At 44.4% G+C, this 59206-nt stretch overlaps 1 protein-coding gene across 3 annotated transcripts; it reads right to left on the reverse strand.

The window, feature by feature from the left end:
* Nucleotides 1–323: 323 nt before the first annotated feature.
* Nucleotides 324–58417, reverse strand: RPAP1 (RNA polymerase II associated protein 1). 3 transcript variants are annotated; one of them, XM_066608300.1, is made up of 25 exons: nt 58366–58417; nt 55016–55203; nt 54568–54716; nt 53334–53426; nt 44824–44983; nt 42951–43106; nt 40577–40750; nt 39293–39408; nt 39045–39143; nt 35779–35880; nt 34467–34634; nt 33212–33424; nt 31797–31931; nt 31200–31379; nt 30875–31032; nt 29966–30145; nt 29449–29650; nt 23942–24051; nt 17671–17866; nt 15947–16096; nt 15613–15755; nt 10809–11613; nt 7607–7783; nt 4002–4058; nt 324–2770 (listed from the first exon to the last, which is right to left on the reverse strand). In XM_066608300.1, the coding sequence occupies exons 2-25, from the start codon at nt 55191–55193 to the stop codon at nt 2624–2626; spliced, it is 4248 nt and encodes a 1415-aa protein (XP_066464397.1). In that variant the 5' UTR covers nt 55194–55203; nt 58366–58417; the 3' UTR covers nt 324–2623. The 3 variants fall into 3 exon arrangements, with proteins under 3 accessions (XP_066464397.1, XP_066464399.1, XP_066464398.1); XM_066608302.1 differs by lacking the exon at nt 58366–58417 and adding an exon at nt 58328–58353; XM_066608301.1 differs by lacking the exon at nt 58366–58417 and adding an exon at nt 56270–56421.
* Nucleotides 58418–59206: the final 789 nt, after the last annotated feature.

Genomic DNA, 59206 nt, shown 5'->3' on the forward strand with positions numbered 1-59206 from the left:
CTTTTCCTCTCTCTATTACCTGGTCATGCACTTTTTAATAGCATGATTCCAGGAAGGTGTGCTGGGAGAGAACAATATATTCAATATTAAAGCATGTCGTGTATCAAAAACAAATCGCACACAAAAGAGTGGGAATATCGCCACCCACTGGTTGGAAGGGGAAAAAAAAGTTTTGTCAAACTATATGTACTACACGGTGCTACAAAGTGAACTTCTTACATTTTACTTGAATGAAACGAAAACAGAAAATCTTGTTTAACAATAATGAAAAACTAGAAAAAGTAACAATATTACAATTTACATGAAAGAATGAAAGACCAAAGAACTGAAAAATATACGTTTATTTAACATAAATAATCCTCTATGACAGAAGAGCTTTGTCTACAAAAATGACACAGAAACATTATAATTATCATAGAGAGAAGAATAAATGCACAGATCAGGGCTGAATTCTTCTAAGGCCCCATTCAGATAGCAGATACTGATCAATATATTTATACTAAATCCAGGAGTGCTCCATAACATAGAAGATATGTTTATATGTCATCATACTTTCTCTTTGTGGGTTTCATTCCTTCAGTTGGCTGACAAATACTGATGCAGAACACTGACCAAATACTGCCGTCTAAATGAGATATACGTCCAAGTCAATATATACATTAGCACATTGGGGGCCAGAGACTAAAAACAAAAAAAAGGACGAGGAGTGGGATGTTACAACCTGTGTGTTAAAACAACTAAGTTAAAGAATAGGATCTTTTGCACCCTGGTGTCAAAACTGGTACCAAACAACAGAATCAGCCCACCAAGCCAGAATAAAAAGATGGACCGTTACTACTTGAAGCTCACTGGTAGTTCCCACTGACTAGGACTGCATACATGTACCATGTGGGTAAAATACTTGTGAACAGAACATATTGCAATGTAAAAATAAAGCAAAAACATTTTTTTTCTTTTTACTATGACTGCAATATTTTCTTTACACATTAAACTCAGATAGTGAAACATTTTCCATTTTTACAAACTATTTCTCATCATAGATTTTTATTTTATTTTCTTGCCTGTACTTGACTGCAGAGATAAGCTTTACAGCGGCCTCATACTCTATTCACACAATGGCCAGCAGGCGACCTACTGACTTCTACGGGAGACTGTTCTAAGCATGTTGTATGACGCCCTATGCAGGGAGGAAGAGGAGGTGAGCTGTGATCATCACCTATTGTGAATGGTAGATCAGGTGTTATATACAGATAGTTGTTTTTTTTTTCATTGTAATACTGCCTGTGATGGGATGACTGCTGAAACGTTTTCTCTACAATACAGGAAGTCTCAGAAGATAATTATAAGACAAAGAAATAAAAACACCAAAAATTCTTTAAAAATATGATTAAAGAGCCACTCCACTGAACTTTTTTTCATTCATTATATAAACTAGCCTCCCATTATAAGTTGGCTAGTACCTTGGTTAGTTAATATAGAGAAGATAAAAAAGCAAAAAAACTTAGCATCAAGGTGGTGCCTGATAAGTATCAGACAGGAAACTGCACAGCATGGAAGTGACGGCATTATACATAGGAGGCATCCAGAGCATAATAGACAGGGATGGAAAAAGGTGTTTTCACCAGAGTGGCCCTTTATCATAAAAATCTGATTTATACAATAGGTCATTTTCTGATGACTCATTCCCTTTGAAATCCATAACAAAGGCTACAACATTCAGTTTCAATTGGTTTATTGAGTGCTGCATCGATTGGCTGAGCAGCGGTCGAAGAACCAATCACAGCCATCGCATTGTGGTGGGATTTATGAATTGGCAAATCAATGCCGCAGCTCAGTGCGTGGGAGCCCTGGAGAGCAGCGGAAGGGACTTGGACCGAGCCTGCTAAGTATAATACGACATCTCTCATAAATAAGACCTTGTCTCTCTTTTGAGGCAAATGTTAATATAAGACAGGGTCTTATTTTCGGGGAAACACAATAATTGTACACCATTAATTTAGATGTAAGGGCTCATTCACATTAGTATTTAGCCATCATTCAGGGTTTCCATCTCTCTGTTTAATTTTTGGAGCAAAGAGATGGCATTAAAACAAAATAAACAGTTTTAGTTTGATTTTATTGAGTTTTTAAAAAAATGGAAAGCTAACGGAAAGCTTTCCGTTTTGGTAGGTTTATGTTTTTTTATACGGATCAAACAGCGATGCAGACTGGTGGTAAAAAACAGAATTGTTTAATTCCATCTCTCTGCTCCAGAAAATGGAATAAAGAGACAGAAGCCCTGAACGGAAGCTAAATGCTAGTGCAAATGAGCCATAAGTTTGTATTCACCTGTGGCCTTACCACAGTCAGTGGATGTTACATTATACTGAATGGGATTTTATGAAAATTCACACTTTTTAGGGCCTGTTGCATGATTGTTTGCTCTTTAAACTGAAGCGTACTGTACTGTTTGCAGTGTCTTTACTTTTACTTCAAGGACATCTCCTTGCCAGAGTTGATCTTGAAATGCTTCTGTAGTGATGATACAGGTCATTTGAGGGAGCACTGCTTAACTCAAGAACCTTGACTACTTATCGGTGATTTACAGCACAGATTTACAGTCTTCGCTTGTGGTTTCTCCGTCTTATATTGCCTCTTTTGCCTGTTGCTGTCGCTCTGTTACTGCTTGCAAATACTTTTCCCTGAGAGGTGGAAGAGTGTCATATAAATCAAAGCCCACTGGACTGTTGCTGGATAGTCTTTTGTAGTACAGAAGATGCTTCTTCAGACCCTGGAAAATCGAGAGAAGATTAGCGATCATCAGAAATAAACGAGTTTATCTATTCTCTTCTGCAGGTCTTGAAAAGTTATCAAGGCAAAATCAGGTTAAAACAGTACAGTATAATGCACTGCTGTGGGGACTATGACTATAAGGCCTCATGTCCACAGGGAAATTTGGGCCCGCACGGATTTCCCATGCAGAATTCCGCAGCGGGTCCCTGCAGACATGAGGCCAAAAAATCAGATATACTTAACTGTCCGGACGCAGCGGGTCTGCCCTCCGTCGCGGCTGGATCTTCTTTCTTCGGCCCGATGGATGTGCTTGGCAAGCCGGCAGCGTGCCACGCGCATGCACCGTGCACATTTTTTTCTTTTGAACTCTTTTCCGCGGCACAGCACAAAAAAACAGCTGTGAGTGAGCCGGACGGCTTCTATAGGCTTCAATGAAAGCTGCGGGAGATCTGCACAAAATGGAGCATGCTGCAGGTGCTTTCCCACACTTGCGATCCACGCGCTGGGGGAAAATGGGTGTCCAATAATTCCCTATGGGCGCAGATCACGCGTGCGCAAAACCTGCGTGACTTTAATAATTTTATTTTGCCTGTAGACATTGGACCTAAAAGACTGCACTGAGAGGGGGAGAGAAATACTTATAATTTATGACACCCACTTACTCCAACTGCACATATGGACAAGTGTTATCCTAATGAGACAACCCCTTTAATATTTTTTTCAAACAACTGCAAATAGCATGGAAATACATAAAAGTTCTGTCATTTGGAATCCAACAGAAACTTCAAAGAGTATGTTGTTATTCTTGCAACTGCTCCTTTCAAAAACTAGAAGTGATTTTGATAATAACTTAGGGTTTCTGATTTCCATGAAGTCTATCTCTGTCTCATAGACAACTTCCAAATATCTATACTGTAGATGGCCCAGTAGATAGAGGTTGTCACAATGTAGCAAGGAGGGACAATTACATTGTATCAAGTAGTTACTGACAATGCAATTCCTTCGTATACTATTAAAAATGGCTACAATTCTGAGGGACTCTTCATGAGATGATTCAAGAAGACATACCACCCCATTAGTACATGAACTAGCGTACAGCCATAACAACACTATTATAATATGAAATAGATGACTTTGCTGTTTAATGAAAGGAACCGTGTAATTGCCATCTCCTGTGTGCTTGCTGATCAGGAAGTACTGTACGACAGATGACATTTTACAGATCATACCTCATCCACCAAGAGGTACGTCTTCCTGAGCATGTTTTTTCTTGCTGCATCCACTTCCTGTAAAAAAAAAATAATAATAAAGACTTGTTGGGAAATGCTGGGTTTTTCAATTCATTCTTAGCAAAATCTTAAGATAGCGGAAAATATGAAGCCAAGATGCAATGACAATCCTCACTCGTTATCCAATAATTATGTAAGGCTATGAGACTTTCCAGATTCCTGTGCTTTCCATGTAGAAACTGCCTAAAGAGAATGCAGATTCGGAAAATCTGCGTAATTTACAACACCAGCAATATGGATGAGATTTTTCAGATTTTCTCATTCATCCGCTGCAGAAATCCGCTGTGGAAATAGACCTGCGATGCAGAATATAAATCCACGGCATGTCAATTTTAGAAGCAGATTTGCGGATTCCACCTCTTTAAATAAGGCCCCCTGCACACGGGCGGAAATTCTGCGGCGGTATTTCCCGCAGAATTTCCGCCCCTGCCCGCCTGCATAGGATTGCATTACAAAACGCAATCCTATGCAGACGGACGCGATTTGTCCACGTGAAAAAACACGCAGAAAACAAATTGCGGCAGAGGCCCGCATAGAAATGTCAGTGGTGACAGGGCCGGCTCCGCTCTGCGCATGGCTGGCAGCCGGCATATAGCAGAAAACAGAAGATGCCGGGAGCGGGCGAGTCGCAGGCCCCTGCAGTGGCACGTGTCTGCATCCCGCTACAGGAATTCTCGCAGCGGGATCCAACCCGACCGTCTGCAGGTGGCCTAAAGGGATGAATCCTGCACCAGATTCTACGTCAAAATCCAAAACCAATGGTGTGTATTTTAACATGGATTGCGGCTGCGGACACACTTCAGCAAATTCTGTCCTGTGTGAACATAATATGTCAAACTGTCTGTTAAAAAGTAGCCTGTTTTTCAGCGGATGCTTCATCCGAGGCCAGCAAGGGAATATCCTGAAGCCATGCATGGTATTACAGGAAGAGATGTGGAGTAGGTAAGCCCAACTTCTGACTCTTCTATTTCTCCACACCCCATTTCCAACTTCTTCATGAATGACTTCAATCTAACATTTACTATAATAAGATTGTAACATCAGGTTTATTATATATTAACATAATATTTCATAAGAAACATCCGAGGTCCCACCCAACACCTTCGCCAGTGTAGGCGTAGAAGCAGGGGCGTAAATTTAAGACCTAGCCGGGAAAAATGTGACATCGGCCGAATGGCTGAAAAAAACACAAAGCCGCAAAGATGGGAAGAAACACCGTCCCCCACCACAGGCCATGGCCGGCAGGTTGCACAAAGCCTAGACCTGCACCAGACCGGTAACCAGGTCACACATGCAGGCTGCGGCACAGAGGCCCTGATATGGCTGAAGAGGAATAGCTGGCCTAGGAGACCCAGGAAGCCCTTGCGATAAGGCAAGCAGCAGCCAAAAAGGCACAGCAGCACCCCAAGGCCACAACAGGGTGAATGCAGGCACATCTGGGGCAGCTAGAAAGGCCAGGAGGGAGGCCCAGACCACCTAGAATGCGGACCAGGAAGATACCCGAAGGAGATCTGGGCAGACGAGTAGCCCCCTGGGAAGGGTGAAAGAGCCAGGGAAAGGGAACAATACTTAAGGCCCATTTACACACAAAGACAGTCTTTCAAACGATTGAAACATTGTCAGTTCTAGCTATCATTTTGCATGAAGTGCTAATGAACACTAATTTCCATTAGCACTTTATTAGCTTTATTTGCGTGTAAATGAGCCTCCAGGAGGTGTTTATAGAGCACAGCATGTGGTCTGAGCTCTGCAATCAGCTCCTTTGTTCTTGCACAGGCTGTCAGCATGAATACAATATAATCAGCTGCTCCTGTGGAGGACACAGTGTGTGGTCTGTGTTATCTATTCTCCAGCTGAACAATGGATTTCAAGCTCACCTTAAAATCATCATTCAGCCGATGAGTAAACGATGTTAGCATTTACATGCAATGATTATCGCTCATGTGTCATCGTTTGAACACATTTTGAGTGATAATCGTTGTGTGTAAATGGGGTTTAATGTCCATTGACACTTTATCATCTTCATTTGCATGTAAAAGGGCTTCCAGCATCTATTTGTAGATCCCAGTATGTGGCCTGAGGTCTGCACATTTCTGCTTTGTTCTTGCATGGGCTGTCAGCAGTATACAATGTAATCTCCGACTTCTGTGGAGAACACAGCATGCAGTCCCTGTTATCTCTCTCCATCTGAACAATAGATTTTAAGCTCACCTTAAAATCGTCGTTCAGCCAAAAAGTGAACGATGGCGGCATTTAAAATAAAAATTATTGCTCATATGCCATCGTTTGAACGAATTTTGAGCGATAATTGTTGCGTGTAAATCAGCCTTTACCCAATGCCTTCATCTTATTTGTTTCCCCCAGGGTACCAGCTGGGTCAACTTCTCAGCAACTAGCACATATTGTTGAGATATGGGGGAGCAGGTAGGAAACGCAGATGACCCCTTGGTTGACGGAATACAGAGCAGTTAGTATAGCTCTGGTCCACTTCTTGGAGGAGGGGGTAACAGTGTGCCTGATGTTCGCCCTCCCCACTTAGGAACAATCAGGGAAGTTATCTCAACTCTGATGCCCAACTAGAGGAGAAATAATAAACTAAAATAAGAAAGGTCAGAAGACCTGCAGAGCAGGAGGTCTGCCTCCTACAGACACTAAGCTAAAACCGATATAGCTCAGTGCATAGGGGAGGGGTATACATGGAAGGAGAGACTAACTCTTTCTTAACTTAGTGTTGCCTCCTAGTGGCAAAACCTATACCCAAAGCCTTGCTTTTTCCCCTAATGACACGCATGAGAAATACAAGTTTCTTCCAAACTACTGCATGTATACATGTAAGGGACAGATCAAAGAGATCACTGTGTCCGTCACTACCTTATGCTGCTTTCAGGGCTACAAAAAGATGGTGACAGAATCTCCTTAAGAAGGACTGCCCGATAACAATATATTAGAAAGATTTTATTTTTGCACCCGCACTGTAAAGGATATGCAATTTAAAAAGTAACTAGGTAGGCAAACTTTATTAGCAAAGGGTGTACTGTACACGAATTTCATGCTGGTATGTCAAGAGATGGTAGCTCCGAATCAAAGCCAACGCCAATAGTGGAAGCCGGAGCTTCATATCACAAGCAGACAGACCTCTATAATACCATCTGTTGTTTCAGATGCATTTCATCTCCATCTCCCCCTCCACTTATCCCATGTATATAACTCCAGTAAATAATACAATATAACATGTCAGTATAGTGTAAGCTGTCACTGAACTTTGCATGTAAGCCTCGTGTCTTTAACCCTTTGCAATCCAATTTTGGATTCAGTGTTTCCTAGGGGTTTTTCTCTTTTTGCCATAATACAATGGCACCATCTGCTGGCTAGAGCCAGTACTGCGGTATGGAACATGCTGGAGAGGCCCCCGACAAAAGTGCGGCCGGCAATATACAGCAAGAATACCCTGCCAGACGTCTTCTGACATCGGAGCTGTAAAGCCTTCAATCGGAATGTCTGAAGATGTCAGACAGTGGATTGGAAAGGTTTAATGACTACTGTACCTCAGTGACTCGCTCTTGTGAATAAATGAAGCTGTTCATGTGAGAAATCGCCACGACATAAAGCACGGGGCACCAGGCCTGATGGAGCGCTCCTGTCACTAAGCTCCGGAAATACAGACGCAAGAGATTCAAGTTATCCTCAGGAGGCGACGTGTACAAGGTCAGTGGGATGGGAAACTGCAGGAAAAAAAGAAAAACATTCAGAGCTTTAGGAAAAGGACAATAAATGATCATTAAAGCAAACATGTCAAGTTTTCTATGCCAGCATACAATAGAGGGGTAACCGTTGAGTTGGAGGAGAGGTTAGTTTTTATAAGCCGATTTGGTAATGCAGTGGAACACTTTGTAGACTAAATTCAGCACAAGGAGGTGGTGCCAATAATTGTTTCTATTATAGGAGTTGTGCCCAGTTATAAAAAGTTATCTCTTCTCCATAAGATAGGTAAAAACTTTATGACTGCGGAGGCCTGACCACTGAGATCCCCACCATTCCTGGAGGTCCACACATGAATGCTGCAGAGGTCATGCAGGCGCAATACTGCTCCTTTCATTTAATTAGGAATGCTGGAGACTAACGAGCGCTTTAAAACTGCAATTTCAGATGCACCAATTCAAATAAATGGACTGCTGGTACACATGCACAACTTTCACTCCATTCATACTGGGACCTTCAGGACCCCATTCTCGGAATCAGTGGGAATCCCAGTGGTTAGATCCCCATCAATCATAAAGCTATGCTGGGCGCACCTCGCTGCAACATGGATGCGGAAGTGGTATCACATAGGATGCACTGACTGGAACACCAAAAGGACAGTGAACTGCATACTGGGAACTGGACTCACGGACAGACATAACATAGGACTGAGAAACGGCCAACACACTCACCAAGCATCCACGCACGCATAAGCAGATGGAATTACTATAAAAGTATGAGGTATTGGTTCATGAATTGGCCCAATCACTTAAGCCCGCAAGCCACTTCAAGGCTCCCTGTTGTCTCGCAGGTCCCTACCCTAACGAGACAACATCCACCAGAACCCTGCCTGCAAGCAGGGTGATTGCTCCGGTAAGGGCCACACTAGCCCAGAAATGACAAACGATCCAGCAGGACAGGACACAGTTCACACCAATACTCAAAGGCTAGCATGCAAGACAGAACACACACAGAACAGGACTGTCCACAGATAAATATCTGGCCACCTGCACAGACACAGGACAAGACACTGTTCACACACATAACAGGCATGCAGGAAAACCAAACCCTAGAGTGAAGGGATACCAGCTTCCTCTTGCAGAAGGACTGGTGTATATATAAATGCAGCAGACCAGTGGGGATTGGCTGGCAGGAGGAAACCACACCCAACCAGCACAAATTATCCCTCACCTGTGACTGTGTTCTCATGGAAACCTGTAGAACAACAGATCCCAGCATCCCAAACCTGACAGCTATCCCCTATTCCATGGAGAAGTGCAGAGAAGGGATAACATTCTAACTTGGCACAACCTCTTGAACTATTTGATCCCTTGAAGGCTACTGTACACCTTTGCACCAAGCTTTCAGTATGTTAGATAGAAGTAGTGAACAGATGGGCGGTAATAACATGCATACAGGTTTAGGCCACTCAAAGCTTGTATTTCATCCATAGCAATGGAGACATATAGGTCTGCTCTGAAGCTGTAGAAACGATGCAAACTAACTTACAAAGTACATTTTCTTTTAGCCCCTTAAGGACGTGGACCTTTTTTTTTTTTTTTTTTTTTTTTTACATTTTTCCTTTTTTTTTTTTTCCTCCCTCCTTTTAAAAACCATAACTCTTATTTATGATAGACGTAGATGTCTGAGGGCTTGTTTATTTGTGCGACGAATTGTATTTTTCAACGGAACTACATAATGCATCATATAATGTACTGAAAAACTTTTTTAAAAATGGAGTACAATGGAAGAAAACAATGACATTCCTCCATCTTTGGGTGTGTCTTGTTACTACGGTGCACACAATGCAACAAAAATGATATGTTAACTTTATTCTATGGGTCAGTACGATTACTACAATACCAAATTTGTGGTTTTTTTTCGCTGTTCTTTTATTTTTTCCCAAAGATATAAAACATTTTAAAATTATTTACGATATCAGCTACTCTATACTAACTCCATAAATATATTTAGGATCCAGGCAGGGGATATCGTTCTTTAAGAAAAACCTAACTTGTCCTCTGTTGTAATAGATTTATCTTAGTGGTTTCTAGTGTTGCTCTAGTATATCCGCAGAGAATTTGAATCTGTATAGTGGAAATTACTTGCTGCCCATTTAGGGATCCATTAGAAAACAGATTTGGGTGTACTTAGGTGCCTTTTGCTTTTTACATGGTGCCTATAGATAAGGTTCAGGGGAACTTTGGTTCCAGATGAAGTCGACAGAAACGCGTCAAATCTATCTGAAATAAATTAGAATTAACCCGCGTAAAAGGATCTTGAAATCTTGAACTGAACCTCTGATATTCAACAGGTTAAAATTGTTTAAATCAACCTCAGTTTTTGATGGCACTCTGGTAATAATAAAACGGATGTTCATCCTTTCCTCCTCCCTCTTTCTCTGATTTATGCTACGGTATTAGATGCTTATAATCGTCTATGATCCAACACTAACCACTAATATGGTTGGATTATAGACATGGGTGATATACGTCTCTCTGGATTGGGCCCGGCCTTTATAAGCTGGGAATCCCGTTAATCACGAATTTTGGTTTGGGCTTTAATTGCTAGCATTTATCCAGACTGAGCGTCCATCCTGGGAGGTGTTTCAATATAACAGTGTTTACACCATCCACACACTGGAATTTGATTTATGTGGCCTTCATAAAGCCTCCTCCTGCATAGCAAGTAGTTATGAATAGGTGATGATGTATTTTTACATATAGAGCCATCTATTAGAAATCTATTACCCATATAAGAAAGGTCCTAAGACCAACAAAGGGACTACTTTATTTCCGGTTAGATACTCACCTACCACTATAGGGTGTCCTATTACATTGATGAGCGAGTATCACTGGTGACATTGATATATGTTTATTTGTCTGTCATTTTTCTGGAGCCATATTTTTAGAGAATTAAATAAAAGTTATATTTTAGGGATCTGTCCTGTGAAAACTATATGAAAACATAACTTTAAACAATGCATTGATGTACACTTTGATACATTACCTCTTTAAGGGGTACAGACAGCGATCTTAAGCTGCTGACATGCTCTCCAAACAAAACTTGTCTGAGTTGGACACCAAAACGTCTCTGTAAGGGAAGAAGTACAAATGTTCCAAATAAGGGATCCCCAAATGAAACAGCCTCAAACTGTTCCAAAAGGTCCATGTAAAAATCATAGAAGGAAGCCAGTCCAGGAAGTGGTGCATCAAGCTTTAGAGATTCCATGAACTTAGGTTGACAGTAAAACACAGTAAGAGCAGCAGTGTATGAATGGACAGGACCTTCTAAAAAGAGGTCACTCCCTGTAAGAAACACACAAGCCAAACGAGCCAGCTTTGCAGCGGTGGGTATAGTCTGCAAGGAGCTCGGGCGCCAAGTTTCCAGAAGTAAGATCCACTGTAAGTTCCTGGTGACTGTGTTCACCAAATCAGGGGGAAGAGAGTTTACATTATTTCCTTTAGTCTCTGCATTGGCCACTTTATTGTAAAGGTTGATTAGTGGAAGGAACGACCAATCAGATGGTAAAATTGGACCTTTGGCTTCTGGAAGCATAGCAGTCCAGACAAAGCAAGTCCTTTCCTGGTAGACAACCTTGGAGTAGTCGAGAGCTTGTTTCATGTGTGCAAAGTGAATCAAGTAACAAGCCTGAATAGAAGGGAGATCTTTAAACGCTTCTTCTAGAAGAGCACCACGGCTTGGTGTGACGGAAACTGCAGCAACTGAACCAGGGAGCACTTGTTTGGCATCAGATGTAATGTGCAATATATCTGACAAATCTGCGGCTTGAGGTCCTCCTGAACTTCCTTCTCTGTGAAGATAAAATAATGAATGGTTAAAAGCAAAAGTCGCCCACTCACACTAGGTGTAAGATGTCACGCAATTCTGTGCTTATTAAAGGAGCTGCTTCACCAGGACATCTCCTGTCTATATGTCCAATTAGGGCATAAGGAGATAGAAGTGGTGTCGCCTGCTTGGACCCACCTCTATGTGTCACAATAGAGAGCCACTCTGTTAGAGCAGCCGCTAGCATCCATACAGCTGCAGGGGAAAGTATGGCTGCTCTTGGTCTTCCTCGGTTGATTGGCAATGCTCAGCTTCTTACACTCATTATAAAAATAAAAAAAATCAAGCCCCTAGAAGAAGTTGTCATTTTGTTGCAAAACTCATATAGTTAGTTGCATTGCAGGTGGATATACAAATGATCAGAGTTTTGAAAAGAATAGATGAACGGTCTTGCCAACTGAGGCCCTAAATAGTGGTTCCATACTTGGCCTACGAAAAGGCTTTCAGAGGCTACTTGTGTGTAGTGACCTCTTCTTCTGCTTCTCTAGAACCTGTTGACCACTAGACATTCTTCTAAGCAAGACAAAAAGCTCCTACAGGAGCAAAATTCTGTCCTATCTCAATGAACAAGTCCATCTAAATGACATTAGGGGTACGTTCACACGTAGCAGAAATGCTGCGGATTCTCCGCTGCAAAATCCGCATTTCCACATCCAAAAACACCATAGTTCATATGTTGTGGCTCTATGTTTGGTATATACTCTGCAAAATATCTCTGGTGTATAAACCAAATGAAAGCCATAACCACTTCAGGATCGAAAAAGTGACTAGAAACATTTTCCAGTCCTGAAGTGTGTGTGGAGCGGGCTTGGGAGCCAGGTTTTCACCATATCCGGAAGCTATCAGCGGTTTCTAATAGCTCTAAGAGTTAGTTCTGATCGCAGCAGTTATCCATTTAGATATCATGGTCAAAGTTAATGGTGAGTCTAAACAATGAGCAGGAGAGCGGGATCCCTTCTTGCACCCATCAGAACCCCCAACAGTGAGATCGGAAGGTGCCGATGGGCTAACATGGCTGCCCAGAGCCAACTGAAACCTCACAGGGCTGTCATGCATAGATGCCCAACAAGTCCTGCGCAAGGCAGGGCCTGAAAGGCAACATTAAAAGACTCCTTATACTGCAGTTGATCACAAGTTCACGTCCCCTGTGGGGGCAAAATAAAAGTGTAAAAAAGAATGTAACATATTTATTTCATTTTAAAAGCTAAAAAAAAAACATTTACCTATGTTTCCTATAAGACTAAAGAATTAAAAAACCTACATCTTTGGTATCACAGTGTACGTAAAAATCCGGACTATTAAGATATCTATCCCGCAAGTGAATGCTGTGAAAAAAAAATGACAGATAGGACAGAATGCCAGAATTGCGATTTTTACTTAATCTGGGCTCCCCTAAAATTTGAATAAACAGTGATCAAAGGGATTTAAGCACCCCAAAATGGTGGTAGTAAAAACTACAGCTCACTCTCCAAAAAAAAAAAAAAAAGAGTGCTCGCACAGCTCAAACAACAAAAAATAAAAAAAAGTTATGGGTATCAGAATATGGTGATGGAAAGCAATTTTTGTTTAAAAAAAAAAAACTTTTTAAAAATATGAAAGAATTCAAAAAGACTATATAAACTTGGTATCCCTGTAATCGTACTGACCCGCAGAACAGAGTCAATATATCATTTTTACTGCACCGTGAATGCTGTAAAAAGTAAAGACATCGAATATGGTGCAACTGCGTTTTTTTTCAGTTCCCCCCACTTAAAAATTAGTTACAGTTTCTCTGTACAATATATGGCATCATATATAAATGGTACCACTAAAAAATACAACTCGTTCTGCAAGCCTTCACACAGCTATGTCAATGGAAAAATTAAAAAAGTTATGGCTCTTGGATGGCGGGGAAGAAAAAAAACTAAAATAAAACAGATAAATCTGTGGCCCTAAAGTGGTTAAACACAAAGTGCAGTAAACAAACCAAAGAGGCCTTTTAAATGGGCAGATTCTCTGGCTGTTGATGAGCATTGCTCAACAATACTGCATGTCAGTTTGCACTCAAGCCCCCTTTACAGGCAACAAACGAGGTTTCGCTCACTTGTCAGATGATAGTTGATGGCTGATCATCCAATGATCTAAAGGGAACTTATTGGGGTTTTCCCAAAATTGACTTTTATCAATGTTGAAAGTCTGATTGATGTGGGTCTCACTGATGCAGAGAATTGGGGCACTGCATCCCCCTCTTCCCCTTACTACGAACTTGCTATTCCAGGGGTGTAGCTACATGCCTATGGGCCCGGGTGCAAAAGTTTATCTTGGGGACCCCTCAACTTTTTTTAACTCCTTAACGCAGAAGTGTAAGCTCCTGGGCCCCAATGTAAAACCTGTAACAGGGCCCCCGACTATAATGCTTTAGTCATAATATTGGGCTCCCTATATGGAGAAGAGAGGCCTTATGGGCCCCCTAAGGCTCCTCGGCCCGGGTGCAAACGCATCCCCTATAGTTACGCCAGTGCTTGCTACACCCCGCAATGATGTGGAGATTGAATGAAGCCTGCACAGTGCCACTCCACTCAATTCAATGGGGCTGACAGAAATAGCCAAGTGCAAGCACTTAGCTATATCCAACAGTGAATTCGCAGTGAGAAGAGTGGGATATGTGATGAATGTCAATTTTTGGAATACCCCTTTAATTCTTAAAAATAAAGCTTGCTGACAACTACAAACTTATACAAAAGTATATATAGTTACCGGTTGAGCTAGTGGGCCTTTCTAAATAATAACCAATAGGCTTGCGTGGATTAACCTCTTGACGCTACAGGGCGTAAGTTTACGTCCTGAAAGGGTGGTACTTACCACACCAGAATGTAAACTTACGTCCTGTGTTACGGCATGGTTTCAGAAGGTGAACCTGCACCATTCCGCAGCGCTGCAACTAATAGCAACGGGATATTAACAATAACAACAACGGGAATAGATACCAATATCCCCGCTGTCAACCCCCTACATATCGCAATCTATGTAGATCCCAGCAGGTAAAGTGTTCACATAGCACAGGATGTATTCACGGACGGACATTGGGTTGCCATGGCAACAGGATGCCAAATACAGGTGTATCGCTATTGTAAGCGATAAGGCATTGCAGTACAGAAGTCCTGAAATGCATTATTATATTGATTATAGCAGTTATGATTCAAGTCCCCTACAGGGACATAAAAGATTTTAAAAGAATGTTAAAAAAACAACCCAAAAAAGCCTTTTTTCTACGATTTGTATATGATAAAAAAAAATGTTTCCGTCCATGAAAAAATAAAAAGGTTATGGGACTTTTGAATGCAACAATGTGGAAAAAATAATTTCCAAAATAAAAGGGTTTTTATTGTTTAAAAGTGGAAAAAACAAAATGAAAATTATAATTTGGGTATTGTCATAATCATACCAGCACGCAGAAAAAAACGCATCATGTAATTTATGATTAGGGCTGGGTTCACAAGGAGTGGAATTGCTGCAAAATTACCATGTGGAAAGTCTGTGCGGCTCCTAATCCTGGGATTAGCCAGCAAAACGGACGAGATTTTGCAAAAATGCCAACGGCAAAACTGTTTTAAAACCCGGTACTAAAGGCTGCAAGTATTGAAGCTGCGCTTTTCCAGTGGAATTCTCGCAGTTTTTCGGTGCGGCCATTCCACGAGAATTCCACTGAAATTCTGTCCCGTATGACCCGAGCTTTAAACTGTAAAAAAAACTGTTGCAGAGTATATGTGGTTATTATCCCTGCTCTAAAAAAAAAGTTTATAAAATTTTTGCAATATGTATATGTACCCAAAAATGGTACCAGTAAAAACTACAGATCGCCACGCAAAAAACAAGCCCCCATATGGCATATGGCCCCCACTAGTCAAGTATATACAGTGTTATACAAAACAAGACAATAATATATTAATCATTTTTATAAGCAAAGTACACACTGAGGACTTACGGCATAAAAACTGGGTTGAATGTAAAGGAAGAAATAATCTTATGGGCCAGATGCTCACTGCCAGGCAAGAGTCGACTCAGTAAGGTGATGGAGACAGAATGACAAAGTGATGCATGCTGGGAATGCTCTGGATACATAGCTGTCTGAAGGGAAACAGAAGAAATTTAAAAAAATTACTGCTGTTCCCAATTTCTAGAATAAGAATAAAATTGTGAGAACGAAAAAAAAGGAGACCAGGAAAGATTAGAAATACACAGAAACAAAACTCACCAAAGAAGCTGGGAAATGCTGGTATCAGACATATGAGACAACACTACATAAGAGAACTACTAACCACTTTATATAGTAGAGATAATACAAAATACTGGAAGTGGTACTCGTGTCGCAGGAGCCAGTTGGAGGATGGAGTCACTGGTGGAGTCGGGCACTCACTTATCTCACGTAAGTAATTTTGAAGTCCTTTGTATCCCATGATAAAGGAGAACTGCACAAACAATAAATATATATATATTATTTTTTCATAAAGTAACAGCACAATAGAAATGGTTATAATTTGCTCTGAGCTCCTTCATACACCGGTCTCGTATGGGCTTTTCTAGTTAAATAGCCCAAATGAAAAGACTTGACATCTAAAGTATATTGGTGGGTTGTCGAACATTTATTTTATACAGGGTTTAAGCTTTTTTCCCTAAAACCAGAAATTCTTTTAAAAAACGAGCCTTGAACTTACTTTTAAGTCACTTTACACATATATTATACCGTTTCATTACCAACAAATTCCTCACTTATACATCTATTACCGAAATCATTCCCTTCAGAAGCTGGAGCAATCAGCGGTAATGGAGCAGAGCTGCGGGGAATTACAATTCTCAGTAGCGGCCCTGAGAGAAGTGTCAGTGGAATCCAGGCACCATTTACATCAGGATGTGTTATCCTCTCAGGGACTTGGCTGCAGAAATGTCCACAAGAGTCTATCTGCTTGTTTCTGGCAGAGGATAAAAAGTGTATAATAGTAGTTTATGCTTTTCGTAGATCATGCAGTGGGAGTGTGAATTTCCAGCAATGACTGTGCTATATTACACCATTACTCCTGTTCATAAGCAGCAGCAGTTGAGTTATTGATCTTAACCCCCTTCCACTGCAGCCCTTCCTTTTTTTTTCATTTTTCCATTCCCTCTTTCAAAAAATTGCAATTTTTTAACTTTTCTGGCGATAGGGCTTGTTTTTTGCAGGACAATCTGTATTTTTCAATGGTATCATTTTACATATTATAGAATGTATTGAAAAACTTTAAAGTATTTCTAAGTGGGGTGAAATGGGGAAAAATGCAATTATTCAATTTTTTTTCCTTTGGGGTGGGGGTGGGGCGGGAAGCAATCTGTATTTACAGAGTTCATGGCACAGTAAAGGTCCCATTATCTTTATTCTGTGGGCCAGCACAAACATGGCGATCCCAAATGTATATAGCTTTTTTATGTAGTACTAAATAAAAGTTTTGTTTTTTTTAAGAACAAAGCTGCTTTCTGTTTTCATCTTTTTAAGACGACCCCATGCTGTCATGACACTTAGGGTGGATTCAGACGACCGTATATCGGCTTGGTGTTCACGCTGAACCGATATACGGTGTCCTCATTTGCAGGGGGGGGGGGGGTGGAAGAGCCAGGAGCAGGAACTGAGCTCCCGCCCCCCTGCACTATTTGCAACGAAAGGAGGCGGGGGGCCAAATGGCGATAATTAGCCCCGCCCCCATCCCGCCTCTCCCCCCATTGCAAATAGTGCAGAGGGGCGGAGAGGAGGCAGAGGTGATATCTGCCGTGTATGGAGCCGGCTGTGCTTATGATCCCACTCCATACAATACCACCTGACATGCGCCGTACATTTATGGTGCATATCAGGAATGGGTTAAATGTACACTTTTGCAAACTTTTTGTTATTGTTCTGTTGCATCTAAAAGAAATATGCAGCAACTGTGCAAACAGTCTTGATCAAAAGTATCCCACAGTTGTGTGTCTACAACTCTTATGCAGATCTATAGCTTTCCTACCCGGCCTCGCTCACCTTGCCGACCAGCCCCTTGTGGATGTTGGTGATGCTGCAGATGAGGTTGAGCACAGCTGTCAGAATGGGGTAAGGTGATTTTTGTCCAGGCAGGCTGAATGGTGGCTTTCCTCCTGCGCAGCTCAAAGTCACAATACTACTGACAGACTCTGGCAACGGGGCGCAGGAAAGCTGATTAGACACAGCAGAGCAAGACCTTAAAGAAAAAGGTAAATGAAATTATGTTTTACAAATGACAATTTATGCACAATCAGTTTATAACAAATTAAGTTATATGGAGAAAAAGGCCTATAAAAAGGCTATGGAAAATGCCATTAGGAAGAACTAACTGCGTATAACACTGCAGTAATAGCGCATTTTACTCAAGAAAAAGGTTCCGTCTCAACATCATATTCATAATGGCCCTCAAGTGTCGAATACAAAAAAAAATCCACAGCACCAAATACATGAGATAAATAATTCAGATTTTATTTATCGAACATGTGATTCATTCCACATATAAAAAAACTCCTATCCAAAGTGTAACTGATGTTAGTAGATTAATGCAACGGCCGCAGTATTGCAACACGAACGTTTCAATCTAATTAATCTTTATCAACAAGAAAGGCTGATGTGGACTGACCAAGAGCAATCGGAACAAATCATCCCTAATATTAGTCACGAGGGCTGTGGATTTCTTGTCTGGAATAGTACAGACTTATTTTGGTCGTCGGCCTGCACTGTACTTACTTCAGACCGTGTGCAGGACTTTAAATTCGATTTTTCCTTTCTACTGTTTATTCCCACTGGGATATATTTACTTAGACTAGCATTTCATACACTGATCTAAGAAAAGTTTGTGCTGGCATAAATACGTCAAATGTATTAAGAAAGTTCAAATGTTGTAGGTTGCACCAGTTTTTTGTGTAAATCAGGTAAATCTAAGAGAAACTCTGCCAACTGAAATAAAAAAGTGCAGTAAAACTTTAGTAAGTTGCAAGTTTTGTACTTGGGCTTAAATTGGGAATTTTGTACAAGATCTATGTGTTTGCAGCAGACCTTGGGATGATTTACAGATGCATCCCTCTGATGGAAGCTTCGGACACATGCCTCTGTATAGGCATACAAGCCCACCATGTTTAAAAAAATTATATATATATTTATATATATCTACCGTATGGTTTTTTACTAGCTTTTTTCATACAGTTGAAAAAAAAAAAAGTATACCGACACACCCAAGCCAGACAGAGACTAAAACACACTTTTTTTTTACCTCCCTTGGGTTAATGGAAGCCTACGAATAAAGGCGCATTCAGACAACCGTATATCGGCTGGGTATTCACGCCCGGCCGATATACAGCGTCTCTCTCTGCAAGGGGAGGAGGCTGGAAGAGCCGTGAGCAGTGCTCTGAGCTCCTGCCCCCTCTCTGCCTCCTCTCCACCCCCTCTCTGCCCCTCTGCACTATTTTCAATGAGGAGAGGCGAGGCGGGGCTAATTCCCGAAACTTAGCCCCGCCTTGCCTCCTCTCATTGCAAATAGTGCAGATGGGCGGAGAGGAGGTGGAAAGGAGGCAGAGAGGGGGCGGGAGCTCAGAGCACTGCTCCCGGCTCTTCCAGCCAGAGAGAGACGCCGTATATCGGTCGGCGTGAGTACGCGGCCGATATACGGTCGTCTGAATGTGCCCTAAGTTTGACATATGCTGAAGAGCTTTCTCAGTGTGACTTGTCAGGGCAGCTACTCCATATCTTTTAACTTAAGAGTGAAATAATAGGGCTTGTTTAGTTTACGGCTTTAGTGCCCAATGCCCTCTCAGCTGACCCATTCTAGTTAATTGGCTCATGGAAGTTGTTTAACCTTTAAGATGCTGCAGTGCACTGAATGATGGGATGTAATTACTTACCTTCTGGCCTCTACATGACATCATCTCCCTTGCAGTAAGGTCATTCTAATTCCTATTAACCTCTGTGCTGTCGCAGTGGACTGAATGATGGGATATAACTATTTAGTTTATGATCTCCGCATGAAATCATCTTTCTTGGGTAGGATCAATAGAGTATTATTTCCATCAGTGCCGTTGTGGATATTTTGCACCTGTTTGAGTTATTTCTGACTTCTATATTAGGGGTTTTGTTATGCTGTGTTTTTAGTAGTCTGTGATTGCAGTGGATTAATCATTTTAAAGTTGGTAATATTTTTTTAAGTTGCGTTTTATTGCTTTCACCCTCGTCCACCCATGTGTGTAATTGGCCCTTGCATTTTGGAGGAATTTAGTACGGAGATTGTAATTATTTTTTTTCTGGTCCACTGAAACTATTTCAATCCGTTGTATCTGCCCCTTTCCTTGTTCTGTCCATCTGTAAGAGATTGAACTTGGAAAGTTTTATTTTATATGCAGCTTTGGAGGCCTTGATGGTTTGCATCACTACTACTATTAAGCTTTATTCATATAGCACCAATATATTCCGCAATACTTACAAATCAGAGGCAACATGAACAGACAAAAGACATTACATACAGTAGCAAACTAATAGACAATGTGAACAAAAGGGATGAAGGCACTGCTTGCAATCTATGAGGAAACAGGGATGACACAAGAGGTACAAGTGCTTGTCCTGTGCAATGGTCCAGCCATCTTTTAAATAAATAGGGTGGTATACATAAAGCTGTATGAACCATCCAGTATCTGTGTATATACAGATATGAAGTGCATTAGGGTGTATGGGGTGTGGGCTATTGGGTTCTGAGGGGGATTATAGAAGAGGAGTAAATTAAAAACAGTTAAAGTGGTTGTCTCGCGAAAGCACGTGAGGTTATACACTTCTGTATGGCCATATTAATGCACTTTGTAATATACATCATGCATTAAATATGAGCCATACAGAAGTTATTCACTTACCTTCCCTGCGCTGGCGTCCCCGTCTCCATGGCTCCGTCTAACTTCAGCGTCTAATCGCCCGATCAGACGCGCTTGCGCAGAAGGGTCTTCTGCCTTCGGCTCGGTCTGGCACGAGCGACGTTCTGGCTCCGCCCCCTTCTACGCGTCATCGCGTAGCTCCGCCTCGGCACACGTCATGGGGTGGAGCTACGCGATGACGCATAGAAGGGGGCGGAGCCAGAACGCCGCTGCTGCCGAACCGAGCCGAAGGCAGAAGACCCTTCTGCACAAGCGCGTCTAATCGGGCGATTAGACGCTGAAGTTAGACGGAGCCATGGAGACGGGGACGCCAGCGCAGGGAAGGTAAGTGAATAACTTCTGTATGGCTCATATTTAATGCACGATGTATATTACAAAGTGCATTAATATGGCCATACAGAAGTGCTGAACCCCACTTGCTTTCGCGAGACAACACCTTTAAGATTACGAGATATCACAAGCTTCCCTAAAAAGATGTGTTTTTACAGCATGTTTAAGATTGTACACTGATGGGATTACCTGCTTGTTTAGGGTAGAGCATTCCAGAGAACTGGTGCAGACGGGAATGGGAGGCTCTGATTATAGAGGAACTTTGTATAATGCCCCTTTTACGCGATTCGATTCTCATTTGAACAAGCGCACGAGTGAGTGACATCCCCGCTAAGGCTGTCTGTCCTCGGGCGTTTGAATTGCATTCCCCACAGCGATAATCTGGCCGCAGAGAACGCAGTGAACGCTCTCCATAGCGTTGCTATGGAGAGCGCACCCCCCCTGTCCACGAGCGGAGAATCATTGCGATTCTCTGCTCACGGCCGGCAATTTGCATATGCAAAGCATCTGCTGTTCTTGGAACTGTCAGCAGTGTTCCGCTCCGCCTTCCTTTTAACTCTTAAGTAGCTAATTAGCTTCATAAGAGTTTATGCAAAGATGATCACTCAGAACCGTTACTCAGACTGTTTAAGCGATTTTTGACCGATCATCTTTCAGTGTAATTGGGGCTCAATTCGTTTACAGTTGTTCGCACTTGTGCAGAAGGTTTAAAATTATTCACTTCTTGTTCAAGGTTCTGCATTTAGATGTAACGAGAAGTGAGCAAGCAGCTAATAATTTTTATGCAGGCTGAAACGGAGCAACAAACGAAAAGTGAACATAAAGCTGAACGATTTAGATGTAACTATTATCTTGCACTTTTATTCGTTTAAGCAAATTTTAAGCAACCATCATTATGTGTAAATAGGCCTTAGGGTTGATAGCAAAACAGAGAGCATAGGTAGGGTGTCAGATAGAAATAAGGGTGGAGATATAGGATGGTGCAGCACCGTGGAGAGCTTTATGGATGAGAGTGATGAGTATATACTGTATTCTCTAGTGGACGGGTAACCAGTGTAGTGACCGGCACAGGGTGGGGGCGTCAGGGTAGTGACCGGCACAGGGTGGGGGCGTCAGCGTAGTGACCGGCACAGGGTGGGGGCGTCAGCGTAGTGACCGGCACAGGGTGGGGGCGTCAGCGTAGTGACCGGCACAGGGTGGGGGCGTCAGCGTAGTGACCGGCACAGGGTGGGGGCGTCAGCGTAGTGACCGGCACAGGGTGGGGGCGTCAGCGTAGTGACCGGCACAGGGTGGGGGCGTCAGCGTAGTGACCGGCACAGGGTGGGGGCGTCAGCGTAGTGACCGGCACAGGGTGGGGGCGTCAGCGTAGTGACCGGCACAGGGTGGGGGCGTCAGCGTAGTGACCGGCACAGGGTGGGGGCGTCAGCGTAGTGACCGGCACAGGGTGGAGGCGTCAGCGTAGTGACCGGCACAGGGTGGAGGCGTCAGCGTAGTGACCGGCACAGGGTGGAGGCGTCAGCGTAGTGACCGGCACAGGGTGGAGGCGTCAGCGTAGTGACCGGCACAGGGTGGAGGCGTCAGCGTAGTGACCGGCACAGGGTGGAGGCGTCAGCGTAGTGACCGGCACAGGGTGGAGGCGTCAGCGTAGTGACCGGCACAGGGTGGAGGCGTCAGCGTAGTGACCGGCACAGGGTGGAGGCGTCAGCGTAGTGACCGGCACAGGGTGGAGGCGTCAGCGTAGTGACCGGCACAGGGTGGAGGCGTCAGCGTAGTGACCGGCACAGGGTGGAGGCGTCAGCGTAGTGACCGGCACAGGGTGGAGGCGTCAGCGTAGTGACCGGCACAGGGTGGAGGCGTCAGCGTAGTGACCGGCACAGGGTGGAGGCGTCAGCGTAGTGACCGGCACAGTGTGGAGGCGTCAGTGTAGTGACCGGCACAGGGTGGAGGCGTCAGCGTAGTGACCGGCACAGGGTGGAGGCGTCAGCGTAGTGACCGGCAGAGGGTGGAGGCGTCAGCGTAGTGACCGGCACAGGGTGGAGGCGTCAGCGTAGTGACCGGCACAGGGTGGAGATATTAGTGTAGTGACTGGCATAGGGTAAAGGCATCAGTGTAGTGACCGGCACAGGGTGGAGGCGTCAGTGTAGTGACCGGCACAGTGTGGAGGCGTCAGTGTAGTGACCGGCACAGGGTGGAGGCGTCAGTGTAGTGACCGGCACAGGGTGGAGGCGTCAGTGTAGTGACCGGCACAGGGTGGAGGCGTCAGTGTAGTGACCGGCACAGGGTGGAGGCGTCAGTGTAGTGACCGGCACAGGGTGGAGGCGTCAGTGTAGTGACTGGCATAGGGTAAAGGCATCAGTGCAGTGGCTGGACAGATAGATGAGCCTAGCAGTTGCATTCAGGATAGATTACAGAGGTAGATTTTAATGAGAGGAAGAATAATCAGTAGGGAGTTGCAACAATCAAGCAGAAAATGGATCATGGCAACAATAAGCATTTTTAATGTATCCGCAGTGAGTAAAGGGCAGATTCTGGAGATGTTCTTGAGGTGCAGCTGATATGAGTGAACAATATAGAGAGTGAAGAAAGGTCAGAGCGGACAGACGATCAATGGCATTCTGTAGTAGTGAAGGCGTGATGTCATAGGAAGAGGTGCATAATTGGAAGCCCTCAGTGTAAAGATACTACTGAAAGCCAAATCTTCTGCTAATTTGCTCAATAAGAGTTGTCTGATTATAAAAGAGGAGAGGAGCTAGGACTGACCCTTGATGAACCCCCGACAGCAAGATGAAGAGGAGAAATAAGAGCCAGCAAATAAAACACTGAATGAGCGATCAAACGATTGGAAAAAAATCAGGAGAGAGCAGTAGAATGAGGCATTTTTAGGAGTAGTTGGTGTTCTACAGTGTCAAATGTGGCAGAAAGATATAAAAGAATCAGAGAGTAGCCGCTGTTGGATTTAGCCATCATATGATTTCAAGTTTCAGATCAGCAACTAAAACCACTGATCATTTAATGACAATATCTAAAAATACAGGAAAAGCTTTTACCGAAGAGAATCCCACATGCACTGTACAGTCGTATGATGCAGGAACGGTAGAAGCATGGTGTCCGTCAGCTTCTCAACCTCCTCGTTACATAAAACGGTATTCAGTGAGGGCTAAGAGACAAAGAAGAAAACAGTTGTTATACTATATATTATAAGCGCCCCATAACCACAGCCTTGTCAACTGTGATCTTAAAAACGGGAATTTTTTCTTACCGATAATTCCCTTTCTGGAAGACATCATGACAGCATACGCTGGAGGTTGCTCACCTGCTGACCTGAAGGGACAGGAAGAGGCAGAATATAAAAAGCACCTCCCCTCCACCAACACCAGTGCGTTCCAAATGACCACAGTGACCAGTTACTTAACCAGAAGGTGTGTTTTTATTGACATCACACACCTCAGAAAACAAAGTTAAAGCATACACATTACCTCATGTGTTGGACAAACTAGGGTAACCATGTTGGTAAGGGGGGGAAAAAAGCCCGTATGCTGTCATGATGTCTTCCAGAAAGGGAATTATCGGTAAGAAAAAATTCCCGTTTTCCCCATGACATCATGACAGCATACGCTGGAGGAATACCAAATAAGTGGCATGGGCTTTTTAGGGAGGGATTACGGCTTGGAGCACCTTCCTACCGAAGGATGCGTCCTGACTATATTTAAAGTCCAGCCTATAATGTTTGATGAAAGTATGGCCTGAAGTCCATGTGGCTGCGTTACAGATTTGCTCAATCGATGCGTGCGCTCTCTCCGCCCAAGAGGATGCCACCGCTCTCGTTGAGTGGGCCTTCAATCCTTCTGGAGGGGGGATGCCCTTGGCCTTGTAAGCCTCCTGGATGGCTCTCCTGAGCCACCTGGCGATCGCATCTTTAGAAGCGGCCTTTCCTTTGGCCTGCCCCTGAAATTGAACGAAAAGTTTGTCAGACTTCCTGAAACTTTCTGTTGCCTCGAGGTACGCTAGTACCGCTCTTTTGACGTCTATATTATGGAGCTTTTGTTCTTTTGCATTTTTGAAATTTTGGCAAAAGGCTGGAATAACTATTGGTTGGCCCCTGTGGAAATCTGACAATACTTTAGGCTGGAAGGATGGGTCTAAAGAAAAAACTATTTTGTCCGGGTGGATAGTCATATATGGGGCCCTTCGTGAGAGGGCCTGGATTTCCCCCACGCGTCTGGCTGACGTAACTGCCACAAGCAGGGCTACCTTGTATGTCAGCCAGGCGATGGATAGATCCGTAATCGGTTCAAATGGGGGGTCGCATAAGGCCTGAAGGACTATGGTTAGATCCCAGGGTGGTGCCGTGGCCCGTGTGAATGGATGTAATCTGCTCGCCCCTCTAAGAAATCTCCTAATCCACCTGTGCTCCGCTAGCGCGAGATCGAAGAATGCCCCCAAGGCCGCAATTTGGACTTTGAGCGTATTCGGACTCAAACCTTTATCCAGGCCCGCCTGGAGAAAATCTAAGATTTTCCGGACGTCTGGCTGATCCAGCTGCTGGATGTCCTGGCCTAACCACTCCGAAAATTTTTTCCAGACTTTGGAGTAGATTTTGTGTGTCGAGGGTTTAAGGCTCTCGCTAATGGTGGAAATAACCTTAGGGGAAAGACCCTTTCCTAGGAACTTTACCCGCTCAAGCTCCAGGCCGTAAGCCTGAACTTGTGAACTTCCGGGTAAAGAAGAGGGCCCTGCGACAGTAGGTCCGGTCTTGTTGGAAGGTGGAAGGGCTCTCCCACTGACAGGGATCTCAGGAGGGGGAACCACGGTCTTTTGGGCCAATATGGTGCTACAAAAATTACTGTTAGGGTTGACTGCAGTAATTTCCTTAGCAGAAGCGGGATTAGTGGTAGAGGGGGAAAGGCATACGCTAGGTCCCCATCCCAGGGGTGAGAGAGAGCGTCCGTGCCCAGGGCCTGTTTCTCTGCGCCTCTGGAAAAGAAAAGCCGGCATTTGGTGTTTGCGCTTGACGCAAAGAGGTCTACTTCTGGTACCCCCCACTTCTCCACAAGAAGGCTGAACACCTCTGGATGGAGTTCCCACTCTCCTGGGTCCACTTTCCTTCTGCTTAAAAAGTCCGCGGCTGAGTTCTCGGCTCCTCTTATATGAAAGGCCGATAGGGACTTTGTTGTGCCTTCCGCCCATTGAAGGATCCGCCCCGCCAGTCGTTGTAGTGGAGGATTCCTGGTGGTACCCTGGTGGCGAATGAGTGATACTGTTGTCATATTGTCTGAGAAGATCCTCACATGTTTCGCCACTAATCGTGTTTGCAGGCTACGCAGGGATTTCCATACAGCTTTAAGCTCCCTAAAGTTCGATGAGCTAGCTTTCTCGTGAACGTCCCAGGCCCCCTGTACATAACCGCCTTCAAAGTGGGCCCCCCACCCTTTGGCGCTGGCATCGGTCGTGATTATTACGGCCGGGTCCAAATTCCAATCGGATGCCTGAGACAGGTTGTCCGACGACACCCACCAACGGAGTGAAGCTCTGGCTTCCGCAGAAATAGGGATTGTCTGATCAAGCGAAGCCTGCAACTTGTCCCAATTCTGGAGAATTAGTGACTGGAGTCCGCGACTGTGGAATTGGGCCCAGGGGACCACGCCGATGCACGAAGTCATTAGTCCCAGGATCCGCATTGCGTCTCTTATCGTTACCCTATGTTTTTTATATAGGTTGGAACATTCCTCTATGATAAGATGTTTTCTTAGGGGAGGAAGGGACGAATTTTGTAGACTGGAATCCAGGATGACACCCAGGAATTTCTTCCTGGTTTCTGGCTCCATGTTGGATTTTGACTCGTTAACAATCCAGCCAAGCTCCTTAAATAATTGCAATGTGGACTCTAAGTGTGATCTCAGAGCAGACGGGGAATCTGCCACCAACAGGAAGTCGTCTAAGTAGGGGATGATCATGACACCCTGATTTCGTAAGAAGGCCACCATTTCCATCACGACCTTGGAAAAAATTCGCGGAGCCGAGGAGATTCCAAATGGTAGGCAGACGAACTGGAAGTGGCGGATTTCCCCCTCTACCCTCAGCGCAAACCTCAAAAATTTTTGTGAGTTGGCGTAAATAGGGATATGAAAATAGGCATCCTTAAGGTCTATTGTAGCCATTACGTTATCCCTGGCAATTAAAGGAGTTGCAGTTCTAATGGTTTCCATTTTGAATCTCCTATATTCAATGAATTTATTCAGTTGTTTTAAATTGATAATGGTGCGGTGGGAGCCGTCTGGTTTGGGAACCAGAAAGAGGGGGGAATAGAAACCTTTTCCCTGTTCCTTCTTAGGGACTGGGATAATTGCGCCGAGACCCTGCAGGTTCCGTACGCCCTCCAACAGAGCCTGTTCTAGGCCTGGAGACTGGGTTGGGGTTATCATAAACCTGTCCGGGGGGCGGGATAGTAGCTCGATCCTGTACCCCTCCGCCACTAGGTGCAGTACCCACTCATTAGTTGTAATACTACGCCAGCTATTGGCACAGCGAGTCAGTCTACCCCCTACCGGGCCCGAAAGTATGGGCTGAGGGACAAAAGTTAAAGTCTTACCCCTTCCGCCCTTTGGATAAGACCATCTTCCGGTCTTTCCCTTCCCGGCGTACGTAGACGAGGGATGAGGGGTGAAGGGTCTCTTGGGTGGTCTGGTGGCAGGCAGTCCGTGACTCTTGTCAGCTGCTTTCTCCAGCAGACGATCCAGGTCTGGTCCGAATATACGCCCGCCCCGGAACGGTAGGGTACATAGCCTATTTTTAGACGCTGCGTCCCCTGACCACTCTTTCACCCACACTGCCCTTCTGGCGGTGTTCGATAGGGCTGCCATGCGGGCTCCGAGGCGGACTGTTTCCATCGAAGCATCTGCCAGGAACCCTGTTGCCATTCGCAGCAGAGGGATGCCGCTTGCGAACTCCTCCCTAGGGGCTTTTTGGTCCACTAGGGCTGCGAATTGGTCCAACCAGATTGCCATGGAACGAGCCACGGAAGTGGCCGCGATGTTAGCTTTCATGATGAGACCGGAAGTAGACCAGGCTTTACGCATGGATGTGTCCACCTTATGGTCCAACGGGTCCTTTAAGTGGGACGTATCCTCAAAGGGCAACCCGGACTTTCTGGATACCATGGCAATTGCAGCATCGACTTTAGGTATCTCGTCCAAAAAGGACACTTCATCTCCCGGAAATAACAGGCGTTCTTTAAATTCCCTGGGGATTAGCGGAGCCTGATCCACGCTCTCCCACTCATTTAGAATCAGCTGCTTGAGCGTGGCGTTTACGGGGAATGAAGATTTTTGTTGCGGGAGTAACCCCGCGAACATATCCTCCTGGACTGTGCGGGGTTGCTGCACATCTTCCTCCACCTGCATGGTCCTGCGTACTGCTTTTAGCAGCTGATCCATGTCCGCGGTAGAGAAAAGATATTTCTTGTCCTCCTGCGTCACTTCCCCGTCAAAATCCACATTTTCCGCTATGTCGGAGTCAGACTCAGACACCGCCGGAACCGACCTGCGTGTAACCCCGGAAGGCCCAGGTTGGAGGTCTGAGAGGGAGGACTGCACTTCTTCTCGGACAACTGACCGAATTTCGGCCATAAGGGAAGTTTTTTCCTCCTGCATAATTTTCGCGGAGCAGGTAGCGCATAACGTTTTGGTGCAGGAGTCGTCAAGTTTGGTTAGACATACTGGACATTTTTTACTCCTGCGTCTAGCCTCCCTCGGTTTTTGAGTATCCCTGTCCTGTAAGACAAGGGAAACTCTGTTAGTCGGGAAGTGTATGTAGTGCAGGTGTAGGTTGGTCCACTGGACCACTTACAGTTAGGAGGGTCTCTGGGTCCTCTCTGGTCGACATCTTGCGCCTTGCAGGAACGCTTCCTGTGCTTAGGATCGTTCCTTAGCGTGGAGAAACACCACCAGCTGATGCAGGGGCAGCAGATTTTTGAATTTGGCGCCGGCCGCGCCAGGCCACGCCCCCTTTGCGGAGCGCCTGACGTCACCGCGCTGTATCCGAAGCCACGCCCCCTGGAGCGCTCCTGTCGGCCCTGGACCCGGAGATGGCGGCCGCCGCCGTAATGACGGCCGCAGTGGTGCCGGCAGCCCGTACTTGGACCCCGGCCCACCGGAGATGGCGGCCGCCGCCCGAAATGACGGCCGCAGTGGTGCCGGCAACCCGTACTTGGGCCCCGGCCCACGCAGTCCCCGGAAAGCTCCCAGATGGGGTCCTTCCCACTGGGTTTGCCGGGGCTGCCCGAAAGATCCACGCCGCCGCTTCGCCGGTAAGTCCTCCTCCGGCATGGGACAGCATTGCTGGCGTTCTGCCGCTGCTGTCCTGAAGGGACAGGAAAAACACTGGTGTTGGTGGAGGGGAGGTGCTTTTTATATTCTGCCTCTTCCTGTCCCTTCAGGTCAGCAGGTGAGCAACCTCCAGCGTATGCTGTCATGATGTCATGGGGAAATAAAAGTTCATTTGCACACATGAATGCGTAAGATACAGATGCGGCACTGTGATACAAGTTTAGGCACACCTGCAGACCAGCTGCCTTATAGTAAGAAGCCAGAAAGTTGATGGATGCAGTGGTGAAGGGTTGGAGAAGGTCCCAGACGTTGTTACGTGATATTTCCTGCAGACATCTCCTCAGGCATCCATCCACTGAAGGCAGCAGTCCAGTGATGTCAGCCCAGGACACAGCCGGTGGAGGAACCTGAGGCTCCGTGTCTATAGGTGTGCTGTAAATCCCCAAAAAGTACAAATCATTAATAGGAATGAAGTATTGGCAGAGTATGTTCCGTCTTTACCTAGAACTGCTGTATATTAAGTTTTTGGGGTTTTTTTAACCATCAAAACCTTGTTGACTGAATTTACAAGAAATTAATAATGTAAACCTGAAGGGCATTTAGTGCGGTTATTTTTAATAAAACTATAGAGTCTTATTTCCTACTGGCCCCTTTCAATATAGCTGAAAATGTTCAATTACAGTACCCCTTGGGTATTGACTCCTTACAGTCCTCAGGCATGTGGACTTTTGTCTTTATGTTACTTACCTGTGGAGTTGTGCCTCCAGTTCGGATGTACAGCCTGCAGTCTGAGTCACATGAGTAAGTAGAGTAATGACAGCAGCAGCTCGCTGGATGGAAAGGGTTACTGGCGTTGTGTTCCCTTTACAAGAGGTGATCAAAGAAGGAAAGGACTGGAGGATTCCCACAAGAACAGAGTACAGCTCTCTGCAGGAAAAAACATTAAGCATCCTCAGGATAGGTCATCAATAATTGATCGGCACTAATCAGCTGATCCCCTAGCTCGCTGTCAGGACAGAGTGGCCGGATGTCAAGATCCGTCATCAGGGCTGTAAGTGTAATAGATGGCTTCACTCCCATTGAAATTAATGGGAGTGATGCCTTCTGTAACACTTCCAACCCTGATCACCATTGTGGACATCTGGCACCTCTGCATTGGCACCACGCCAGATAATTAACCGATCGGCAGGGATCCCGCAATGAAGAGCCAGAAGTGTAATAGAAGACATCCTTCCCCTTTATTTCAATGAGAGTTACACTTCCAGGCCCTGACCACTTAGGTGGATGTCTGGTATCGCTGCATTGACAGTGGGCTGGAGGATCAGCTAAATGGCAAAGATCCCAAGTGGAGAATCCCTGCCGATCAACTACTGATTACCTAATCCTTAGGATAGGTCATCAATTGTAAGTGCCCAGAATACCCCTTTAAGTTATCTGTTCTGTTGTTAGGGTCTTAGAAGACACTATCCCTGAATGAATATTACTTTATAAATTTAATTCAGCACTGTAGAACATAAAGTAGAATCCAGCACTGATGAGTCACTAACAAAACACACAACAATCACACACAACTATCCCTATGTTGCTGACTGAATCGATCGCCATTGTATGTAAATCCCTTACTGACCAATACACACAAGTATTCTCCTCACTAACCTGTATATATCGCAGGCCTGGCCATAACCGGCAGCTATAGCCCAGAGTCGAAACGTCTCAGTACTTAATCTCACTGCTTCTTCCTTCAAAAGAGGAAGGTCTTGGGGTTCCTGAACCACAAATCTGCTGAGTCGACTCTTCATGTCAAAGGTGTTCAACTATAAGAGAAAAAAACAACGCATGGTTAATATTGCTGATTGCAGTTATTTATTTTACAGCAGCTGCGTCATATAAAAGTGCACTAATGCACTTGAACCGCAGCTGTCAATGATAATACATGGTCATTTCTCCAAGTAATATTATCAAATACCAATCGCCAACTTACTAGTCTGGCAGCGGCATGACGACCTGATGCAGCCAACACCCGTAGACACTTCATTGCTGCTGCACAGGGCACACCATGGAGACTAGAAGGACCAAGATCATCACTTTCCATTTCCACACTCCATTGTAAGGGCAGGAACTCGCGTACAATGGTCTCCATAAGCCGCGGACAATCTAGGAGCTATAGGTAACACAGCAAGGCATTAACGCAGAAATCCCAACTTTACTGAAACCTGAATTCAGAATTATTTCTAGAAAGAAACTGTCAAGATGGCAGACCAAAACATCCATTCTGTCTTTAGAGGAGCCTCGGATGTCTTAGATCCGGTTTTTATGCTTAGAGAAAACTGTACATACAACCATATGCATATGAAAATATACACCTTTTTTCATTTCAGCCGTCTCTTGCACCAGTTAGTGCAGCGTTTGGAACATAATGCAAAGGGTGTTCCATAGATTCTGCTCTCTTGGTCCTTATTAAGCAGTTAAATACATGAGAAGTGCATGGAAAGGTTAAATTAAATCTTTTGCTCACTTTTCCAGTACAGTTCTTGCAGATTTAGCCTCATTGGAACCCTTCTATTGATATTAACCTCACCTGGCTGCATGCTGTGGCAGAATGTCGGGCCACTCTTGTCAGAATATCAAAAATTTGTAGGACCACCGAGGCTGGTGGCCTCACAACTTCCAGGATATATCTTAGTCGATGGTGAAACTTTGTCTTTAGAAGTCCCTAAAAAAAGTGAGCTAGGTTAGAATACTGTTCATAGCAGGACTTCACAACTTTTGTGGTCCAAGAGCCACATTGTCATACTGAACCACACTCAAGGGCACAATAAAGCTTAAGGGTTTGTTCACATGTAACAGAAGTGGTGCAGATTTTGACCCAGATCTGCAGCAGATTTCACCCCTTTAACTGAAGGACGAAGCCTGCTGTGGATCTGTATCAAAATTGGCATTCATCTCTTATGCGGTTTTGTTCCAGATTTTCCCCTATGGAAAGTAATGAGAAGAGACCATTGCTACTAAAAGGAATTACCATGTGAGACACATTATGCCATATCAAAAGGATATGCTATAAATGATTCATTCACTCTATGCATTCAGCAATCCGGAGAGGAGAGCTTGCATGTATGTGGTTCCCTTCCATTGAAGATTATAGTGCTGCGGTAGAAGGCGAGCTGAGCAAAACTCCCATAAACTAGAAAGTCATGTGCATACAGCCACCCCACTTATTAATATACTACTTTTTGGAGTATCAAACATAAGCAAAAGGGACCCTATTCTCATAGTATGCGGAACCCAGAAGATGGCTACACAGAGCACCATTAGATGGCTACACAGAGCACCATTAGTATATTGCAAGCTCTGCTCCTGAGCTGTCTGTTACTTCCCTCTCTGATATGGAAATGACAAGTCAGCAACCACATAAACAAGCATTTCTGTGTCCTGATAGTTGGTGGATGCATAGAATAGCATCATGGACCACAAGTTGTGCACCCCTGGTTTATAGAAAATCTCAAGATGAAAACTAGAAGTAAATTAAAGAAAACCTGTGCCCAGAGCTCGCAATAAACCATATTGTAGAAATCTTGCCAAAAGCACAGATGTAAAATTACACACATAGAAAGGGAATAACTTTTTTGTGGGACAACCCTTGTAAGCCATTAGTGACCCGTCAATATGCCTTTTTAGAGCAGTGACTAGTGGGCTTACTTAAGATGCATGTTTTTTATAACATCCGAAGCCCATGCATGTAGCAAGAGGCCAGCTTTCAGAAGTCAGCTGGGCTCCTTCACAACTGACCAAGATCCTGGCCATTTAACCCCTTAGACGTTGCGCTCAGTGTGACTTGCGGGGCTAATAGAGGAATAGCATAATGGAAAATTTTAAGAAAATGTGCTCCAGAACTGTTACTTTACACCTAAAGACACAATGAGTGAGACAAATGAATGCTAACAAAGGTCATCTTTAATGTAGGTACTTTTTCATATTGCTGCAACTCTGTCTCACCTTTATGGCATCATATCGAGCAACATCAAAGTCAGGTTTCTTTTCTTCTTTATCCTTTTGCTTGTCCGCTTTCCTTGTGGTTTTATTTATAAAGCCTTTCTCTAACTCATCTTCATCCTCCTCCTCATCTTCCTCCTCCTCCTCCTCTTGGTTGGGTATGAAAGGAAACACTTTTGATCCTTGATACCAAGAAAAGGTCTTATCCAAGTATTCCTGCCCCAAAAAATAACATGAAAAACAGTAAAAAGCACATTAAATCAAGACTTTTCCTCAAAGGCAATAACATCCAGAAATGTTTACAGTTAACGCTGAAAGAACATACAGAATAAGATAACAGTATATGATAAGAATGTTAATAACTAGAATATTCCTTATGGATGAGCTATAAAAGTATCAGCATTGTGGGTAGAAAAAAGTGTTGAAAAGGCCCTGAATAGTTTTTTAAAGTACATAATATTCGAAATAGTGTAAAGAATTCAAATAACTAATGCGATTGTGACTGTCAATTATGGTGTATGCTGGGGAGTAGGCAGGACTTACAGGCTTTCTCTTTGAGTTTAGGCAAATGTGAATGGAGTTACTGTGTAGGAAAGAATAGTAAAGGCGACACAGCAGTGACTTCTTCAGTCTCAGGATCAGTAGGGGGCCCAAAGTTCATAAAGTCAATGCATATCCTAGTACTATGCTATCACTTTATGGAATCGTATATCCCTGAGCTAGGCACATCTCCATCAATCTTATGCTGCAATCAAATAGCGAAGGATAGCGGACCTGACAGAGTGACTTTAAAGCATTGATTTACTTACAATTTGCCCTGTAACTAATGCCTTCAGTTTTGCCCAGCAATGTATTATAGCTGATCTTAAAACCATATGCATTATACATTACAGGCTGAGTATGGATTGCCTATATTACCCCTGTAAGTGGGATACAGTACTGCAATCTTCTTTGCAGAACTGGTGCAGTAAACTGTTCAGGAGCTGAGAATGATAGTTGTAGACAGGTTCCTGAAGAGGTTACGCTTCTGTAGAGCTAACCTTTGCCAATTGCAGGCATCTATTGTTACTAGTGCGTATTTGAGCTGTCAAGATGAAAGTAATGAACGCTGCATACAAGGAAATCAATCATGCAACTGGCAGATATTGAGATCTACATTTTCTCTACAAATGACGCAGAACACTTTTCATACGGTTCATAGTAGGGCGGATAATTTACATCCCTTCTAATTCAAGTCAAACGTCCATTCTTTACTTACCTCGTCATCTTGCGATACCAATAAGGAATGCAATGCGCCAATAGATGCAGAAATAACGTTGTCTATGGGATCATCTATAGAGAAGCGCAGGAGGAAGAGGAACCCCGCATCCAGCAAAAGTCGTAGCACGCTCCCCTTAAGAACCGAAGCAAACTCTCCTTGTTTGGCCTAGGAGCAAAGCATAGGTCTCAAACCAGCACATATATTTACCAGATTGCTCCTTAGTAAAGAGTAATTTCATTGCTCAGCTATACATTAAAACACATTTTCCATTCCTACATCCTGCCTGTCACTCTGGATGTCTCCTACATAAATTGCACTTACATCTGTCTGATGCCTAACAGGCACTATCTTGATGCTGAGATATGTCTCTGCTTTCTCTTTCATTATTCTGTGCTATCAATGGCATGACACATCAGCAGAATATCACAACAGCCTGTACCATCTCTGCCTGCTGGGAGGACAGCACCATTACTGTTTGTATTCTATATTCATCAAAATAAGCTACAGGCCATAAGTATACAGTCAAGAAGATGAGCTGCGATCTCCTTCATTATAACTGTGTGACAGTAGCTGTGTGATCATTTGCAGTAACAGTGATAGGAATTACTGTATCCCCCTCTAAAGAGCTTGTGTGGTAGTGTCCATCACACAGGAGTTATGCTGCCTGAAAAACTGACTAATTTGAGAGGAACATTAAACCAAGTAAATCTCGGGCAGTCAGAATAAGATCACATGAGCACCTGAGGAAAGGACTCTAGGAGTTTCAGATACAAAGGAATATACTAAACAAGGTAATACTAGCTGACATATATATATATATATATATATATATATATATATATATATATATATATATATATATATATATATATATATATATTGGGGGACTGAATACATATTGAATGAAATAAAAAATTCACCGAAGTAGCCCTTTAAATTACTGGACATTGTATTAATGTAATTAAACCATAATGTAGTATATAGACATAGGTCATTACTTCTTCCATGTCATTTGGGCTTCAGTGTTGGTCTGTCTAAGTAATTTACAATGTACTGTACATAAACATTAGATTGGTGGAATTGCCAACATCAAACATGTAATGTGTCTGGGGGTCTCCCAACAGTCCCTCAACAGCAGAAGTTGAAGAAAATGAGGATCAACATTTCGACAACTCCAATTATTTTACAGCAGATTGTCTCTCTCATCACTGAAATAATCATATGGCCGAGCTGTGCATGTACCTTTATGGGGATATTGGAGCAGACAGCCATCAAACATATATACACAGTCAGCTTGGCACTTCCTTACCTTCTTTACGATACGTCCCAGTACCTGCAAGGACAGAGTTCTCTGTTGAATAAACTGGCTGCGAGAAAGATGGAAAAGCTCTTGTAGGGAGTAACCGGCCCTCTATAATAAAATAGAATATAGAGTAAGGGTTTTGCCAATACTGGCCAAAGAGATGCTAAAGATTTGGCTACTATGTGATCGGAAAGAAGCGTATCAAAGGTGAGAAAATGATAAACTGAGTAATACCAATATAATTAAAGGGGCTTTACCAGAATAACAAGTTAACACCTATCCTTATCCACAGGCACCTGCTCAAGTATTTCCGACATTCCCATTGAAATGAACGGAGCACTGACCGTGCATGCTCAGCCAGAGTGACATCTCCGCTGGGGAAGAAGCGCCCCCTGCAGTGGCAGGAGAATGGGACAAGGGTGTCCCACGTTCTTGAAATCGGCGGGGATCTCAACGGTGTGACCGCCTACGATCAGCAAGTTATTCCCTATACTGTGGATAGGAAATATCTTGTAGTTTTGGTAAAACTCATTTAAGTGGGTTTCCAGAACTGAACTATTGAGGAGCTATCCTTGGGATAAGACAAAAATATTTGATCAGCAGGAATTTGAAGCCCAAAACCCACAACGATCAGCTGTTAGTCTGGCCACTTTGTTACAGTACAGAGCTGATATGTTGCTGGAAACACAAAGCTCTGTACACTGTAGCCTGGGATGGTAGTATAGGCATAGTTTCTATTCACTTGAATGTAAATTGTGCCTGCAGTACCATCCTGTTCCACTGCAGTGTGTACAGAGCTGTTGATCCAGCTACACATTAGCTCGGTACAGCTCATTGATTAACCTGTTGGCAGGGATACTGGTGGCAAACCTCCGCCAATCCATTACAATAGCTCAGTCCTGGAAATGCCTCTGTCCGCCTGCACATGGGCAGATTTGCATTGCAGAATCCGGAGGGGTGGGGGGCGACTCTGGATTCCGCAGCAAATACCTTCTATAGCATGCTATTGAAAAGCGTTTTTTTCTGCACATAAGCGGAAATCAATTGCGATTTTATTTTTGCTTGCGGAGAAACAAAATTGCAGCATGTTCTATTTTTGCTCGGGTTCCACATGGACGGCTTCCATTGGAGTAAATGACATTGCGGAACGGTCGTGGATTCTGACTCATTGCTAGGCGATGACGCAGGAAAAGCAGAGGTTTAAAAACATGCATGTACTGCGCATGTCCGACAGCTTGCCGTGCAGACCATCCGCAGTACAGAGAAGATTAAAAAAAAAGGCAGGTACGCATCGATGCCGGCTGGGTTCAGGGTTATTTCCGCATGCAGAATACGACTTGCCTGTGTGCCTGTGGCCTTTAAGAGTGCTTTCACACATCACTGATTTGCTGCAGATCTGCAGCAGATTTCACCCTTTCATTTGAATTAAAACTTAGGCCTCATGTCCACGGGCAAAAGAAGAATTAAAATCCGCAGCGGATTTTAACTCTTCTCCTGCCCGCGGATCCGCATCCCATAGAGATGCATTGACCACCCGCGGGTAGATAAATACCCGCGGATGGTCAATAAAAGTGATTTTTAAAAAAATGGAGCATGAAAAAATCTGGACCATGCTCCATTTTTGTGCAGGTCTCCCGCAGGCTTCTATTGAGACCAAAATCGGAATTTACTCACCTGCTCCGGATCTTCCCTTCACCGCGGCTTCTCTCCGTCGCGGCCGGATCTTTTTTCTTCAGGCCGGCGCATGCGCGGGGCACCCAACCGACGTGCCCTGCGCATCCGCCTGGCCGAAGAAAGAAGATCCGGCCGCGACAGAGAGAAGATGAAGCCGCTGCGAAAAGAAGATCCGGAGCGTGCGAGAGGTGAGTAATTGCTATTTTCATCCCTCATGTCCGTGGGGCAGGAGGGACCCGCTACGGATTCTCCATGGAGAATCCGTAGCGGGCCTGATTTTCCCCGTGGACATGAGGCCTAAGGCCTCGTTCACACAAGCGCGGTTTTCGCACATGATAGGCACACAAAAAGATTGCGGCTATACTGCTCTAAAGATCGCATGAACAGGTTAATTGTACTACTTGAAGTAGCCCGTTCAGAAGATCGGTGGTGCGAGCTGCGTGCTTTCCAGCTCCCATTGGAGTCTATGAAAAGCATGCGGCAAATATAGGTCAGGTCCTATCTGTGTGTGCACCACGGCAGGTGCGAGTGTTTTGCGTGTCTAAAATTCATTCATCTGAACAGTTCTATAGGAAACCATTGGTTCTATTTAAATTTTTTTTGCGCGCCTGTCATTCGGGAAAACAGCACTCGTCTGAACGAGGCCTTAAAGAGGTTTTCTAGGGATGTACATTGATAGCATATCCTTAAAACCCCCATCTCTCTGGAGTGTTGCAGCCTCCTAAGAGGATCTAAGAGCTCTTGTGTCATGCCTATTTTAGTCAAAACTTGTATTCCCCATAAAATAGCAATGCTGCAGCTCTGTGTTGTGCCATTCCTCTGTTACTCATCATGGAAATTGATGAAAAAATTGACAATTTGCTACTAACATATTTACTGACAGAGGAGTGCGTCTATTACAGCCAGCACTGATTGTCTGCCAGCACACAGCCCCAACTGAAACTCGCCAACTGTCAATCTATTCATACATTTCACAGAGGAATAACAGAAAAATAGCAGAACACACAATTCTAGGAAAGATGCTCCACAATGGTCATATTATGGGGCATACAGTATTACTTAAAACAGGTATGTGAGCGGAGCTCACAGATTATCTTTAACCTCTTAAGGACCAAGCACAGTAAATTTACATTCTTGGTCCTGGGCTTTAATCCAGGCTGACAGTAAAAATACGGCGCTATTTGTGACAGCCAAGGACCCGGAGGAGAGGGCAGAAGCAGTTTTTAACTGCTTCTGCCTTCTTCTTTACAGGCTACATAGAGCTCAATGAGCACTATGTAGCGAAGAGAGAAAGTGGAAGTGTTACTTCCGCTATTTGACTCAGCAATCACATGACCGCCTGGTGCTCCCTGCCAAGGCAGAGCTGCAAGGTCCTAGCAGACCCAGATCAGCTGTTAGCGACTACTGTCACTACAGGGGGATGTTTTCCCCTGTAACTGGGGCTCTTGGGAGATCAGAATCCCATACTGATGGTATATTTTAAGGATAGGTCTTAACGTACCTCCTTGGAAAACCTATTTATGGAAACAGGTGAAAAATAATTGCTTTATTACATAAAGTATAGAGAATAGTCAAAAGAAATATGAGCATCAAATTACCTCTGCCTCCTCTCCATGATGGTGTAGACCTAGATAAGCAGGCATGTCAGCATCTGGAGGTATTAAGTCTCCCTTCAGGCTGAATCGTGCTTGCATTCCCTACAACACAAATACAGTATGCTTATACTACATGCCATGATAATACAGCCAGCCAATGGTAGATGACGAGTGTAATATTTGATGAATAGTTATACAAGTTGCCAAAAGGAGAGAACCTGCTGACATCCAGTATATATTTACACAAATACCTTCTTAGTTTTCGTTTGTCTGGTCTGCGGCAGGTTCTTTGTCCACTCCAACTTCTCAAACTCCACGTTGTTCATATTAACCCACTCCTTCTGTGGCTTCACTGGGAAGTCGTCAACTAACATACAAGACTGGAATCAATGCTAACTTGAAATTGCCTCCAGTTTGGAGATTATATATTACAAGGCAAACAGATTATGTCCTGAGCGACAACCCACTTAAAAGGGAACCTACCAGCAGTGTCATAAAGCCCTAACCATAGCTAGCTTGAAATAGCGACAGACTCCCTTATTACAATGAACTATGTAAGGGCCATTTCACACTAGTGTTTTTGCATTCACTCTAGCTGTTCCCTCGTGAGAGAAGTAAAATGGAAAGAAAATATTCAAGTTTTCCTGCCCACAGAAATGCAATGAAACTGAAGACCTTCATTCAGCCTGTAACGATGGCGCCACCTGTTTCTGGATGGCGGACAACCAAACAGTTGCTGCTTGTTGGATGATCAGACGCTCCTCTACTGGTGGTCTGTCATGGGCAACCTGAGCCCGGTTGCCTCATGTAGGTGCCCTCATGCATCCACTCGTCCCAACACCTCCTAACAGTTTGGTCAGAACAGCTCAACTTGTGGGCAATTTCTTGATACGACCATCCAGCTTTTCGCAGTCCAATAATATACCCCCTCTCAAACTCTTTGATTGCGTCGTAGAGGCGTCTAGTGGTCAACAAGCTCTACACAAGAGGAAAAAGAGGTCCAATACACACAAGTAGCCTCTGGGAGACCTTGTATAGGCCAAGGGTGGAACCACTTGTAGGGTCTCAGGGGACAAGACCATTCATCTAATCACACCACAACTCTAATCATTTGTATATCCGTCTGTGGTATAACTGCATGCCGAGTTTTGTAGCAAAACGACAACTTCGCTTGATTTTTTTTTTGACAGATTGTATCATATTATATAGTAATGTTCACTTTGTCAACTTTTATAAAATGTTCACTAAGGAAATGTATGGGAACTAAAATGTAAGAGCACAGCTACACACTGGGAGAAAAGTAACAAGCTCTGTCCATGGCTGATTTATGGTGTCTTTCATTTAATGCTTCTTTACCTTCTCATTAATAATACTTAGTTTTCTAGGTGTAATAAGGATGCTACTATATTTCGAGGAATGAAGGAATGAAACCGATTACTCAAAATGAAAGTATTCCCATTCTGCTGAGCTCATCCCCAGAATTTAGTGCTATTGATCTGCTTTGCAGAGGCCTTGTCATGAGAATGGTTGATTACCTGACAGCGAACCTGGATTTTCTTCATCCTTGCTTGAAATCTTAGATGAAACGGTCACTGTACAATGATGAGAATGTTCAATATCGACAGTCTGCGGTTCCACTGCTGGGCTCGTATTCTCTTGGGTGGTCTTGCTCTCCCTCTTTGATCTCATAAAAGCAACCAACTTGGGGTCTTGTGGAGTAAAACAGACATATGTAAAGTTAAAGGGGTTGTCTCACAAAACGAAGCTATTCAATATCCATGGAATAGGAGACAACTATCTGCTGGGGATCTGACCTCTGGAACCTCGACCGATTACAAGAACCAGCCCTGAAGGTCCCTGAATAAATGGGGCAGTGGTCATGCTTTGTACACCACCACTCCATTAATCTGAAAGGGAATGCCGGAGCTCGCAGAGTACAAGCGTTTGACTATCTCATTAAAATGAATGGATTGGAGTTGCACATCCAGGACCACCGCTCCATTAATTCAGGGACCTTCAGGACCGCCATTCTTATGATCAGTGGAGATCCCAGCAGTTGAGCGAGCGCCGATCAGATAGTTATCCCCTACCTTGTGAATGGGAGATAACTTCATTTCGTGGAACAATCCCTTTTAGAAATTACATTAGATATCACACATCTATCTAGTAGACATACGTCTAAATATATATATCATATACATGTCTGCCTGAGATGTTACTGCATGCCGAGTTTTGCAGCAAAATCAGAACTTCTTTTGGGGGCTTGATTTTTTTTTGACAAGAGAGTGTATTTATCCTTTCCTATTCCACAACCGCAGTTAGGGCAGCTTCACAAGGGCGTATGCGTTTTGCGCACGACTCAGTGCAACATATTTGCGCTATGAATGATTCTTTTTTGTGCACGTTTTGGCATATTTTACTTTTTGAGCTCACAGGGCATGGTTTTGTGCACATGGGAAACAAACACACCCCAATTTAAATGGCTATTTAGCCTGATGAGTTCCAGAGGTGTTCTTTTTCCGGCACAATTGCGCTATTTTTCAGGCATCTGTTTGCGTATTACGCGCGCATCGCGCACACCCTTCATAGACCTCTGTGAGCGCAAAAGTAAACCTTGCAAAAAAAGGAATTGGCAACAAACCCACTGAAATCAATGGGTTGTATTCCTTGCGTATTGTGCACGCAAATATGGTGAATGCAAATACATCCACGTAAAGCCACCCTTAATGGGGCTTTTAGACAGAATGATTTTTGTTAAAAAAAACAATTTAAATTGAAAATCCCTCAAACGAGCAAAAGTGAACAATAATTGTTTGGTCTAAGGCTTTATTCAAACGGGCTACAAAATCGCACGACTTTGTAGCGCTACAAGACGCATGCATGTGAAGCCCATGGTTTCCAATGCGTTATTTCAGGCTGCAAAACATCTCTCATGTGAAGGAACCCATAGGAATCCATTTGCTTCACATACATGCGTTTTGTAGCCAGTGTGAATAAGGCATAAACGTGAGCTAACGACTGAACGCCAAATGAGAACAGTTCACTTTTCTGCAGGCATAAAAGCCATATGCGACACAATTCTTAGCCGCACGCATCACGGACGAAAAATCGCATGGACGGGAAGCAGCCGCGGCTGCACCTCCCGTTTAAACGCCCGTTCAAATGGCCTGGGGCATATACACACACCGCAGCCCCGAATACTGTCACGCGCAAGGTGGGCGGGAGCTAGTATGTTAAATTCCCGCCCCCTCTCTGCCTCCTTCTGGCAAGAGGAGGGGGTGGAGGCTAGTGTGGTAATCCCCTGCCCCATCCCTTTGCCGGCAGCCGACAAGGGGTGGAGAGGAAGGAGGGGGGTAGAGTTTAGCAGGGCTGTTGCTAAACTCCCTCCCACCTCGCTTTTCCGGAAGCTCCCGCAGGAGTCTATGGGACCAGCCGTATTCCGGCCAAAAGAGTCCAGACCCATTTTTTCTCGCCGGCATAAACTCGGCCGTCCGGAATGCGTGCCGTGAGCGCTAGCTTTTCTGGCCAGGCAATTTTACGCCCCCAAAAATCGCCCATCTGAACAAATACATTGGAATCCAGTGCATCAGATGGTCACGATTTTCCGCCAGCATTTTATCGGGGCAAGATTGCCGCGATAAAACGTCTGTATGAAAAAAGCCTAATTCCTACAGAATATACAGCCATTTATTCGAACGCCCATCATGTAATAAAACATTCCCCTGCCATGGTCAGTACTTCCACAACCATAAGAGCTTCACAGATTGCTTGTCTTCACACATGTGGTGCATCTTACATACATCAATGTTTGTGATGTATCCCATAGGCATTACAATGTATACTAGTAGTTGTAATTTTTTCTTTCTGTAGGATATGAAATCACATAGCGGTGAAGCTCCGAGTCCATACCGAGCTGTGCCATCAGTCTGTCGCGTTCCTGAAGTATTTCCTCTTGGGAAAGAGCCTTCAGCTTCTGCACATTTTCTCTATGTATCCTCTGTGCTTCTTCATAACCTGTAGAACTGCGAAGGCCCTCCCCGGTCACCAAACAGGACTCGTCTACACCTGCAATATAATAGTACACCATCTTATCAATCAATGGTGCCGATTTATAATACACTTTATTTACAAATATAAATTAAAGAGATTATCCAGCCTTTTAAAATTGATGGCCTAACTTCAGGAGAGGCCATCAGTATCAGATTGGTGGGGATGGGGGGTTGTTACTCATTATTCCCACCAATCAGCTTATTTAAGCGGCCATGGCACTTGTACAAACACCGCCGCCTCTTCAGTGTTTACATCTCAGCGCATTCAGAATGTCATATTATTTACAGTGACTGTTCTGAGTACTTCAATGGGACAAGCCTGTAGTACTCAGAACAACCACTATAAATAACTAGTGGAAAGCCTGTCCCAGGACGGCGACATCAATCATATATACATATATATATACACACACACACACACACACACACACACATCTCCATAATCAGGAGCCACTTGCTGCAGCCTTGCAGAGTCTTCTTCAGTGTCATTGGCTATTCGTTGTCTCATTCTCTCTTCTTGCGCAGCTCGGCGCTCTTATTTGCTGGTACATATTCAAGGACAATCAAGATTTTGCTACTGCGTAAAAACCTCAGCAGATGATTAATGAAGAAGTGTACATTTTATGATGTAGGCTTGTATGCTTGATTGAGAGAGGCAGTTTCACGCCGCTTGTGTGGATATAGATGATGTGAGGCATGAAGTTTGTTGTACAGGGTAGGCCATGAAAAATTAGGTCGGCACCACACTCTTATGAAAGCTGTCAAAGATTTTCTTTGTTACCCATAGCAATCCATCACAGCACAGCTTTTGTTTTTTGTTTTTTTGAAGTCCTTCTTGTAGGACTTATTCTTCCAGCATTTTGTGCCACGGAGGTTCCTAACTCATATATTTGAACATAGCCTAAGTTGTATATATATTACATAGGACGTTCTGCATACAAACAGGTTTGAGCTGAGATATAAACACTGAAGAGGCTACGATGCTCATCTGAGCCCCACAGCCCTTCAATCAGCTGATCGGCGAAGATCCCAAGCAAGAGACCCTCCCTGATCAGATATTGATGACCTGAGGATAGACCATCAATTTTAAAGTTTGGATAAACTTCTTAGCTGAAACTTGGAAGGAGCAAAATACTAGTTTAATTCTGAATACAGAGATCTACCCTTGCTTTCTCCAGACTATGACATGCTCCTTGTCGGCACTACCTGTGTGCTGTTATGATCTGCCCATCCCTTGCATTAATAGGTATGTATTTTTTAAGTGGTTACATAATCCAGTAGAAAAAAGTTCCAAATTATAGAGAGGATAGGGAAAACAACTGCACTATTTACACAGGGAAGAAGCTGCAATCAAGAACCCTTATTATTTCCACCTTGTGGGACCTCAAGTAAATTAGGTCTTTTAGAAGCTTAGAGGTCAATCCTAAACTAGTCGAAACAGAACTCAAAATTTTTTGACTGAAGTTTTACTTATTTAAGTCAAGAGAGCAGTGACAGTCAAGCTGACATCCCTGAAGTAAAGAAAATGAAGGGATAAAAAAGGCCATACCCAACATTGTCCTCATTGGTTTCATGAAAAATAAATAGTCATGCACACGTGTATAAATCTATGCCCACTAACCATGTAGGTGCCAACTCTCTGGGCTTTTTATGTATGCCTTCCCTAGTGGATATCACTGAATGGAAATATCATCTAACATTACCTGTATAATAGAAATAACTTTGTGATTTACCTGTTCTTTGGGAAGATTTGTTTTCATCATTCACTGAACCCATAGAAGAACCATACTGAGGTGCGGTTGTGGAGGCTTCCGAACTTTTTCCTGCCTCGGCGGCCCTCTTAGCAGCCATTTTTTGAGCAAAGATGCTTACCTTTCCAGATTTTGGCATTGCCTACAAGAAGAAAATACCAAGCTTTAAGGGTATGTTAACCATTGCAACTGGTAGTTGTATTGCTTTAAAGTGGTTGAGCCAATAGCTATTCCCTATCCACAGGTCAGGGGATAATGTTCTGATCAGTGGGCGTCCAACAACTGGGACTCCATCAATCCAAAAGAGGGTCCCAAAAGTTCCTAAATGATGAAGCAAAGGTTAGGCATGCATTCCCCACTCTATCCACTTCATTGGCAGCACCGCAAACTGACAAGTACGTGAGATTGGAAATCTCCAGTGCGCCTATTTAAATGAATTGAGTTATGGAGAACATACGCATCTTCCTTTCCATCCATGCAGGGGATTTTCATTAACTTGGTTCTCAGTGTCGGTGGGTGTCTCAGAGTAGTCAGAGACCTACCAATTATGTTATCCCACATCCTGTAGAAAACTTTGTCTTGATACAACCCCTTTAAAGCATCCAAAATAAAAAATGAAATAACTTTACAGGAAGACTTTATAAATCCTCCTACAGTTTTTGGTATATAGCTCCCATACAGACCTATATGTCTTCACGGTTATGGACTACAAACAAACCACATGTGATGTTAGATACTGCAATCATATGTTTCTCCAATCTTATCTCTGCTTCTTGTCACTTTACACACAATAGAAAATGGACAGATAGGACAGACATATGTTCTGTAAAACTGTTAGGTAGGTCAAAGGTACCGCCAGTATGACGCTCAGCTTCGTTAGTGATTTAGGCCGCCTGCACACGCAATCCTATGCAGAGGGCCGCGGTTTGGCCACGCGAAACAAACCGCAGCATGTCCTATTTCTGTGCGGGGCTCGCATAAACGTCACTCACCCGGCCGCCGGCTCCGGTCTGCGCATGCGCAAGCTGCCCGGCAGCCGGCACATGAAAGAGCCGGGGCCGCCGGGCGCAGGTGAGTACGCGCTCATCCCTGCAGGCGCTCGGGTCGGGTCCCGTGGCGAGAATCCTCGCCGCCGGATCCGACCCGCTCGTCTGCAGGCGGCCTTACATTCATTGACAAAAAAATGATGCACCCAGAAAAAATGTCGGATTGTTGCAAAACTCGTCATGCAGTTATGTCTCGGGCAGATATGTAAATGATTACAGTTGAAGTCCAATTAGACACTGGGTCTTGCTAGAAGGAGGATGTAAAAGTGCTTCACCCTATGAAAAGGCTCTCAGAGGCTACTTTTGTGTAGTGGACCTCTTGCAGAGAGTTCGTTAACTGCTAGACATGTCTCTACAACGCATCACAAAGACATTTTGCCCGGTTAACAGACTTTGAGAGGGGCTCATCATTGGAATGAAAGAAGCAGGATCGTCATTACGACGAATTACCCACCATCTAGGCCATTCTGACCAAGCTGTTAGGAGGTGTTGAAAGCAGTGGTTATGTGACAGCAAGCACACATGGCCAACAGGCCCTGGATGAGCCAGACAGTTCACCAGCAGAGAGACTCATTTGATCGACTGACAAGCAAGAGCAGATCCAACAGTTTCACGGTCCACCATCCAGACACAGGTGACACCTTCATTACAGAAGCCTTCTAGGCACCTTCATTAGAGACCACTTCTAGGCACTTCACAGAAGGAAATTAGGTATCATGGTACCCATTATATGTCCCGCCATTAACACATCAACACTGTTGCCTTCGTTTGCAGTGGGGTCATGAATATCGTCTTTAGCAATGAATCCAGGTTCTCTTTGGGAGCCCACGATCATTGTGTTCGAGTATAGAGGCCTCATGGTGAGCGCTTCCATCCCGTCTTCACTGTGAAGTGACACACTGCCCCCTGCTGGTGTAATGATCTAGGGAGCCATCGCATATGACAGTCGGTCACCCCTAGTAGTGATCAAGGTTCAATAACAGCTCAGTGATATGTTCAGGACATCCTGAACTGCTGCTACTTCTCATGTCAGGGCATCCAAGAGGTATTTTCCAGCAGGATAATGCTCGCCCACACACAGCATGGGTGTACCAGGAATGCCTTCACCAGACTGCCACCCTTCCTTCACCTGCCCAGTTGACAGATTTACTACCAATTAAGCATTTATGGGACCAGCTGGGACATCAGCTTCCGTATCCTATGAGTGTGCAGGATCTAGAGACCCACTTCCAAGATATGTTGGCAAATGTGCCACAGGATAACGTACGGAGCCTGTAGCCTCCATGCTCAACCATATCACATCTTGTATCCAAGCTAGAGGTGGTATAACAGGATACTAGAGCCTCCATGCCAACCTGTATCACATCTTGTATCCAAGCTAGAGGTGGTATAACAGAGTAGTAGATCCTCCATGCCCACCCATATCACATCTTGTATCATAGCTAGAGGTGGTACAACAGGATACTAGAGCCTCTATGCCCGCCCATATCACATCTTGTACCCAAGCTAGAGGTGGTACAACAGGACACTAGAGCCTCCATGCCCACCCATATGACATCTTACATCCAAGCAAGAGGTGGCTCAACAGGGTACTAGAGCCTCCCTTCAAGTGTTCAGTTTTCCACAATAAACATATACTCTAGCTATTGCAATCACTCACTTATATCATCATTACTTTTACACATAAAGTTGCATCCGATTCCAAGATCCCCTTTTTGATGCATTTTCTTTTGTCAATGAGTGTAGATACTGGTTTTTTTTAACACGAAATATGTGTCTAAGTTTTCCAAAGTAGGCAGAGAAACCTAGGGTTTAAGTATAATTGATGTAACTATCTCATGACTGGCAGTGATGTTACATTCAATTTTTCAGATGTTCTAGGGGTTGAGCCCTAAAGTCACTCCCTTCCACATACATGCCTCTGCGAGTCGGATCGGAGAGCCTATTCTAAAAAGTGATTCTTGGAACTCTGCTTGTCCAGGTATTATTACATGGTTGGACGTTCGTATGATAAGAGAAGACCACTAGATCAACTGATAATAGCAAAACACACAAAATTCCTGTTTTTGCGGTTCGAGAGTTCCGTGCAGCAGCTGCGCAGAATGATAAACCCGACATGGAATTTCTTTGTTGATCATTACTGTTTGCTACGATGATTTTTTATAACCAATGCGTCATTTGGTGAAATTAAAAGTGTCTGCTGCAAGCTCTCCTCACATGGTTTCCTCACTAATGAGCTGTCTATGCAGGGCACACAAAGAAATCCATCATGTTTTATAGTTTCCAAGGAAACTATGTCATTGGTTCATGCATTTCCAAGCAATGTCACTAATGTCTTAAAATGGCTTTCCGTGTAAGAGATGAAGTAGATTTGAGGGAGAGCAGGAGGAGGAAAGCGTCCATAGATCAGCAGTTTATAGAGCAGATGGGTGCAAAGCAACCTCTGATAGTAGTAGCAATGTGTAGAATGCAACATTCTGCAGCAATGTCTATCTACGTGAAGGGGCCCATTAATAAATGGCCTATTTTGAGATTTCAGGGCCTAAAGAGCTTTTAGTTTGTTAATAAACACAGCACGCAGCCAATACGCAATGACATTGTGTACCATCTGTTTGCGGCCCATCTCCATATACTACCTTAATAGTAATAAGCGCCAAGATAGACCATACTGCAATTGCGCATGTAATTTGCGCAATTCATGTGAGCAGTAACAGGGCTGACTATGGGATATTGGTACAGCATATTGCGCACACAAAACCTGCGCGCGAAATACACTATTACCATACGCTCGTATGCGACAGCCCTTACAGTTTTTCTTCGTGCCATTTTGAGGCACATATACCGTATTTTTCGCCTTATAAGACGCACCGGTCTATAAGACGCACCCCCGTTTTAGAGCGGGAAAATAGGGGGAATAAAAAATCAGTACTCACCTCCCCCGGCATTCTGCGGCGCTGCTGCAGGCTGTCGCTCCCTCCTGGTCCCCGGCAGAGCATTGCTTTCTGGACACAGGGCTTGAAATCCCCTCCTCCAGAAAGCTAATACTGTGATTGGCTGAAGGCGCACGTGTGTTACCCAATCACAGACATTCAATGATGTCATTGAATGGCTGTGATTGGCTGACGGCGTGTGTTAGTGAATCACAGTATTAGCTTTCTGGAGGAGAGGATTTCAAGCCTGCGTCCAGAAAGCAATGCTCTGCCGGGGACCAGGAGGGAGCGACAGCCTGCAGCAGCGCCGCAGAACGCCGGGGGAGGTGAGTACTAATTTTTTTTTTTGACAGGAGAGAAATCTTCTAACTGATCGCACATTTGTTCACGCGATCGCGAATTTAACGCGCAATCGCGCCAAATAAATCGCGTCCGTGCGTTAAATTCGCGATCGTGCTAAAAATGGCGATCGGAACGAATTTTCGCCACATTCGCTTTATAAGACGCAGGAACTTTTCCCTCCCGCTTTGGAGGCGGAAAAAGTGCGTCTTATAAAGCGAAAAATACGGTAATTAATTGATAAACTTTCATACTTTTTCTTCATGGGGTGGCAGAATGGAAAAACTGCAAATCTGCCACTGCAATTTTTTTTCTTACACGATATTCTGCGTGGTATAATTAACAAGTTAGAAAAGTTGTCCCACCAAAAAAAAAGTTTTTCCCATCCACAGGAGTACTAAAACAAACAAAAGAAACTATATAAATGTGGTTTGAGTGTAATTGTACTGACTCATGTAAGAAAGTTAAAGGGTTTATTCCACCAAAAGCAGTTATCCCTAACCACAGGCAGGGGCGCACATGGAGCCCCATAGCAAAACTCAGAATTGGACCCGTACTTTCCCATCCAAAAAGAATTATATTGGAGACAGCATATCTATACCACGGCGGGCTTAGATACAGCAGCTCAGCTCTAGTATACCTCTAAATATTGCAGTTACCCTACAATAGTCAGATAGCATCTCTACACACTGATTATAGTGCAGTTACCTCCAGTAATCCCTGGACGACATCCTCTCTGACTGGTGACATCGATTTATGTTTTTCTTCTTTGTGTGTGCCCAGACTGCCATGAAAATTTCCTCAAGTCACGATTTGTCTCTGCACACTCTTCCCATCCTGACACTACCCCAATACCTCTCTCAGTGCCTTTCCCGTTGGAATTGGGGTTTATGATCCCCCTCTGGGCCCCTAACGAGATAGCGCCCCCTCCGGGCCCCTAACCAAATAGCGTCCCCTCCGGGCCCCTAACCAAATAGCGTCCCCTCCGGGCCCCTAACCAAATAGCGTCCCCTCCGGGCCCCTAACCAAATAGCGTCCCCTCCGGGCCCCTAACCAAATAGCGTCCCCTCTGGGCCCCTAACCAAATAGCGTCCCCTCCGGGCCCCTAACCAAATAGCGTCCCCTCCGGGCCCCTAACCAAATAGCGTCCCCCCCTTTTGGGCCCCTAACCGAATAGCGCCCCCCCTCCCTTCTGGGCCCCTAACCAAATGGCGCCCTCCCTCCTTCTGGGCCCCTAACCGAATAGCGCCCCCCCACCCCTTCTGGGTCCCTAACAGAATAGCGCCCTCTTCTGGGCCCTTAACCGAATAGCGCCCCCTTCTGGGTCCCTAACCGAATAGCGCCCCCCTTCTGGGCCCCTAACCGAATAGCACCGACTAACGGAATAGCGCCTCCTCTGGGCCCCTAACGGAATAGCGTACTTTCTTTGCCCCTAACAAAATAGCGTACTCTCTTTGCCGCTAACGGAATAGTGTCCCCTCTGTGCCCGTTACACATGCAGGTTTTGCTCAGGCTTTTTATGTAGTTTTTGAAACCAAAATCAGTTGTGGATTCTAAAAGAAGATAAAGTATCAAAGACAAATGCTACGTCTGCTCTTTTTGAATCCTGGTTTTAACTACAAAACCTGCATTCAAAACCTGAACAAAAGCAGCCCAGGAGACAGCACCCTAAATGCCAAGGAAAGCTTTACTGATCTTTGTTCATCCCAGGTTGAAAGAGTCTGATTGATTTTTCCTCTATATTGATTTTATAGTACGCCGGCTTAAAGAGGTGCTTGACCGCGGCCTGAGCTCACGCTTCGTCATTTGCTCAGCTGAGCGTACGCAACTTTGAAGCAGGCAGAGAAAGAACAACCTCAGTCAAGCAGATCAATGTAAAGGTCAGAGCAGCGAGCTACAATCATATGCAATGGCTCTGTGGTGTTTTGGCCGTTGCACAAGTTCACCTCAGTGGTCAGCTGTTACACTGCAGCAAATGAGATTTAGATACAAATCTCAGTTTTATGCAATGCGGCACAGAAGGCAATACCATGACAAGGAAGGCGGCAATGCGTTTTAACAAACTGACCCTGGTAGCAATCAATATCACACAGTCAAAGTTGTGCAAATAAGGAAGATGGAACAATACCTCTGCAGCGCCACCTACTGGAAGGCAGCATTCCTGCAAGTCAATGTCAGACCCTTTATACAGGTCTTTAGAACAATGATTGGGAAATGAAAACCAAGCCAGAATCCACGCACAGATAGCTGTTTCGGGGTGATTGCCCCTCCTTAGTGTGCAGTAGGATTCTTACTTGACTAGTGAGAGGCCTATGACAGGAGACGGGACAGGTAACATTTCTCTTAAAGTGAGCACCATGAAGGTGGGTGAGGAGGCTTATAAGACCACCCATGTGCCTCTGGGAAATATAGGCAAATAAGGAAGATGGAACAATACCTATGCAGCGCCACCTACTGGATGGCAGCATTCCTTTAAATCAATGTCTGACCCTTTACAGTCAAAGTTGAACTCAAATAACTATTCCGAAGGTTGCTGCACGATATTGCCACTGGATTAACTTGAAACCAGCTTGGTCATACTTTAAGGGGATGACCATTTTAGTGTCAGCAGAATCTTTTTCTTTGCAACACTATAGCTTGCTTAGTCTATAGAAACCTAAGTGTAACATGGCCAAATCAACTTACTAGCAGTTGCCCTTTCATCTTATCTTCCTCCAGATTCCCTGGTACTCCACCCATCCTGACTGAGGATAGTGGGCAATCCTGCAAAGCAGACTTGGAAGTACACACTGATTGATTCCTGCTCCCCCCTCCTCCAAGTGAGTAGTCACAATACACAGTACAAATCTCCCGCTGGACTCAAAAAACAACTCTTTCTCTGTAACATAATAAAAAGGCAGTAGAGGAGTAAATTCATGCACACACTACCCAGTGTTCAGCTACCCTGGCAGACACCAGCTCTGCATCTGTAACAAGTACTAAAATGGGCAAGAGCGATGATAATGTACAGTATGTATACTATCCTACCAAAGGTATTTTGACGACCCGATCAGTAGAATGGATAGCATTTTATTAGCATGTCACGTGTCCTACATAACATGCAGACCCTCATAGTTCACTTTGCTTTATTTCGCATAATATGCCGCGTTCCCAGGATCTTACAGAGTTACACGCGGTATTATTGTTGGTGGTCACATTAGTAGACTATTGGTTCCGGACATTTCTGCTAAAACTCAAATCAACTGTAAGTTACATGATCATAAGGTGGAGGACTGAGGGCTGCACCACGCACAAACCAAGAACCGGACCACCCAAATAGTAACCGAAAGGGACAAACGACAGCTGGCAGGGGCTGGTCCACCATCCAGGAGCGCACTGGGAATCTGCAAGTGGGAACCAAGTCAGTGTCAGCGGCAGGAACTGCACACTACTGGATATACGGGTTATATCGCCGCACACAAGCCACCCGTCACAAAATGCAATGGATCAGTCCATCTACATTGGTGCAAAGAGCATAATCATGGACAGTTGAGCAATGGAAGAACGTTCTATGAAGTGACGAATCACGCTACTCCATCTTCATGTCAGATGGACGTACCTGGGTAAGGAGGACGGCTGGGAAACTCCTTCTGCCGGAGTGTGTTGTGCCAAAAGCTAAGTGTGGCGGAGGTTCCATTATGGTCTGGGGATGTGTTACATGCCATGGTCTCCATCCGTTGGTTAAAGTGACAAGACCCATTGCATCCATTCATGTGAAACCACTTTGCTACAATGTAACATTCGAGTGGCCACTTCTAGCCCTTTCTGAACGTTACACTCAGAAAACAAGTCATTGTACAAAATGGCATCTTTTACGAGCACTTAGACATTTTACCTCAATCAGAGGCCGCAACGGTCAGTTGGGTGCTGTTCTCCTGGCATCATGGCTTCCAGCATCTGAGCGGTGATGCCAGAAGAATCAGGTACCTCTGATTGGCTGTATCGGTCAGGTGGTAGCAGCGCCAAAACAAAGACTAATAAAGAAGTCAGGTAAGTACCCCTATTTTTATCATTTTAACAGATTTGCATACATTTTTTAAAAAATCGTATAACACCTAGACAACACCTTTAAGTAGCTAGAAAGTGTACGGTCAGGTATACAAACAGTGTAAAAAAGACACCATGAAGATTCTCTTACCACACTGGCTATCTCTGATCTGTGGAAGACTCGAGGGAAGGCTTCTCCAGTGGGGACCGGAGCGGTGATGGTGGAAGTACTCGTGTCTCGCTCCTGGAAGAACAGGCAAATCATTAGGTAGATAATTATTATTATTCTTATGTTATACACTGTAAGCAATATAATGTACACTATCTATCTATATACAGTACCGTGTGAAGGTTTTAGGCAAGTATGAGAAAAATTTTTGCAAAATATTGCGCATGTGTGTATATATCTATATTACACATACATATACACAGTACTGTGCAAAAGTTTTAGGCGGGTGGGGTATAAAAAAAAAATGTATATATACATACATACATACACACATACATATCTAAAAAAGATATATACACACATATAAATAAAATATATATATATATACACACACACACACACACATATCAATCAACTATGACATTAAAACAAAATACAGATGAAGTGAGCAGCACTAATTATCTCATTAGACTGGCACCTATCAAGAGCTGGGTAGACATATTAGTCAGTTCTATTAGTTGATGCATTGGAAGCAGGAAAAACAGGCAAGCACAAGAAATAAACTATGATGGCTGGACGACTGGGTCAGAGAATCCCTAAATTGGCAGGTTTTGTGGGGTGTTCCTCATATGCGTAGTTAATGCCCATTCAAACGACAACCAGTGCACTAGTGGCAGGGTCATGGGTACCCAAACCTCATTGATGTGGATGGGTCATGTTTGATTTCACTGAGCAATTCCTTAGCACAAACTGCTGGAAAAGATACTGCTTTGGACACCTATTGGCAGCCAGCAATTGCAGGCTCTCTTGTTTAGTCTAACTACTTAGATGCTGTGGTTAGCATTAACATGGACACTAAGGGGTTAAACGGCCATGATCGGAGTTACCTCTGATCCTGAACATAGCAATAGCAGCAAGTTGCCAACTATATTATACACCCAGCACCCAAAAGTAATGCCTTGGGCATGGTTCCTATGCATATGCCATCACTGTGACATACTATTACATCAGTTCACAAGAACTGCATAGTTCCAGTGATGCAAGTGTGTTACAGGCAGGACGAAAATAAGGATATGGGTGAGGAAGGCACTGTTGACTATGAGGAGTGCTTAATCTTGTACAGAAACTTTCCAACTTCTTGAAAAACCTCAGTAACCCCCTGAACTTTACCTCTTTAATAACTTCAGAAATAAATGGGGGCAGCATCTTTACTCACAACAATTTTTGAGATGACAGCTGTAATATGTTGGTCATGCTCTTCAATTATGTCTTCTAGATCTTCCTCAGCAAAATGAACCCGGGTTCCAGCAACCTTTGACTTCTTAGTTGGCCCGGGAGTTAGAATGGGAGGCAAATCGGGAAAATCTATAAGAAAGAAAAAGACATGAATATACGAATATCACATGGTGACTGCAGAGATGACATGGTAGACCTACAACTGTATTCCAGCCATCTAATAGTAATTGCTGGGAGAAATCTCTTCCAGCTGTCCCAATGGTAACGGTCCAGCTCGCTGCCTTCTTCTGTGCCACGCTTGTCTCACCATATCAAATCAGAAGGACGTGTCAGTATCGTATGAGCTCCTAGCAGGCTATGTGTGCCATAGTACGGATTGTCAGCACATAGATCTGTAGTACGGGGATACGGCATGTATCAGTCCTTACCTTGTAGTGACACAACATCTCTGTCTGCACCCCCCTTTCGCACTTCTTCAGAAGCCCCTTTTCTTTTATCGGCCTTCCTCACAACAGTAGCTGCTGCAGAAGCCCGGGCAGCAAGAAATTGCTTCTGGAATTCCAACAGATCTTCCTCGCACTCGCCAGGCTTTGGTCTTGACAGCATTGTGATTTTCCTGTACAATATTTAACAATATCAATACAAATTCATACACAATTTCTGTAACATTGTGATACACTTACAGTATTTGCACCTAGGCCAATATGAGTTTTAAACCCCACGGAAAAAATGTAAAGGGGCGCAGAATCCATTTGTCCGCATACGCCATAGAAACCTTCTTCCTCTGACGCTATCCCCCAGTCTTCTGGAATGATTAGGTTGCTATGATGCTTTATCCATAGCAACATAACATCAAGTGGCCATGCCTTTCAATGGCGGCTGCACAAGGGTTCAAAACCATGGACAAAACAGTACTATAACTCTAAGGGCAATTTTACACAGGCGTCCTAGTGTGTGTGACAAAGTGTGCTCCACTGGGCAAAGAGACTGATATCAGTTATGAAAATTGCTGTACAGCACCGTGGAATATGTTGGTGCTATACAAGCAACAGAGAGTAAATAACGGTGATGCATTTCCTACAGGTTGATGAGCTTGCAAGTTCTGGAAACTCCTTTAAAACTTAGTTAGTTCAGCACAGCGCTGTACATCTGTTTCCAATATCCATAGCCACCTCGTTTTCTTACTTGTTGACTTGTGTAATGTTGCACTATATCTGTTCTACCCTGTATAAGGGGTTTTGTAGACTTGAATGGGTTGCCACATCAATCCCTGTCCTGTTAAGGCAAATAGACATCATAGAGGGTCCCCCCTCCTCTATTAGAAAAGACTGGAGAGGATCTAAGAGCAGTTCCCATTCTAGCAGACTCAAGCTGTCCTCTTGTTACTTGGACGGCCGGCAGTGGCGGATGAGACAGCCCTTTTAAACACTGAAGATCCCTGCCGATCAGTAGAATTAAGCAGCAGCATTTCCTTGACTATTGTCAGTGGCTCATAGCTACCAACTAGTGCAGCTTAACTCCAGAAAAGCCCCAAACAGCCCTGAGTGGGAATGCTATAAGTTTCTTCTTCCAAATCAGATGGCTCTATAGGGTCACCTTGCTAGTCTATCAATGGATCTTCAATCAAAAATGCTATTGGTGATGCCAATCGCCATAAGCCATTGACAGACAGGGTTCCTCACCTCTATCCAATGCCGCAAGACAGCCGAAACACCTTGCAGGACCTCAGAACTTTTCTCACAAGTGATCAGAAGAACAGGAGTCTCATGCATGTGTGTGTGAACTGGACCGTTAGACTCTTTTCACACCTCGTTTTTCCTTTCCAGTGCTGGTACCGTCCTGGATTCTGTGTATATGGAAACTGCAAAGTTATGGAAACAGAGATGGAACCTGGGTGACACTACAAGAGTGAACGGGAGACAGAGATCTTTTTGGTCTCCGTCTCTTACAGCTTCTGTCAGTCTCTTAAAACTGGATTTAAAAAAAAAAACAGCACAATCCAAGACTGGCAAGGATGGAAACTACGTGGCACGGAGACCAAAGAGGTCTCAGACTCACGCATTCACCCCCTATGGTTCCATCCTGATTTTCATCCCTAGAGGTGGGGGTGTTGAAAAATAAGAAGGTAACCAGGATAGCATCAGCCCTGAAGAGGAAAAACGAGGTGAGAAAAAGGGTGCCTTCACACTGGTGATGAAATCACATGATTTCCCAGCCTAATATCGCTCTGGCCAGTGTGCAGGAGGCCTTAGCTGTGCATGCGCTGGTAGTCTACATTATAGCTTATGGGAACAGCCAAGATTGACCAGCTGATATATAGAAGTCTATAGGTGACGAATACCAACATCAGGCATTGATCAGGTACTTTTGTCACCTCAGTTTTCTTGCGACAGACAGATCTATGTATTTGTCACTACTTTCACCTGAGCGCAATATTAGTTTCGCTTATACTATCCTACCAAAACTAATTGGACACCTGAACAAAAATCAAAAGTAGTCATTATTTCCATATGTTGCTACATAGTGGGGCTCCTTTGGCCCTAATAACATTGGATACTCTCGGTGGCATCATTTCTACTAACATCTCATACACTTCAGCTGGTATTTCCCTCCATTCATCCTGCAAATGTCCAGTAACTTCTCTGAGGATGGACGCCATTCATATTTCCTAACTAAGCGTTCCAGTTTGTCCCAGAGATGTCCAGTAGGGTTCAGGTCAGGACTCTGTACAGCCGGTCCAATTATAGAAAATCCATATCCTCAAATCAATGTAAAGTAGCCCTGGATTTGTGACATGGTGCATAGTCTCGTTGGAAATATTGCTGTTTATAGAGTATTGCCACATTGTTGGCAGAATATAACTGTCTAGAATGGTGCGGGTTTTGAAGCAGGTTTCATCGTGAATTCCTGTGCAGAATTCACTCCCCTCATTGAAGTGGTGAATTCCGCAGCAGAGATGGCGACATAACTGACATGCTGCGGATCTGAATTCTGCTCCGCACTGGTTTTTTCCGCCGCTTGTGGATGAGATTTTCAAAGTCTCATCCACTTTCCGGCTACTGTAAATGCAGCGGAATTTCCATGCCGAGGGTCCGCACAGAGATTCCGCCCAGTGGGAGCGCAGCCTAAAGGGGGTCTCTGGGACTTCCGATATTGATGACTTATCCTTATGATAGGTCATCAATATCAGATTGCTGGGGTCTGACTATGAGCACCCCTGCTGAACTGTATGACAGGGACATTCGGATGTGCGCTGCAGCCTCTCCATTGTATACCAGCCACAGCGCCATACATTTTATAGCGCCTCTACCTGGTATTGCAGCTCATTCCCATTCATTTGAATGGGAGACCTTGGCAGAAAGGACATGTGACAATGAAGCGTCACATCACAGGCTAAAGAGATGGCAGCACCAACCCAAGGGCTGTGGCCCCTTTAACAACTGATCAGCAGGGTGCCCACTTATCTGGTAATGATGATGCAGCCTAAGGATAAAAATATGGAAACAGTGGGGGACATGGCAGAAGGTCTAGAACTGGCAAAATTAGAAAAGTTGCCTAAAGAAACCAATTAGATCCCGTTAATATGTAACCAGCACTGGTATAACAAAAGCTGCTCTGCCTGCACTATTATACAGGGGCAGCGCTTACATGGAGCATGCATTACAATGTGGCGGTGATGCTGTACTACAGGGAAGGAAACCCGCACGGTACAGCGCTACGTGACGTCATACAAAACTCACACCAGCACTGTAAGTGCAAGACAAGCCGAGTCACTCACCTAAATGCCCGTCACCGCTGACCACATGCAGCACACTTCCGCCCTAACATCGCGGCTGACGTCACTTCCTCCTGCTGGCACGCAAACGTAGCTCAGCGACAAGCAGCTGCAGAGTGCGCATGCGCGATTCCCTGTGTGGCGCGATGCAGATCATCTCGAGTTTTCAATTACTTTTGTTTTTATGTTTTTTCTCTCATGCAAATTTCTCAAAGAAAATACGTCCTTATAATGCGATTAGCAAGAGTGAAATTTTCCAGCCACAGTGCTTTTATAAGTGCCAGCCTAAGTGGCCCTCATAAAAGAACCAGCCAGTGTGCACTAGTTGCCCAATAAGTGCTATATACGTTGTGCCCGCTCCACTAGTAACAGTGTTGTGTCAGCATATATTCCTGCTAAAGAGACAGGTGCCAGCCATAGTGGCCTTCACAACTAAAAACAGCCACTGTGCCCTAGTTGGCCAAAATGGTCCCTACATACTAGTACGTTCCATTAGTGCCAGCTTCTGTGTCATAGAGTGCCCGTACAGGTGCCAGCCACAGTGGCTCTATAAGTGCCAGTCACTGTACCCTTAAGGGCAGGCTCACAGGAGCGTAATTTAATAGCGTAATCCACGTAATATGTGGTGAATGGAGCCCATAAAAGTACATTGACTTTCAGTAAGGTCACCAGACGTCCCGATTCAGGCGGGACTGTCCTGCTTTCGGGACGTTGGGTCACCATTTTAGTGATTACCGGCCGGGTACCGCAGCTCTCTGTCCGGAAACCACTCTGCAGCGCTGCGGGCCGGATGCACATATTGATGGCAGTTTGTGCATCCGGGATCTTCCTCCCCTCATCTCTC

The sequence above is a fragment of the Eleutherodactylus coqui genome, chromosome 6 (genome assembly GCF_035609145.1).
Source record: "Eleutherodactylus coqui strain aEleCoq1 chromosome 6, aEleCoq1.hap1, whole genome shotgun sequence".
NCBI lineage: Eukaryota > Metazoa > Chordata > Amphibia > Anura > Eleutherodactylidae > Eleutherodactylus > Eleutherodactylus coqui.

Bases quoted from the DNA above. Each gene is read 5' to 3' on its own strand.
- RPAP1 (XM_066608300.1), bottom strand. From the start codon at position 55,193: ATGCTGTCAAGACCAAAGCCTGGCGAGTGCGAGGAAGATCTGTTGGAA. The intron at 54,717-55,015 runs GTAAGGACTGAT...TCTTTCTTATAG, and splicing joins AGATGTTGTGTCACTACAAG to ATTTTCCCGATTTGCCTCCC. The intron at 16,097-17,670 runs GTGAGCGAGGCC...TTGTTTGTGCAG, and splicing joins ACAAGGGGCTGGTCGGCAAG to TTCTCCTTTATCATGGGATA.